The sequence below is a fragment of the Papaver somniferum genome, unplaced genomic scaffold (assembly GCF_003573695.1).
Source record: "Papaver somniferum cultivar HN1 unplaced genomic scaffold, ASM357369v1 unplaced-scaffold_22, whole genome shotgun sequence".
Lineage (NCBI taxonomy): Eukaryota > Viridiplantae > Streptophyta > Magnoliopsida > Ranunculales > Papaveraceae > Papaver > Papaver somniferum.
In genome coordinates, this window is record NW_020632152.1 from 2,744,488 (window position 1) to 2,803,272 (window position 58,785).

Consider the following 58,785-nt stretch of genomic DNA (forward strand, 5'->3'; position numbering starts at 1 on the left):
TATAGCTCGTTCGGTTGGGAGAATAAGAATCATAGGAATTCAATTATGGGGTAATTCAATTCTTGGAATTAAATTCCAAGTAATTTGATTCCAAACCAAAAAATTCATGTTCGGTTGAGGTAATTCAATTACCTTTGTTATTACCCGAAATTTAATTCCATTGCATCATTGGACCAATGCAATGGAAATCTATCATTTTGGAGGGAATCGGATTCCTAGGAATTGAAATTCCCAATTATATAGAGTTCATTTGCGCTGTTCGGTTCAAATAATTAGGCGCATTCCCTAGGAATTGGGTTCCTAGGATTCTGATTCTCCCAACCGAACGGGTTATTAGTGTTTTAAAAGAGGGAAAATACTTGCTTTTGGTTGTAATATAACCAAACCTTAGAAAAGCATACATTCGTAATGCTTGCTCTTAGGTCGTGGATTCAAGTATCATGGTTGCCACTTAATGCAAATTCGAAGAAGAGCAACTACTACGTGGCTTATATACTTTCTTCATATAGTGTAGTTAATAACTTAGCTTAACTACACACACGTACATACACCCTCCCATACTTGCACACACATATGTATATAACAAGCAATAACTTAGCATAAGCTGTAGGGAACTGCGGTTCCGCCCGATTTTTTTTGGGACTTACCTGTACCCTCACTTTAGTTTCTTTTCTTTTAGAGTATATCCAATGGAGAATGGAGATTTTTTTTTTTTAATGAAAATAAGATTTTAGACCCCTACCTAAAATAAATTCATCTTTAGTAGTAGGTCTTTCAAAATAGGAGGAGTGAAATATAAAAAACGAAGGTTGTAAAGAAAGTCTTAACTAGAATTTCGGTTAGGTCTCCATGCCATTTTTTTAATTATTATTTCTAGATAAAATAAAAAAAACCACATTTATTCTTTATCCACAAATCAAATCCTAAAAATAAGACCCTACACCACTAGAAATGGCTTATGGGAAAGACGTTTTTATTTTCGCCACATATACGAAAGATCCCCATGAATAAAAGTCTAAATAGGTTTCAAAATAAAATAAAATAATAAGATCTCTGCATAGGAACCCACAGTTGGAGATGCTCTTGTGGATACCAAAATTAGAATATATTTGGTAAGTAGAAAACTAAGTTTTAGCCGATTTTTTATATCTTCCCACCTACATAACCCAGCTCCATAATGGTTGGTTTTATTTGACTCGAAACTAACCCGAATACCCATCTCCATAGTGATTGGTTTTTCTTCCACTCTAGACTAGTTTGTTTTTGTTTTTTGATCTAAATCATCCGGTGCTGACTGAAATCACATTTAGATCTAACTCAATATGGTTGTTCCTTGAGTCCGATTTGATTCAACTGACTCAAAATATGAGTCAATAGCTTGATCCTTTGAGTATGGGGCATTTTATTTCCCGTCGAACGGGTCGTAATCAGGGATTAAGTCTGAGCCAGATCATTACATAGATCTGACTCAAATTGATAAACAAACTGCCCAACATCTAACTCGTGGCTAATCACGAGCCAACGTGTAAGCCGGAAATCCTTGGCGAGGCCTAACCACCACAGTACACTTGCTCGTAGTGGTGGCCAGATTTTAGAAGTTGCCCTAAAAGTTGGCGCTAACTCCATTTTTAGATTTGCAACTAGCCATTTCCTTCCGCCCCATTTTTTTTTGCTGCAGATTTCCATGGTTATGGATAAAGGTACCTTGGAAAACCTAATTCCTTCTCAATACATCTATTTTGATTTCCCAAATCCTCATCACTCAAGAGAATCTACTACCATTAGTTCTACCTACGGCAATTTCTTAAGAATCACCGTACTTGATTCCCCTATTATTCAAACCTCAGATCATCCAATCCAAATCGCAGCGATGTTAGTCCCAATAGATCGAGAGGATGACTGGATCTTCTCTACAAAATCTGGAAATTTCCAACTTCTATCAAATTTACAGCAAATTTCTAGGTTAATCCTTGTAGGGAATCTCCCTACCGGTGATTTGCCCGTAAACTATAGCCGTCGTCCGATACTTGACGGTGATGGAGAGTACCTGGCGGAATTTGAGGAAGCCTTGCTCCCTCTCCTCATTGCAGTATCGCCTAAATCGTATTTGAAAGGTTTGGGTGAAAATTTTGAGATTCCATTTGCAATGTATGAAGATAATTTGATTTGTAGTGTATTAGTTGAGAGATGTATTGGTTCCTGTGTAGGAGAAATGATAGTGGAAGATGTTGAAATAGAAAATTATGTGGATGGTAAATTAGATTTGGGTAGAAGAGAGTTTAGGAGGAGATTAAGGTTTAAAAAAATGCCGAATTTAGTTCAGACGGAAATACGTATTGTTCCGAATGGAGTAGAAGTTGATTCTGTTAATCTTAGGATTGGTGAAATGAAGTTTGAGCCTGATACTGGTTGTTTGGTGCATCCGTACCTTGCACCAATGGTGGCAAGTTTATCTCTTATTGCTCGAAATTTAGATAATAAGTATGTTTGTTCGGGTTCGAAGCTGCCTAAGGTGCTCTGTGTTGGGATTGGTGGAGGAGCGTTGCTTACATTTTTGAGAACCCAATTCGGGTTTCAAGTATTTGGGGTGGAGAATGATGAGATGGTTGTGAATGTTGCAAAACGATATTTTGGTTTGGTGGAAAGCGAATTTCTTCGAGTCCTGGTGGGAGATGGTATCAATGTCATAAGGAGTGTTGCCAGGAGAGGAGTTCAAGCAGGGTTTGTGGCATCTATTACCAATGCGGATTTAGAGAATGATCAGCATTCGACTACTTATATTGAGGATGAGTCCAAGTTTGACATTATAATGGTGGATTTAGATTCTAATGATGCTATGAATGGTCCAGGTGCTCCACCATTAGATTTTGTTCAAAGCTCGATACTTTTGGATGCTAAAATGGCTCTAAACTCGCTTGGAATTCTTGTGCTTAATGTAATTCCCTTGAGTAAGTCTTTCTACGAGGTATTGATTTGTGAACTGAGGAAAATTTTCTCGCAGTTGTATGAAATAAATGTGGGAAATGAGGAAAATTATGTTATCATTGCTACTGTTTCACCTGTCAGCTTTGTCCACGATGAGATTGAGACTTCTATTCAGGAGAAGTTGAAGATGGCCAATTTGGGGTACTATATCGAATGCATAAGGAAGATATGAAAGTTTTAATGAGTAGCTGTTTGATTTTTATAATCTCAAGAAAACGCATGGGTAGCTTGAACTAGCTGTTGCAATGGAGGCTCTCAAGCCTCTCAATATGGTGTTTATGATTTAAATCAACTTGGATTACAGTTGCCCGAAGGTGTAAACCAACAATCACAGTGCTTTGGCTGATGAATTAGCAAAATCAAATACGCCTTGTGCTGGTGGAGCTTCTTCATTAACTGGTAATTTTGTATATGAAAGTTTTAATGAGTAGCTGTTTGATTTTTATAATCTCAAGAAAACGCATGGGTAGCTTGAACTAGCTGTTGCAATGGAGGCTCTCAAGCCTCTCAATATGGTGTTTATGATTTAAATCAACTTGGATTACAGTTGCCCGAAGGTGTAAACCAACAATCACAGTGCTTTGGCTGATGAATTAGCAAAATCAAATACGCCTTGTGCTGGTGGAGCTTCTTCATTAACTGGTAATTTTGTAGTTATTTATTTATTATTTTTTGTAGAATGTAATTCATTTCAGAGCATTTTTTTCTTAAAAACATGGCTGTCATACTTCTTACTTTCACCAGATGAAGCTCTGAGATAATATGTTGATTTTTTTTTTCTTCTTGAATAGAGCTAATAGTTATCAGTGGAAGAAGTCGGTAAAAGGTATTTATTTGCCTCTTCCCGTTTGTCATCTTAGTCTGAACATAATGGTGTTAAAATAAAGAAGCCTTCTATTCTTGGATCCTAGTTTGGTGGGAAACGGAGAGCTTTAACTTTGTTACTGAATTATAAATGTTATATAACTTAACTCTAGGACGGTCGTTGTGCTCAACATGTACGTGGTTCAATAGTTAGTTTAGAATTCATAAACAAAGCTAGTCATGGTTGGCTTCCAAATGCATCATTGGTCATTTATCTGGACCTGAAACACAGAATGCCCCTTAGAGTAAGAGTCATGTCCTCTCCAGATGTACTTCGCTACTTTTTTTAGTGGCTACGTATCTTAACTTCTATTTCCCCCCCTATTAATCTCCATCTATGTATTGCATGCAGGTGTATGAGTTTGTAGGGCTAGTGTTCATGGAGTGGACATTATGGGTCCTGCCAGATGTTCAACTACAAACGAGGAGTTCCAAAACGTATTAGAACCACTGACAAGCAGGTGTGGTCTATCTTACAGGTGCCACTTGGCATTTGTTTATTCAATTTCCTTTCGCTTTTTGATTGTGTTTTTCCTTTGTTTATAGGCAAGGAAGTTAATCGCTTCCAATTTCCTTTCACTCTTTGATTATGTTTTCCTTAGTTCATAGGCGAGGAACCTGTGGTCCTGCTAAGTGATCAGCTGAAGAAATCAAGAGACGGAATGATCTGATGTCATGCCATGAGGGAGAAACTACAGGTGTGTCATTTCGATATAATTTTGCTGAGAATTTTTTTGTTCATTTTCCTTCTTTGCTTTCGTTTTTTTTCTTATTACTTTAAACTCTCAATTTTTTTAGATGGAGAAGGACAAATTTGCGTGCGTGAATCGTATTTTAACCGTGAAAGCAGATATGTCTCATGTTTCCTTAAGAGCTGCTTCAGTTGCTGATTCTTGGATACATGAAGTTGCATCATCAGTTTGATCAAATAAATCTGTTTGAGATTATATTAGAAGAGGCTTCAGAAGAACCAGGTGCGATTTTCAGGTGTATGTCTGGTTTTGATCAGTAGATGTAGCTAATTTGTTTTGGGTGTTAGTTCTTAGACCGACCGTTGTGGCTTCTGGTCCAGGTAGGAAAGGTTTCCAATGAAAATGCACATTATGCAAAGCCAACTGAGTGAATACAAAGAGGCTGTTTTAGAGGTCCGTTCATTGAGAGGTGAAGCTCAGTCACTGTCTAGTATTCTTGATAGAAAATTAATTTTGACTCAAGGATAGTGTAACTATATTTGTGATGCTTCAGTGCCAGGGCTGGTTTAATTTGTTTGTTTCACAAGAAGAGTTAAGTCTGACGATTTTAGAGTAGCTAAAGATTACATACATTAACCTTGCAGTACTTGCACAGAATTGTTAAATTTTCGGCTCTAGTGAGCTTATTTGCTTAAGCTCGAGTTTGTTTCAATTTCAGTTCTCGCTTATGACTTGTGTGAGGCAATGACTGGAAAATTTTGTTGACGGACTTTCTATACTCTTATCTGCCTTAATTTTCAGTATAAGTTGTATAACAAACCGTTGTTTTCACATTATAAAGTTTTGGTGGAATATCTTTTCTTTCCTTAAACTTTTTTACTATTGCTGTTGTTTTATGTCTTATATAAAAGAGCATGTACTTGGTGAATATCTTTTGTGATGATCTTCATAGTTCATACATTGAGGTTGATTGATGCCTCAACCCTGTTGCAGTTTCTTTGTTAATGATATAGGTTTCAGAACGGTGATATGTTTGTTTGAGCGTGATCTTTTCTGGTTATGCAGGGATGCCATTGACGCTAGATATTTAGAATACCAGCAGGCATGGTCTCGAGTTCAAAGTCCAGAATCTTAACTTGATGAACATGGCTTGGAGATTCGTGTTAAGGAAGCAAACAAAGCTGAAGTTGTATTGTATCTCTATTCTCTACTAGGAGTAGCTACAGCAGAAGCTAAGTGCGCCTAGGCAAGCGCCCGGGGCGCCTTTTACAACATAGAGCTGACCTCAGAAAAGTTCAAATTTTCAAGAAGGTTGGTTTTGTCTTTCTTCTTTTTTCGCCACTATAATGATGTGATACTCGCAAAAATAAATCCTACTGTACATTGTGAAACTATATATATATATATATATTTGTATGTTTGATAGATGATATGCAATTCTGCTTTTTATAAGTCCAAAATGCAGACGCTTTAGCTGCAGATGTGGAAACAATGGAATTAGAGAGATTACGGTTCCAAAGTAGAGACACACATATTAGGTTCGCAAATACCTTCTATATCTATTGGAGGATCAACATTGAAACTTGATGAAAATTAAAAAAGCAATTGAGTATGGTAGATTTGGTAGAAATATCAATAGACCAAATCACCCCATGTAATGCCGGTTGTTGTTGCTGGTTGTCAGAAAACCAATCTTATAGGTTCTCACTTTATGTCTCTTTGAGACTGTGCCATGGTAAAACCTTAGTTTATTCAATCACAGGGGTCTCTCAAGCACAATATCTGTATAGCTTGATATTTGGAAAAGTATGCATTTTCACATTTGTTTCTTGAAATCATACTGTATGATGGATGGTTGACATCTTGTCATGGGCAAGAAGATAAAATATGGGCAAGATATCTCTCTTGTTGGTATTACAGATTTGTAATAACAGGGATCATTTGTTACAATTAAGTTTTTTTCCCTCCATCAGCTTCTAGATCAACATAGAAGATGATCAATACAGGGCTCTCACTTAACGGAATTCTTTTTTCTTTTCACCAATTCTTCTTTTTGTATTGTCTAGTTTCTAGATTACATTGTTTTGTTTGCGTAGTTATTATTTCTTTCAATTCTGCATCTCTCCTTTATATTTGTCATGTATTCACTTTTCTCTGAAATCCTTTCCTTTGTCAATTTTTTGTTTTTCTTTATTCCTTAACAACCAGGCAATCCCTTCTGTTGGCCAGTTTTGGCTATGGCTTCTTTAAGTTTAATATAATTTCTGTTTTCAAAAGCAAATGAACCGTGTACATTCAAGTGAATATCAGAATCCATATAACAATATTAAGTCTGTTTCAGAAGGGATATGAGGTGATGTGTGGGTGAAATCCATTTAGCAATATCAGCTTGGTGTCTGGTCAGAATATCTATTGTCATAAGTCTAATGTTTGTGTTTATGCTAACGTCCATAAAAGAATTGTTAGACATTATGCAAAAGGTCTGCACGTGCAGCTTCTTCTACAGCCTGGTAAGTACCTGGGATTGTCACATTTTTCTGGCCAGATGTAGCTTTCCTAGCCAAAATAGCTTGGCGCATCATTATGCAGCCTAATTCTGTTGTAGTTACTTTATCCTCTGCTAAATATGCAGATTCAGGTAACTTATGAGATTCTACTTTCCCTGAACAATCTTCTTGTGTTGGAAAAGTATTATCGGAGGTCGTGAAATCCTTAAAGCTGGTTAGGTGGTGTGTGGCTGAGCATATTAATGTCGTGGATCAAGCTTGGGTTACTCTGAATCCTACTAAGATATCTAAGATATTTGAGGAGAAGAGATTTAGATATCTAAGATATTTGCCCTTTATGTGCTCATCATTCTGAAGCATTCATTGAGTGCTCTGTGGTCTTCAGATTGTGGACCAAAATTACTACACTGGGAGCTGCCTTCATCAACTGTTACGCAGTTTCTTTTGAAGTTAGTGGAAAACTTGGCTGTCTAGATACCAGTTGGTTATCAATCGGATCCTTTTCAATTTCTGACTTGGTTATGCATCAACCTATATTCATAAGGCCTCTGAATATGCTGCTGTCAATAGCTCATCCCTACCCAGCCTTGGTCTTTCCCAGTTTCCCTTCAGCAGGTTATACTAAACACATGTAAATCTTGTAATGGTGCGGGCGCTTATAAATTTGTACTTGGGGAGAAGAAAATTTGAGAATCCATTTGGGATCGGATACAGTTTAATGTACTAGTAAGAACAAAATGGCAGTTCCTCCTCGGCTACCTATTCAATTTTTTCCAATCTCTTCTTAGGTTACCGAGTCCTGACAGTAAGAAAATTCAGTAGTAAAGCAGTGTCAGGCCTATGAGGGGGATAAACCGGGCTCTAGCCCGTCGCAGAATCTGCCCAGAAAAAAAAAAACTAGCCATATTTAACCTGGCGTTTTTAAGGGCCACTCAAAAGGATTTAGGGGCCAACAATAAAACAAAAAAGGTCACCCAAAGGGAAAATGTAGCCAGCCCTTATCTCGCGTAATTCGTAATGGCGAAATTACCCTTATATAGTCGGAAGATATGATAACATTGTTATCCTCCGATTGTAATCGGAAGCCAAAATATTTCCCAGACTTCCGATTGTGGTCGGTGCAGTATTAGAATGATTTTTGTTTCTTCATTTCTTTTGCATTTGTGAGTTATTAGAGTTATAGAGAAGAGGTTGAAGGAAAAAAGGGAAAAACCATTTTTTTCACTACAAAAATGGATGGATATGAAGAAGAAGGTGAGAATCATGACGAAGAACAAAATGTTGAGGGTTCACGACCGTTTAGAGAAGACGATTTGGGGTATATGTTGAATGATCCAAACTTTTGTGGAGAGGAAAACCTAGACGACCCTTTCATGGAAGAAAATGGAGAATCGCCCGATATTGAAGCTAACGATGCATGTAAAACACAGGTATTGTGTTAAGAAACTCAAATACTCGATTTGCATGCGTTTGTGTGCTTTTGTAAACAAGAAAAACCGATTATTGCATGCATTGAATGCCATGAACTACCCAGATTCGGTAGATAATTTCTAGATTAAACTTACGAATATAACACACTGAGTACCAAATATGTATATTCGGTAGTTCCAAGATACTAGTTTACTGCCGAATATGAGAAAAACCCCAAACTGGTTTTCCAAAAATATCTACATTCGGTAGTTATATAGAGTTATTTACCCCCGAATGGCCCCAAAAACGAATTCCTCAGAAAATTTCAAAACTCAGTATTCTTATCCTTTACAATCGGTAATAGTTTAACATTATTTGACTGCCGAATATAACAGTGGCCTCAAAACAAAATTTCCGAAAACTTGAAAATCGGATGTTTATCGATTAAAGTTATCTCCCGGTTATTTATATTCGGCTGGTTTACTATATATTTTAGCTTCTGATTATATCATTTTTTGCACTCAGTAAACTGTGTACATTCATTTGCATAAATCGGGTGTTTTGGGTAACCGATAGGATTCCGAATATAAAGTATTCAGAAGTTTGACTTATTTAATGACCTCCGATTATATCATTTTTTTCACTCAGTAAACTGTGTACATTCATTTGCATAGATCGGGTGTTTTGGGTAACCGATAGGATTCCGAATATAGAATATTCGGAAGTTTGGCTTATTTAATAACCTCCGATTATTGTATAATAATTTGTTGCTTTCATATGCAGGCCGTTGAAGAGTTTGTTGATGACTTCTATTTGAGGCCCGACACTTCCCTATACTTTGCAAACGATTTGGTATACTCATTACTACTTTTATCTTTTTTTCAAAATTTATATGTTAAATGGTTATGCTTATTAGATTTGTTTTGTTTTATGCACGTTTAGACATTTGGAAGTAAGAAGGAGGCAAAGGAATGGCTTTTGAACAAGGCAAAAGCTAACATGTGCGTGGTAGTTCAAAATAATCATGTTAGTGACACTCGATTTGAAATGATTTGTGAGCGAGGTGGGACGCTAAAGAGTCACGAGGGAAAGAATAGTAAGTACATACGGAAGACGAATAGGAAATACCGAAGCAATACCAAGAAGATAGGATGCCCATTTAAGATTGTATTCTATAAGCCCGATGGTATTAAAGGTAAAGAGTATAAAATGTATAAAGTTGATAACGGTTGTCACAACCATGATGATCCGTTGGATTTAATTGGACATGTAATGGTTGCCAAGTTAAAACCACATCAAATGCAGACGGTGAGGTCTATGAGGATCCAAAAAGCGAGTGCGATCTTAAGTAAAATAAAGGCGGACGATCCCGACAACTTGTCTTCTTTGTCTACAATTAAGTCGGACCTAGCTACGATCAAAAGGATTGATTGGGATGGTAGAACGGTCATGCAACAATCGGAGTGGTTAGCGGAGTTACACGGCTACACCTTGAGAAGGGAAGAAAAGGATGGTATAGTGGTACGTATTTTCTTGGCACATCCCGAAATGATCCAATTGGCTCAATGCTTTCACCAAATTTTGTTGATAGATGCTACTTATAAGACAAACAAGTATAACATGCCGTTGTTGAACATTGCTTGCCATACTTCGGACAAAAACACGTTTACGATTGCATGGGGTTTAATGGATCATGAGAACAATGTGAGTTTCATTTGGATGTTGGATACGTTGAGGTCCATTTATAACGGTGATAATTTTCCAAGGGTTATTGTAACGGATAACGATCAAGCCTTAATGCATGCAATAGCGGTAGTGTTTCCGGAAGCCCAAAACTTGCAATGTACGTGGCACATTCAATGCAATCTCAAAACCAATTGCCATCATCATTTCCAAGCTAAAAGACCAAGGAAGGGTACCAAGAGGTCAAAGGAAGAGGATGAGCGCATTAGTAAATTAACCTTGGAAGAACGTAAGGAAGAGGATAGGCTATTTGAAGAAAAGTGGAAGGAGGATGGAATATGACATTCGGTGGCAAACTTAAATTCTTATCTACCGATTAAGTTGGTATTTCTAAACACGACTATATTATTCGGAGGATAATTGTTTTGTAAAGTCCCGAATGTACGATGGCCCAAAAATCAGAATTTGGGAAAAACTTATACTTTTCAAATTTTGAAATTGAAATAATCGGAAGTATAATTAGTTACCCAAATTTCCGAATATGGGCTGTCTAACATTCTATATTGGCCCTTGGAACCACCTAGAGCCAAGGCGTGGTTTGTTTTGAACTTGCTACATTCGGAGGATAATTGTTTTGTAAAGTCCCGAATGTACGATGGCCCAAAAATCAGAATTTGGGAAAAACTTATACTTTTCAAATTTTGAAATTGAAATAATCGGAAGTATATAATATTATATTGTCTTCCGAATAAATACTGGTCCCAAAATGGGATTGTTCCTATATCAGAAATTTTGAGATTTTTTCAATATATATATATATATATTTGGTAGTGAGTGTACTTCCGAATACTGTGTGTCTACTTAAATATATTCGGAAGCCAAAAAATTCATTAAACTACCGATTATTACCAGTTTGTATCCAGGAAGATATGACCAACAATATTCGGCCGATAACCATAAAATATTTCTCCCGAATACTGTCGGTGTTCTTGAGAAATGAAGAACACGACTACATTCGGAAGTAAAGGAGCATGAATATCGCCCGAATCTGGATAAATAACTGAAAACCCTAGAATTATTTTTTCTCGATTCGTCGAATTAAAGCGAAATAAACCCCAAAAATGATAGATTCTTACCTAATTGGGGCCATTTGACTTTGGAGTGGAATTTTTTTTTTCTTCCACAATCGGAAGATAATATGAAACTGGAAGAAGAAGAGTTGAAATGAGTAGAATTGTTTTTGATTTGGTTTTTATACAGTTTTACCATAAGGGCATTTATGTAACTTCAATATCATATAGGGTATCCCTTAACTAGGGTCTTTAGCTGGGTATAAATTGATAGCCCCTAAATCCTTTGGGGTGGCCCCTAAATCCTTTGGGGTGGCCCCTAAAAAAGCCAGGATATTTAATTCATGTAATGAAAGCGATACACTTTTGAGTTAAAAAGGTCACATCTTCGTGAACTTCACAACTTTTACACAAAAAGGCCTTCTTATATGTAATTTTTGGAAAAGCCTCTCTCGCCAACCAATTTTTCTTATTATATACGCTTGTTTACTTTAAAATTTTATTCTTTTCTCTATCGCATGCTCTTTCCGTCCCATTATTAGTTGACCTAATAGTTCAATTTAGGAATGATTTATCTCTCAAACTATGTCACGGATATTCATTTATTTTATATCTTTAAAAAGCATTTTAAACACCTACATGATGAATATAAACGTGAGTATCAAATGATATAAAATCAACTATTAATTAGGCAAAATCAAAAACTAAATAGGTCAGCTAACAGTAGGACGGAGGGAGTATATTACATAAGCAAATCACATGCCAACTAAATAAAAGACTCAAGTCAAAAAGAAATTAGTGCAGCATGTGACCACAAAGCCGACAATATTAACCAGCCCCACCCTGATAAGAATCTTGGGTTCGTCCCCGCGATAAAGTGGTAATAATGCCCCACTCTGGTAAGAATCTTGGGTTAGTCCCGGCAGTGATGTGGTAAAAGTGATTAGAAATACCGAAGGACCAAAGATAATAAAGATCATTATTATAATTACAGGTATTCTCAATGGAATATTTTATTCTATGTTTTTTTTATACATATTTTTATGCTAACCTAACCTATGCTTTAAGCTTGATTTGATCGGCTTCGTTCGCAGAAATTTTCCTTTAAAGTTACAACGATTATACGATTACGCCTAAAATAAACGAGGAAAATCTAGCATGGTAAAGGGATCTGACAAACAAGTGGAAAACCCTCTAGCATTATGATTATAAATGAGCAGAAGTATGGGTTCTGTTTTATTTTTTATCGGATTATTCCTATATGAGTTAAAATTATGTTATGAATCCACTTTTTTCCAATTATCTGAGTTTCAGTTATTTGCAAGTATTTGTTGCGTATTTCTACGTGTTATGTCCGTGGAATGTTAAATCTGTTGGGTTTTTTTATTTTAATTGGAAAGAAGATACATTAAGATTTACATAAGAAGAGTATATCACGATATCTCCAAATTCGTGAGTGGAGACACGATCCACTAACCTCTTACTTGAGAATTAAGCTCTTGATAAACTGAGCTGATCCCTAGTGGTTAATCTATCGGTTTACTAATGGCTAGAACTTTGTAAATGCAAAAAATTGCATTGCATGCTGACTTTTGACTTAACTAAGCCGAAAAACAACTTTGTAACATGTATATACTTAGTTTTTGTTTTGTTTTCTTGGGCACTACACTCTACTTGTGTGTACACACAAGATTTTTTTGTTTTTTTAATTTCTTTTTTTGTTTTGGTCATAGACTTGAAAAGTTTCAATTCCCCAACCGCGAAAATGTCCATCTCGTGTTGTAGATCATATGGATCTAGTCTTGCAAGATTGCTACTCGGGGTCAGCAAAATTGATTAGGGATGTACCATAGTCTAAATAAGACAAAAGAGCACCAAAGATTTCAGTGATTCACCACCTAGTAAGTTGGTAACTCCACTGTAACAAAGATGCCTACGTGCATGGCACATTTTTGCAAGTTTTTTTTCTTCTTTATTTTAAGGGTCAAAGAGAAATTTCACTGATAAAAGGTACTTGAAGGGTATCTTAACCAGTGATTACAACCGAACAAAAAAGGGGAATCGAAAAGGGATTCGGATACTCAAGTTAAAAATACAAAAAATTTCGGAGGCCGACATAATGAATCCCATAAATAAATCATTATGTTTTCTGTAAGACCTAACATCTTTGTATTCGATTTGGCCCAAAAGCACGCTTGTAATTTGATATCTCTAATGATGCTTGCCAAAGTTTTCTTTTTGTTTTCGAGTGTTCTTGCATTTCGCTCTTTCCAAATATACCACCATATAGCAATCAGAATGTTATTCCATATTCGACTAAGTCTTTCATTTTCCCGATTAAACTCCCAAGACTTCATATATATAACATTGGGGTCGTATAACCATTTAGAGTGGAACCCTTCGACAAAGTAATCCTATATTCTCCGGATTCTCCAACAACCATAAAACAAGTGCAAATTAAACTCATCGTCTTCCTCACAGAAACGACAACTCTTATAGACATCCATACCTCTTCTTAAAAGTTTATCCACTGTCAATACCCGATCATGAGAGAGAGCCAAATAAATAAATTATTTTGTAAGGGTAGTCATTGCTCCAAACAACATTGATTGGATAATCCGGCTCATCTTGATCGTTGTTGTCTTTTAATTCCGTCCTTAACTGTATATTGACCATGATCACTACCAACCCAAATTCGGGTATCCGTAACCCCTTCTTGAATAGAGATGGAAGAAAGAAAATTTGATATAGATAACACTTCACTTGTAATGGTTTGAAAGTATCTTTTCCTAGACATAAACGCCCACCTTGCACCACCTTCCCTAACTTCATACATACTATCCACCATAAACTCTTCCATCCTTTAAGCTTCGTAAGACAAAAGAAACATATCACATAATCTTTCTTCACCAAGCCAAGAATCTTCCCAAAAATTAGTTTCTTTACCCGCTCCAATCTTGAATCCAATATTTTTGTTAATCTTCAAGCTCTTTATGAATATTAAACCACAACCTACCATCTTTCGATCCTTTGGGCTGGTGAGTTTCCCAACCGATAAATGTTTCCCCAAAATTTTCAACTATGATCTTCCTCCACAACGCATATTTCTCTACGCCAAAGCGCCACCACCATTTATTTAGCAAAGCCGAGTTCACTTGCTTAGTTCTTCTTATACCAAGACCACCTTTTTTCTTTTGGTTTTGAAGACAATTTCCAATCAATATTATGAATTCTTTTCTTACTGTGATCATCTCATAATAAATTTCTCACAACTTTATCAATTTTCTTAGTTATGGATCAAGGAGCAAGAAAAATAGAGAGATAACAAATGGGTGGGCTAGTTAAAACGCTTTTGATGAGAGTTAAGTTACCTCCTATTGCTATTGTTTTTCCATTCCAAGAAGTATCTCTTATTCCACAAATTTCAAGTGTTTTTTCCCATTTTCGAGTGCCTCCTACCTTGTCTCCCAAAGTTAGACCAAGATATATGCTAGGAAAACTCGCATAGGATTGCATCCTAGCATGTTAGCATAATTTTGAAATTCGACCCCGACCCCAAATAAGATGCTTTTAGAGAAATTTATCTTCAAACCCGAAGTTAACTCGAAACAAAGAAGACGTTAACGAAGGGCATCGACTTGTTCTCTCTTAGCATCAAGAAAAATGCTAGTATCATCGGTAAATTCAAGTGATTTATTTTTGTTCCCCCTCCTTGACCGAAAATCCCAATATTTGATCAAGTTCTTGTGCTTTTCTCAACTACGACTTATGACTTCACCAACAACAGTGAAAACAAAAGGAGAAAGAATTCCCTTTTCACTATCAAGGTAGCGGAAAGACGATCCATTAACAAGAACCGAAAACTTTGAGAATGTTAAACAATTTCTAATCCAAGCCCTCCAAACATTTTTGCAAGACTATGATGCGATCTTGGTCAAGATTGGACTAAATAAAGGTCCCCAACTTACAATTTGAAGCAGAAGAATAATCAACATCAAAATCATAATCAGATTCATCTTTTTGGAGGAATGAGATAGGTCACGGATTCGGCTCGATGTAAGAAAATTTATCTGGGATGACGGGTATGCATTGATTTCACTTAATATCTGTAGTTTTCTTCCTTTTTTTGATTGTTTTTTTTTCTTCTAAGGAACACTTACACTTGGTTCATATTTACTTATTTGCATCCAAGGATTGAAGATTCATCCTGAGTGGGGACCTGGTGGCAAGAGGAGTAATTTGGCAAACAACTTCACCCATTTGCATATTCACATTCACATCTTCTATCCATGATTTTGTCGTACTATATATATGTTGTGATAATGGAACCTGGCATTCAAGAACTTACAGGGGTTAGTCAGTTGAGATTTATGAAGAAATTAAAAGAATTTTAGAGACTTTTGAAATCTCTTGTTAGTCAATAGAGAGTTTTTGAAAATCTCAAGAAATCTGATCTGTTATTGGATCGTGACTTTCTTAAAGTCTTCAAAATTCTTTGTTATTGGATTTGGAATTTGTAATCATTGATTTAAGGTTTTGAGAGACTTGTCGAGAATTTTATCACAAAATATACCATAAGAGGCTAAACAAAAAATCTCTCCAAAATAGGTGATATATTGACATGCTTTTTTCTTTAAGGATTAAATATCAAAAAATTAAAAATAATAACCATAATTAATTAAAAAAATGGTATCTTCTAGAACGAAATAAGTTCACTAGGGATTCAAATCCATTATATTTGTCTCATTTGATTTTTTTTTATTGGTAAATTGGTTACAATTTCTATTATGCATGCGTGGACTAATACATTTCTATTGAATTATTCATATATTCATTTTGTAAAAAAACAAATATACTACTTGTTTTACATGTGTAAGGTGAAATTCATGTATGTTTTTTTTTTGTCTCTGTAAATCACCATAATCCTAGAAAATCATTCGGAGAGTCTCCCAGAATCTCTAAACTCATAGAGAGTCATCCAAAATGATTTGCATAAAAAATCTCTCAATGTCTATACTAATCCCAATTGACTAACCTCATATTAGGAAGTTCCAATGACGGGCACGAATGTTTAAAAATATAGAATGGGTGTTCCTTAATGCTAGGTGCCTATAGTACCCCCTTGTTTTATGGAATTTTACGAATTGGCTTCCAATATATTGATAGAAAACACAATTTATTTGAATTGTTAGATCGAGTTCTGGGCTTACCTTAAAAAAAGAATTTTCGTAGATTTTGATTTTCAGTACATGTTAGGATTTGTTTGGTCAAAATTTTGGATACTTTGATCTTCGATGTGCATCAATAATCTATGGTAAACGTCCTAACCCATTACTACATACCAAGTCTGTTGGTATCGATTATTATTTTTGTTTGGATTTGGCACATAATAGCTGAGGTAAAATGTTTTTATGTGTGTTGTTGTGTGTATAAAGCCACGACATATCTAGAAGTTGGAAATAATAAATTGCTTATTAAAGTCTAACCATATTTCCGGTATGTAACCATTTAAACTAGCTATATCATTCTAGTGAATTTACGCAATCCAAGTAAGATTTAGGTACGGATTGCCACTTAAACTTGTAGTAAGGAATATAATAGAGAGACCAACTTCTATGTTGTATATAAATTTTCAAGTTAAACCATCCCTTTTAGGGTGTTCTATATTACTAGAACTTCGTTAAATTAATCTGTGATAGATTAATGACTTCTTTCAAATTATATTTTAGCCAGTACCAACTTGGGAAAGTGTATTAAATTGATGACCCGCTAAATCTATATAAAATAATAAAAAGAAAGTCTAAACTACCAATAATCAGTGTGATACATTATGATTCCTAATTAAAATAGGAATCCAAATTCGTTTGTTTCTTGTTCATATTTACATCACATCAGTTATGCTTTAGTTTCGTTATTCTTATTGTTTTAATGGTAACATAAAAATATGTATATTTATCATACATATAATGTGCTATATGTTATCAAATATTGTGTTATAAAATAGTTTGAAAAGAAACTAAAATCTCTAAATATTTTTTATTATAGAAAAGTGATCTACACACTTATCTTTAAAACTTAAGTTAGACATATTTCAACATGTTAATAAATCATTAATTGATCGATAAATTAATACTTCACTACACTGATAGAATCCATCTGTCCAAACTCTATTAATTTATCGAAGTTTTACTGTATATTAGGTACTTCTACAAATGGACGCAAATACAATCTGATGTCCTTTTATTTGGACTATAACTCTTAACAACCATTCAGTTTTCTCTGGTTCAATGTTCTGTATGACTTTTCAGTTTCCAACTATCTCTAGACTCAGGTTAATAAGACAGTAAAGCAATGTGATGTTCTTATATTGCGACGTATGCACCAAAGAAAATTACTAGATGGTTTGAACACCAGTGCAATGTGATGTCCTTAGGGGTTATTATGACTTGTAGATACAAAATGTTCTTATTCATATGCGGAATATGTATACTCGTGGTTCTGAATATGTATATTTTGCTGAACGTAGAGTTGTACATTTTAACATAACATGATTGCACTCTATGGAGTGTAACAAGCTCTTCTACCTTTATTGAATTGCACATTGTTCATCTAACTTTTGTGTTTGATTGCAGGTGCATTTTGTTCTATTTGAGGATAATGTTGTTGATGCTTGTTTGAAGACGATGAAAGGATTACTTTAGTTTGTTGATCACGCCCAACAGTTGATGTAAGTTAACAGAGTAGTAGAAAGTTAGCAGTAGTAGTAAGTTGATATATATAGTTGTAGTAGTGTTACGCACCGTGTGGTTGATCAGTTTGATTATATGTGGAGAAAACAAAGTGATAGTATACTGGTAGTGTTCTTATTTTGTCAAAGGTTAACTAGTAGTAAACTAATAAACAGAGTAAAATGTTGTGTGGTTTAGAGAAGACGAAATCATTTTTATGTAATATTATATTTATATCTATAGATATTTTTTGTGTTATTTTAAAATTTGAACTCTCAGTCACTTGGAGCTGACAAAATTCAAAAACCAAAAAACTATTTGCCTCGGTTTCAGTTCTAGGTTTAGCAAATAAACGCATGATTTTTTGAAGTCTATGATTCGTTACTTTGTATCATATGATTTAGCTGTTTCAATTGGCTAAGATCCTTGGAAGCTCTCCCGTGGTCTTTTTTCCATTCTTGTGAGGATCTTTCCATGGTGTAATTACTCGTTTACTTTGTATCTTATAGTCAAAAAACTTTCTAATGATTTTTCTTATTGTATTTATAAAAACAGTCAAAATCATATTTTTGTGTCTCGCGTTCTATTTTTTCTTTTTATTTTCTTGATATTTAGATTTTGTGTCCCGGATAAATGAATATACAAAATTCCATACTTGATCGGTTGTAAAGGCATTTATTACATCGATAAAACCAATGTCAAGAAGTTGGATCGGTGTTGACTCTAACCTTATTAGTTGTTGTTCATGATTTGGTACATCATTTTCATTCTGTAATAGTATATGCATGACTTTAATTACATAGATCAAGATATATTAATAATAAAATAGTACAATCAATAATTACAAATACAACATGTAATTAAATAATAAGTCAAAATATTTGTAGAATTACCCCATTATAAGAAATCAAAGTAATACTGGAATTGTTCGTACTAACATGATCTTTTAGTAAGTCTCCAATTGATTTTTCTAGGGTTTCAAATCCTGGCTTGATTGGGGTATACCCAAATTAATTGGGGTATACCCAATAAGACAAAATCTGGTCATCATGAAGTAAAACCAAGCTACCCCTTAACCTTGTATTTTCTAAATGGCTAATATGCCCTTGTTTAATTAACATTAAAAATTCTTTTAGGTTAATTAATTGAGTTTAGATTGATTGAATAGATTAAACTTAGGAATTGAAGTTATGAAATTTTGTTTTTGATTGAACTTTTGTGGGATGATTTTTTATGAGATTTTTTTTTTTTTTGAGAATATCTCTTGCAACGAAAATGAAGTACACAACCGAAACACTTCTAAAAGGTGATTGCAAATCTGTTGTATGAAATCATACTCAAAATCAAAGAAAAAATCCACACTTTCAGTTCTGAAAGTATGAAAAGTAGGCAAGGTCGACTAATGAAGATCATGCCGACCATAGTAGGCCGGCAAGGTCGACGATTGAAGAAAGTGCCGACTTAGTACGGCCGGCAAGGTATACGAATGAAGAATATGCCGGATGTAATATTTTTGACACACAGGAGATTGTTATAAATGCGTAGGTAGTCGGCATGGTATTGATTTATTACCCTGTCGGCTTTATATGGTCGACATTTATTAACTTTCTTACCTTTCCGGCTGGAATTTATTCGGCACTATAGTAATCTTATAACCTTGCCGACTTTTGTTATCCCCCCAAAAAAACTGAATTCTAATAGATGCAATTCACTTTATTCATGCAATTTTGGTTACTACATTGATTGAAACATAAAATACAACTCCTTGTCGACGGAAAAACAAATGCACTTAGCATGTGCATCAAGCCTTTGAACCCCTAGGTGATCCTAGTGGACGAGTTATAGTTTCGTGAGGGTTTACATAGAGGTATACCCGCAAAATCTATAAAAAAACTTCTAAAGCCATCAATCTTCCTCCTCCGAAGAAGACGATACAACATCCAAGTAGTCCGGGTTATCCTACGGGATTCTTTTTGCCAAGAAGTGATAGCTTGCATCGAAAGCGAATGCTTCCACCTTTTCCTCCAAGTAGCGCGCTTTAACGACTTCGTGCTAAAAAACACAAAAACAAACTTATATTTGTTAGTGGTGTTTCATTGGAAGATAAAACAACATGGGTTACGTAAAACAAACCACAAAAATACTCACAAATTGTGCAATGGACAAGGTGAAGGGGCGGGTGTTAAAAATCTGAGGTTGGAGAGCTAAAAAAAGAAAGTATCGCGTTTTCGATGACTTGGTGCCTAGCGTGCACTTGTTGAACACTTATTGCGTTAGGATTCCCAAAATCTTGGCTAAATTTGTTGTGTATCTTAGCCTAAAAGGTTGTGGAATCCACCCTTTCGGAGGATTGACGTCTAAGTCGTTTTTCCGCATACCAAGCTTTGGTGATTGCCAAATCTTCATTAGAATCAAATGAAGCCATTGTTATATGTAGAGATCTATTGGGTGAGTTAGATGGAGTGTATAATGATATGAGCTTTGGAGAGTATATGCAAATAGTTGTGTGTTATTTTATGGAGATAAGTAGTGTATTTAGAGGATGGTGCTCAAATTTGGTCGTTATAATTTATAAGTACAAGTCAATCAATGCAATTTTACATGCAAAAATTTGAAATTTAAAACCGTCAGAAATGTTTTATTTCCCCAGTATGCCGACTAAGATCGGCCGGCATTGTCGGAATTTTGTTACCATGCCGACCTTATGATGATTTTAGGCATCAGGAGATCAGTTTCTTCTGTGTATCCGTAGGAACTGTATTTGTTCACTAGCATGTCGGCTTTGGTATGGCCGACAGGGTAGTAAATTTATAACCATGCCGACCTTTGATGATTTTAGACATCAGGAGATCAGTTTCTTCTGTGTATCCGTCGGAACTGTATTTGGTCACTAGCAAGCCGGCTTTGGTATGGCCGGCAGGGTAGGAAATTTATAACCATGTCGACCTTTGATGATTTTAGGCATCAGGAGAACATGCAATTTTTTGTTTAACCGTCGGAACGGTATTTGGTCATTACAGTGTCGGCCACTATGTGGTCGGTAAGGAACATAATTTATAACCATGCCGGGCTTATGATGATTTTAGGCATCAGCAGAAGGTTTTTTCTGCAACAAATAGTCGGAAGGGTCGATAAGACAAAACCATGTCGGTTGTATAACAGCCGTCTTGGTATTGATCTGATTACCTTGCCGACCCTGGTATTCAAGCATTTTCTGATGTCAGGGCCGTCAGACTGACATTTCAAAACCTTGCCGTCCCTGGTGTGGTCGGCACTGTAACTCAAAAAATAAAATGCCGACATATGTATTGAAACTTTACATAGCTAAAAAAACCATTCATTCAACAACTAGAAATTCAACATTTTTTGTCCGAAATACGAAAACATGTCCCATAAACCTTAAAAGAAAAACATTTGTCCAACCATTAACCAGAAATAAACTAGAGACTGCATTCATTCACCACCACGACCACGACCCCGTTTAGGAGCACCACCACTACGACTACCTTCACCACCACGACCACTACGAGCCCTCTTTTTGTCAGCATTGATCTTAGCTTGTGTTTCCCTCATGACTTTTTCTTCCCTCTTTACTTCAGCATCAGATTGCTTGAACAGTTCATGGGCATCCTCATTGTCAATATTGCAAGCATAGTCAATGTGCTTGCTTTGCTCTTCAATCGACAAAGGATCTCCTATGTCTTTCCGCAACACAACACCTTCACAAAGGTCTTCAACAAACAATTAATAGAATGATTCGATAATGTAATCTTAAAACAGTAAGAGCAACTCTAGATTACTTACAAAGAACTTAAGACTTATTGTTGGGTCTTTCGATGCCATCTTCTTCTTCTTACGAGCCAATTCTTCAGAAGTCATTTCCCTAATCACAGTAGGACGAGCCCAACCCAAGTACCAAGCCATGTATCTCTTACTAGCTTCATTACCGGTGGTCACCTCGTCCAAAAGACTCACATCGATGTTACGGGCACGTCTATCGTCCCAATGTTCTAGAGCTGTCGGTGGAGCGTAAGCGACGTTAATAGTTTTTTGGGACGTGGAGCAGTCATCCTTTAACAAAGTAAAAAACGTCTTTTGTTCATCGAAATAAGGTTCTTCTTGGACGTAACCCAATTGTCGCATTATATGATGTGATCGTACATTGAATATCCAGATGAGCAAAACAAGGGTCCTTAGTATAATGCAACTTCATCTCTCGTTTGGATTAAACCTTTATTTCGATACGGATCAAATATCACATCATCCGAAGTCAATTTGTCGATGGCGATTCGGAGTTCGGTAAGATTTTGCGGCATGTCCTTATCCTGAGTACCCTTAAAACCGTACCTTTGCGCTATTGGCTTATCAACCGCAACATTCGCATCCACTTTGACGTAGGAGTTGGATTTTAACAAGGAAGGGAAGTGCTCATATATCCAAACCTATGCAAAAAAAAAGTTCAGTAAGAATCTTATCTTACGAGAATTTTTCAAATATAAATTATTTAGACAATAAAATTACCTGGAAGAGACATGTGTTTCCGTTAACTTGCGCAGTGAGTGCCCTAGAATACTTTGTCAATTCATTGTTCAAGAAGGAGACCATCGCAGTACCCCAAGAATACTCATGCACCTTATCTAAGGGATCCAATAGTTGCATATAAATGGCATCGACCAAGCTTCCTGAACTATCGGGGAAGATACATTTTCCCAGGACGTATAGCAAATAAGCTGACACAGTAGCATTGATTCGCACCAGGTTCACCCTTCCTTCCTTATCAAATATTTTCTTTGTCTCCCATAATGTGTCCCTCAACTTCTTCAGATTAAACTTCTTTCTTAGACGACCATCCTTCTTCTCAAGAATAGACTCCGTCTCAATCTGATTCCAACCGAACAATTTATGGCTGAATTCGCAAATATCCTTGAAATAAAACTTATTATTGAATCCCTCACTGACTGCTTTTCCATCAACCTTGAGGCTTAGAATTTGATGAGCATCATCGGGAGTTATCGCCATCTCACCGAATTGGAACAACATTGTATCAGTCTCTCCGTAGAATCTCTCACAGAATGCAGATACGGTAACTCTATCATGCTCAATATTCGAACTATCCACCGCAGGACACAACCCAGAGTTCTTTACAAGCACATGTACCTCCTCACATTCTAGATTAAGATCCCAAGTCTTAGTCACTGAACATGAAGCTTGGCGCCTCATGAGACGGGCGACATGCTTGTGATCCTAAATACCAAAAAAACAAAATCAAAAGAAATACAAACACTTGACGCAAATTTAATATAGTTACAAACTTGAATAAAGAACAAATACGGATTGAGATTACTTACGATAATATTATGGATCGTGCATGCCCATGAGTCTTTGTATCCAAAAAGAACATTTCCACCATCTCTTAGGGTCCCCCTTGGAAGCTCACCTTTTTTCAGTGTAATCATCAAGTGAGGGGGAGGCATGTGGGAATTAGCTGGTTTAGTGATCACCCTCTTTCTCTTTCCGGTTTCAGTTGAAGTTGAAGCTTCGGTTTGTTGAACAATAGATAGAGTTTGTTCTCCATCGCCTTCTTCTTCTTCTTCCACTGCCTCTTCAATAATTTTTTCTTCGATTTCCTTATCTTTATCTCCATTACCATCATCATCATCCTCACCTCCTCTAACATTAGGCATTTATTGATCACCATCATCATCATCATTGTTACCTCCTCCAGCAGCCGGAGTGCTTTCATCAACATCATCATCATCACCTTTTCTACCAGATGAAATTGATTGGTCTTCATCTGGAGTCTCGTCTGAATCACTGGGTTCCGATGGTGGTTCATTCGGTACACGGATCAAAAGCGTTCCCGGCACAACGTATGCCCCTCTATGTGTTGAAGTCAAGAGTTTTTCACCAACACGAGGAGGTCTTGAAGGACGACTAAGAGCTTTCAGAGCTGTCTTCTTTTCCTTTTGCAACCTGAACAAGAACGATTAAGAAAAAAATACATAAGTCGGCAGGGTCGACAAATATAACCTTGTCGGCTACACAAAAGTCGGAAGGGTCGACTAAATAATGCATGCCGGCTAAACAGCAGCCGACATGGTATTATTCACATAACATGTCGGCTAATAACAAATATGAACACAGTAGACACAAGGATTTTCCACAAAACCAGTCGGCAAGGTCCATTACCCAAACATTGCCGGTTTACAAACAGCCGACGTGGTTTTATCCAAATACCATTCCGACTTTTAAAATTCAAGGCATCAGGAGACACAAAAAAAATGAAATATAGCCGGCAAGGTAAAAATATATAACCAACCCGGCTTAAAAAAACTGACATTGGCAGGGTCATAGGTTGAATAACTTGCCGACCCTTCTAGTAACAGTTACAGATACTAAACAACCGACAAGTTCTTCTACCTAATAGCTTGCCGGCCAGCACTAAATATGAAATGTCGGCAAGATCGATAACATAATACCCTGCCGGACAAATAACTGCAAATTCACAAATTTGATTTTTCTGACCTAATTTTACATGCAAACATGAAATTGAAGTACTGGAGTGAGTTTAAGTAGGCCCTTACTTTCTTAATCGCACCATTTCTTCCATTTGAGAGGCTTCGATTTCTTCTTCTTCAACTGTTTTTTTCTTCACTTTCTTTTGAACCAAACTTGTAATTCCAGGGTTATACTCATTGGGTTCTCGATTAGCTTCTTTCACACGAGTTCCTTTCCCCCGTGGTGGATCCATTAATGAAGACTAATTGGAGTTTTCGAATCGACGATTTTAACAAATTAATCGACGAGTTTCGGTGGTGGGGGATGGAGGAGCCGGTAATGTGTTTGAGGAGGAGAAGAAGAAGAGAAGAAGATGAAATGAAGAGAATGAAAACTGATTTAGGGTAATTAGAATTATAATGGGAAAGGGTAATTTTGTAACTTACCCATTAGGAGTCCCCCTAAAACCCTTAAAAAGAGTCCCTTTAAAATTGGGCATACCTCAGTCAAGCCAGGTTATGGTGTAGACGAAAACTTGATGAATGTTCTTCCATTTTAATAACAAATATTAAATTATATAAACTTTATATCTAGTAAAAACTAGGGTTGTAAGGTTAGAAAATATTTTTTTTTAATAATTATAAACTCTCATTTTTTATTTTTGAAGCTATATATAAAAAACCTACAATTGGGGTATACCACCACAATTTGGGGATACTCAAAAAAAATAAATATATATGAAGTAATTTGGAAACCCCTTATCCACAAAAAAAATATGTTAATGACTATATTACTCTTGAGTATCCCCAAATGCCTTTTAATGTTGGTATCCCCAAATAACCAATTTTAAGTCACTGTGTTTAATCGGCATAAAAAAAGAAAATAATCACTCTGTTTAACCAAAAGCCTACACCGGATAAGACTGTCGGCATTGGATTCATGCACCAAACAATGCCGACAATGACAGCCGGTATTGCGTGCATATCGAAACCACTACCCACAGGAATGATGGACTATATGGAGATTTAAAAGAGAATTTGATTTGTTGGAGTTGTTAATCTCCCTTATAATCCTATAAGAATCAAAACTAGAAACTGTCAACAAATCTGATTTGTAAGGATGGACTATACTACTTAATTATTTTATTTGGAAAGATTCAGATGCAGCTTGATATTTGATTCCAGTATCTTCTTTATATTCATCACTTTTCTTCTTAAGTTCACGCGATCAATTTTAGAATTACAAATCTAATTTAGGAAAAAGTACAAAGGTTGGGATAAAATGGTGATTCACCTAGAAAATCACAGGACTCTAATAAAAAAAATTGTCTTTTTCTTTCTGTTTTACTTTTTTTTGCAATTGTCATCTTCCTTCGTCTCCATATCACTATCAACGTCAACTTTATTAGGCAATCACAAAACCCCTAAAAACTCTTTAACCATTTGATTTCTAAGTATTGTTTAATTTTTGTTTGGTATTTCAAGAGTACCAAAATGTATCTGTCGTATTTTCAAGTTTCAAAGTGTATATACCAAAAAAAGATCAAGTTAGAGAGTACAGATTATGGAAGAAATCAGTGGATAGCCATTGAAAATTTTAGATTGAAAGTTACGCTTAATTCAGAGAGAATGACATTTGTTTTTAGGTTCTTGTTTTTAGTTTTTATTAGGATGAAGGGCATTATCGGCGTTGCATCTCACAAGAAAACAACCCCTTAATCAAATTCCAGCTTATATAACCATGAGTATCCCCAAATTTATGAGAGTATTCCCCAATCGTGGGTTCTATATAAACTTCGATTAAAAAAACCAAAAAGAAAACCTAAAACACTTTTTATTGAGCCTTGAATAATAATAAAGAAAGTCAAACTTCGAATTTTAGTAAAAATTAGTTGACCAAAATCAAATGGACTATGACATATTTTTAAAAGAAGCTATAAGTTATTACATCATTTCATTGTCTCCGCTCGCAATAAAAATAAAAATTATACGAAAACTTATTAACGTTCTCATCTTCCCACCATTGCATCAAATATAAATGAGTTATGTATTGGTAGAAGCCGCGGATCGATACGGCACAAATAAGGTTCGTATCGGCAAAAACATACCGGACTGGTGGGACCAACAGAGACATTTAGGTCCAGTCCATGGAATTTACATTAGATCCCCACCAGGCACACTAAGTAGTAGTAATAATGAAGGTAAAGTCTTCTTCACTTTTTGTATTAAAAACAAACGGTCTTTGTTCTTCATATGCCAAGGCAAAGGTTTCTTTTGTATCGTAGCCTCACGTGCTACGACTCTATCCAAACACTAGCCTAGCCATGATATCAATTCCTGATTTTCCATTGGATGCTCCTCATCATGGTTTCCACTAACAGCAATGATAACGTACACACAATCTTCTTGAAAAAACATTCTAACCGTCTGAAATCTCAAATCCCCACCCTTCATCTTCATATTTTAATAAAATCACCTGCTTGATAGGGTGAACCATGGCATATAAAATCACCACCAACTAAGGCAGGAGACAAGACCTGACATGCGGGACTAAAAGCCTGACAGTGAGCCCCACAACCTGACATTAAATTCTGACTAATCGAGAATCTATTCAACACAACTCACTTTAGCGAGATACCACAAATGCCCCCAATCCAATCTCCCACTCTCTATTTCTCTTTCACACCCTCACTGAGTGAGTGATTGAGATTTCAGGGTTCAATTTTCCAATCCAATCCAGCCACAACAATGGGGGAAAACCACTGCAATTCCAAAGGATTTTCAAGGATAATGAAATCTTGTTTTCCAAATCCACAGCAAGAATCTCATCACCTGATCATCAAACCATCAATCAGAAACCGTTTACTAGAAGATGATCAGAAATCTTCATCATTCTTCATATCAGTACTTCCCGATGATTTGCTTCTAGAATGTTTATCAAGAGTACCAACATCATCACTCTCATCAGTTTCCCTTGTCTGTAGAAAATGGTTCGGAATATTGAACTCAACGTTATATTTCGATCTGCGGCGGAGTCTCGGTCATATCCGCCGGAAAATCTATGCGTTTAGCGTGACTGATTACGGTGTTTACGCTGCTAATCATTGTATTAGTAATGAAGAATCTGATGAGAGTCGAGGAGAAGGTGGTACCGATTCTTCTTCTTCTGGTGGTTGGAGTTTGGGTAGTCCGTTCAGTGCGGCCGGAATGTTAACTCAGGGTTCGTTTTCTCATTCGCGGGTGATTTCGGTTGGGAAAATGATTTATATTGTGAATAGAGATGTTACGCTGGGTTATGATGTGTGGATGGGTGTGATTACGGTGAAATCTCCGATGCTTTATCCGAGGAAGAAATTTGCAATGGCCAAGGTCAACGGGAAGATTTACATTTCCGGTGGAGCTGCACGGAATGAGGTGGTTGAGGAGTATGAGCCGGAGACGGATAGCTGGAGAGTGGTTTCGGAAGCGCCGAGGAGGAGGTATGGATGCATTGGAGCAGCTGTGGACGGAGTCTTCTATGTGATTGGCGGGTTGAAAATCGGCGGCGGCGGTGGTGGGAAGAGTGAGGCGATGACAAGAGGAGGGTGTTCGGAGGCGCATTTGTATGCGAGTTCCATGGATTTGTTTGATGTGCAGAGTAGGGTGTGGATGAGGAGCAGGACAGTGCCAGGGGGTGGATGTGTTGTGGCGGCATGTGCAGCTGGGGGTTATGTTTACATTTTGGCAAGTCATGCTGTTGAATTGTCTTTTTGGAGGTTTGATGGGAGAAGGAAACGAAATGGTGGTGGTGGTGGGTTTGGTGAGTGGTGTAGGATGAAAAGTCCGCCGTTGCCGGCACAAGTTAGATTGGATAGTAGTGTCAGGTTTAGCTGTGTTGGAATTGGTGGCGAGAATTATAGCGGTGGCAATGACAATAAGGTGGTGTTGGTTCAAGTTTTGGGATGTATTGATGATTTATTGAGGAGAAGTGGTAGGAGTTGTAGAGGGATGAAGGAAGGATTGGTTTTGGTTTATGATGGCAATGCGGAGGAGTGGTCAAGAGGTGTTGATTTGCCCGAAGTTATCCGCCGCGCTTCTTGTGTTTCCGTTGAGTGCTAATTTGCAGTAAATTGGATGGTATGTTCATTTACATTATCTGTGATTTCATTGGAAGGTTAAGTTATAAATATTATTTGCTGTCAACGACGAAAGGTTTCCTGCATTTGTCAATAATGGTGATTAAATTCAGTCATGGGTTTGACATGTTGCTTATTTGTGTATTGAGCATTTTAGCTTGCTTATGTAAAAAAGCTCAAAAACAGTACAGATCTTTGTTCAGGTTAGTTTCCTTGTATCGTTTCATTTAGTTCTTTGGCATGTCAATTGCTATAATTCATCATCAAATACCTGGATGATTATGGACCTGGACATGCCTCCGTTTCTATGGTTTTCTGAACATTCATATGTAGGATGTAGCATCATTACTAGATTCACTACATGAATATGGTTTCTCATATCTGAACACTGAATTCATACAACCGTCGACGTAGTTATTGATACTTTGTGTAAAGAAACATATTTTAGTATGATTGGTTGATATATTTAACTTATAAGATCCTTTGATATCAACCATTCATTTCTAATTTTTGAAAGCGTTCTCTTCAGTTTTCATATTGAATACTAAAATTAAAATCGTCATGTTTCCATCTCTCGCTATCTCAGTCATTATTCAGCTGTACTGTAGGGATAGTGTGCAGTAAAGAAGTTCAACAAACCTTTGTTTCTGTTTTTAAAATGAGATGGGTTGAGCTATTCGAGTCTCCACATTTCCAAGTACCTGTTGTTATCTTAAATGGATATTTGCTTTCAAACATCCAATAAACCAGAAATTAGCCGAAAAATCTTCTTTGATTTTTCTCTAGAGAATGTCGCCTCCTGTATAAAGAGCACACCACTGTGTACAAATTCAGTTTTTTAGAACTTCAGGTCCAAAATCATTAGAGCTTGAAATATCTAATCAACTGTTCTGTAGCTATCAGTTAAATCAATCGGTTCTTATGCACATTATTCACATGCCGTAACTCAATTTTGCAACTCCATGTTTCTTGTTTTATTGTTTCTGTTATATTCTGGATTCTGGCTTACAATTTGGCAAAGTTTGTCCCGTAGTAAATTATTCGTTCGACTCAATACTAACACTTCATGTGGTATGGTATATCTGATTTTCAGAATGAACCTGGAACTAACTCGAGCAACCAGTTTAGAGTACATCTGCAGCAAGTCATCTCCCAGAAAACATGGCGTGAATTGTTGCATTTTCATGACAGAACAGATGAAGTTACAAGAGCTAAAAGGCACTGTAACGCAAGATGGAATGAGAACAGCAGGGGTTATATCGAAATTAGAATGAACATTTCTTAGAATCTCGTTGTTAGATTGTTATTGAATATCTTCTTAATTTTAGTATGTTGTTAGAATCTGCTACAATTTTCAAATGTTATTAGGCATTTCATAAGTCTTGTATCACATGGTTCTCTAGAATAATGAAAGAAGTGAATTTTTGGATTTCCGGATTTTTCGTCATCAACGGTATATCAACAGCGGAGCCTGAGCGATTTTCCATCTGTACATTTTTTTTAGGCCCAGCCAAGCTGCAGGCTCCCTGGACTCAACAAAAATGCACTGTTTTTTATACTTTTCATTCATAGGTGATGATGATTCAGACTTGAGAGGAGGGTACAAAAAGTAAAGAAAGGCATGCTACAAGTTTGTGCCCTGTAAGAGCAAGTCGGCTCAGGGGCAAATTGAATCAGCGCGGGTTAGCGAAATTACTTGGCAAACCAGCAAATATGAGGACCTACAAAGTGTTCTATAGCGGCGTGCAAATTTCCTCTTTGTTTTGAATTTTGTCCTGGAGTCTTCTTTTTCAGTTTTTCATCCGCCACCACTACCATGAGCTATACTTTCCTCAAATCCCCCATTACCTCATGGTCGATCTTCTTATGAATCTGTAAGTTGTCTACTCTACCCAATTTTGTGGTTTCATTCTGTAATTTTCACTCTAGGTGGGTATTTGGAGTGACATTCTGGACGGTTTAATTTGACGACTCTACTTGAAGGTCTATAATGACTGTCTTAGTTTCAATTCCTGTAAGACAATTCAGGTCTCAGAACTTCGGTTTAGTTGTTGCAAAATTTCAGATTAGGCAAAACTAAAGGCTCAGTTGTAAACAATATCTATTGGGCTTCCATCAGCCTTCAAATAAAATCTGGAGTCCTGACGCTGGCTACAAAGGCCATGTTGATACCAAAAAAACAATATCTACACAAAGATGAGATTACTGGTACAAAAATGAAGAATATATATATATATATATATATGTCACTTGCTCGCTGGTGGTGACTTGGTGTATTTAGCTCAACATATTTCTTCATTTGAGCTCCTGGCTTCTTTCCTGAACTACCCTGCATTATTTAGCCAGATAGAGATTTGTCGTTGGAATCGGTGGCGACACAACTTATTCTCGACCCTTCATCTCCTAGTTTACCTCACATTCAGGCCTGGTAACAAAAAGTCAGATATAGATGAGTCAGACCGATTCGATTGAGTCAGATCAAACTGAGTCGCAAACATCCTTGTAGACTAATCACGACTCGTAATATATGGTGCTTGTTCATCTCTGGATGATGTTCTTGTGAAGTGTATGGTTCACAGAAATAAACATCCCACAGCGAGCTCAGAGCTATACCTTCAACAGTCATATTTCCTGAGGTTTATGATTCAATCCCATGACGAATAGATACACATAATGAATATGAATATATTGTATTTAGACAAGAAAAAGACATGATGGATGACCATGTTTTAAGATTTCTGATACACAAACAAGCTCTAAAATTAATTTTTCAGTAAGTTTTTGAACGAGGTCAGGGTTTAGAACTAGAAGCAATCAAAATTGGTATTATATTACCGTACAGTGTGATGCAATGAAAGTAAAACCAATCAAAACTTTCTTGTTTCCAGAGGGAATAAAACCTGGCAGGAACTGCTCACGGGTGTGTAGTTGTTTGAGAGTTAAGCTGAACCCAAGCGAATTCCTCCTTATAGGCAACACTTGTTTCACAAGAATCTACACATGTGTACACAGCTATCGTTGCCCAATCAAGTGAGTCCACATCGTTCTTCACACCAAAGAAATACAGCAGCTGTGGCAAAATCTGTACACAAAAGCCACAAATGACATTAAAACTACATACAGACCATATTTGGAGACCAGTAAGGAGACAAAACGATAAATGCGTAACGCAGAAAATGCGCATAACAGAGGGAGGAAAGGAAGGAGACTACGATTAACTAGTAAAGTTAGTGAACCTGTCCTCTAGATTGTGTAAATGCCAATACAAGAGGAAAAAATGGCAACTGTAGACTATATAAAGCTGTTGAGTTTTCTACCTGCATCTCAAAACATAGAGGGCCATCACAGTAGTTGCATTTTGGAATATCAGCTTTAGAAGGACGTCCACTTGCCATGGGCCAAAGTGGTTTTGCCTTCGAGTCTTGAGTATACCTGTTGTCATGATAATACCAACCATGTTTCTTTGTGGTACTTATATGCCTTTATATAAGAAAAAATCGAAGACAAGAAGATGGGATGTAGGCATTATTTTGTGCTTAAAAACAAACCTTAATACTTGCTCGGGTGCTTTACCAACGCACACTTGAAAAGAAGTCCAACTTCTTCTATCATCATCGCCCTGTTCACCAGATCCAATGAAGTTTTTAAGTGTTACAAAAAATAGAAACAGAGCTAAAATTTCCAAAAGAGTTCACATATTTTTTTACCTCAAAATCACCCATCATTGCTTCAACAGCTTCATCCTTTTTTTTAGGAAGGACCAATGAGCTTGAGTAATCGTTTTCAGATACCTCAGTATCGTATTCATATTCAGCCTCATCCTCATGAGAGATCTCGAACTCTGGCCAGAGGACATTGATAGCTACAACTGCTAAACCACCAAAATTCAAAGCAATCAATTTAAAGGAAACCTGATTCGAGCCAATTACAAGACACAACCTTGACCGCGGCGGTGTTGAGCTACCTGCTTAGTGAGAATCACCTGACAGGTCATAAATGCTAAACCACCACAATAGTTCACCTACTTTATGTCCTTGGTAATGAAACATCCCCAAGTTTTAGATCTCAGAAAATGTGAAGTACATATGTTTTCAAAAGTCTGATGGTTTAGGCAGGGGATGGCGTTGTGAGCAAACCCAAGGACGGATTTGTCACCTGTTGGTCATTTCAAGAAGTCCAACTTTCACCCCATTACATATCAGGCATGAATACAAGTGTAGATAGTGTGAAATGACATGTTTACCTCCTCTGTAAAACGCTTCATAAATGTGGTTGCATCCCATCATCTTAATAAACTACTACTAATTTTTCATTTGTAAATACCAACCTTGGTTTGAAGTGGTTTTCCCATTGCTGGTGCTAGACTCTGAAAATTGAGATGAGATATTTATCTGTTTACACGCCTGTTTATGCCCTGAACGCCAATGAACAGCCTACAACAGGAAAAACCAACAGAGTCTCTTTAGGATTGACTTAGAAGATTAGGTAAAAAACCTCATTAACCAAAATTACCTGGTGTTTTTCAGAACAATAGCGTGCATTCCGGCAACTACTGCATACCTTGTCTCCTTTCCATGTACCACACCAATTACAGAGTAGAGCTAACATGACCGATAATAAAAAGGCATGACATCATTAGATAGCAAGATAAGCTAATTCATATCCAATAACAACAGCTATTTTATCCTGCAAATTTGAGGGTGTACGCACATTATTTAGTTCATCGATTTTACGCTATAAAATAAGATAAAAGATACCTCCAACTCCAGGCGATCTGCTGGTCCTGTCTAATTTTGGAGGCTCACTTGAGTAATAAGCATTTGATCGGGGTAGCTGGCACCGAAGAACCTTCACACTACAAAAACACTTTCAGTGTTACAACAGTAAGAAACTTTAAAGCAAATGCTGAATCAAGAAAATGAAGTGTCCTCATAATAAGCACCTTCTGCACTGCTTTTCTGGTCGCCGTTTCCATTGCTGGTGTTGGTCTTGAAGAAGGCAGGTCATTGATGAACACATGAACACAAACAATGTTCGATGGAATGTCGACTCCTTTCCAGAGATCGGAGCATAAACCTAGTAATCAAGAATCACATGTCGATTAAAACATACAAGTTAATACTTGACTTTTCCTTTTTCTTCTACTCATGTTTTTATAAGTAATACCTGAAGCAAGAACCGTAGAGGATCTCCACAAATGCCACAAGTACGAGATTTTTCTGATGGTAAATCAACTGGGTCTAACCAAGCCTGTTTAAAGAAAGTGGATAAAGATAAACAATAATGAATAATCATAAATAAGAAGCTAAAATTCCACAAGTTCACAAAACATACAGGTGTTCCTCCAGCCTTGCTAGGAAAAAACTGAGGGAGAAGGGAACTAGGATTCTTCGGTTTCTCGACGAAACCTAGAGTAACAGGTACTTCTTCCTCGTCATCTTCTTCTTCTTCCTCTTCCTGGTCATAATCACCATCAGAATCTTGAAGAGAGATGGTGTTCTCCACTGAACACTGTAATACTTCAATCTCAGTTTCTTCACTAGTTATGGCCACCATCTACATCGACAAAAAAAAGAAGAAGACATATCTAGGTAACAAGGCCGAAAAAAGTAAATCCCTTTATTGCTACACAAACTTAAAGTGGATTCTCATTTATTGCAATCTATACCATAAACAAATTCATCTGGAATGGTATCCATAAGCAAATTCACGACATATCAAGTAAAGAAATATTTGTAAGCCGAAATATCTATCTTGGGATATTACTGGAAATACTATCAAACACACTTCATAAAAACCATGGTGCTGAACAAAACTCAAATCTATTTTATTAATCTGCCAAAAATAAAACGGCAGCTTCGACGGTTTCGTTTCAGTAGCCTCATTATGCAAAAGAACCAAACATTGCAACTGATTTAAATCAACAAGCTTCACTGGAATTAACCCCGGAACACTGTTGTTTCCAAGGTCTCAAAATCATCAACGAACACAATCACCAAGACCAGAAGAAAAAAACTTAATAAGATGACCCATAGTCTGTTTCACTTTATTAAGGAACTGCCAACCACGCGTATTAGAACCATATTTTCAAGAAATAATAAAGTGCCAAACCTCGAATCCAGACCCTCCAGTAGTTATTGCTCTGTAAACAAAACTATTGACCAGTTACTACTGAAGTCTCCATTCTCAGTTACTCGTTATTTTCAAACTTTGGAGTACTCCTAAAGCGAACATCTTTTAACTTCAATTATTATATTCAATATCTTCCTTAACTACTTGTCGTTTATAACGTATTTTCTCCCTCATGCACACACACTAATGTCATAAAGAACAAATCTAGAAGTTCAACACAGCAATTAAACAGACATAAATAATTCAGATCTCCAACAATTACATATATGCTTCATCCAGAGAGGCAATTAAAAGCAAGGGAGCCAAAAAGGGAAGTAAAATTGAAAACAGAACCATTAGTAACATGTAACATATTAAAACTTAGTCACACTCTATGTGCGACGCATTCATGCAGGACAGCTTATTTATTTTTTTCATTACTGCAATACGTAAACAAAGTAAATTAAGCTGACAACCTACTCTACTTAAGCTGTATGTAACAACAGTTATGAGTGTACATAATGCTGCTGATGATAATCCCTAATTCCCCATACATCCAACAATTGTCAACACAGAAAAGGCAACGAATCATGACAAATAGAACATCACTTACTCTCTGATTTTTCCTTAATTTGAACAATACAGAAACAGTGACCAATTTAGTTGTAACGATACTAAATAATCAATTACAGGCTCTTTAGTAGATAACTTGAGCATTATTTTCTCTTAGGCATTTCCATAAACACATAAGCCTCTGAATAATGTTCCTAAATCGTGGTGAACAACTTATCAGAGCTTATGCAATTCAACAAAATCTGCACAGTGAACTGAACAATGAAAACTTACATCGATTTGACAATTATTGGTTGAATCCGGCAGAAGATTTGCATGAAATTGTAATTCAAGCTCAGTATAGAATCGAAAGAAACACTGAAAGCTTCGATTCTCCCTTTAGGGCTTATCTCGAGTCTACCTGAGAGAGACAGAATGTAAGTATTGAAAGTCAACCTAATTTAGCGACTTTTCTGAAATTACTTAAAATATCACCTTTTGAAAGGAGCATATGACTTTAATGGAGGGTACTTTAGTAATAGGGGCGGAGGTTTATTTTTGTGGGAGTGTGGATCCATGTTCAAGGGTACTATGCCTAATAGCAGCTCAATGGAATGCCCCTTCTTAATGAAAAAGATCAGATATTTCCTACGATATCCGGGTAGCGATTGCTGAAATATCTGGCTATGTAGTACACAAAGATAATACAGGAATTCATATTTGGCTCAATTTAGTCTAATATACCCTAACCAGACCATCTACAGCAGCCAAAGCTATGCTATGTCAAATTTTCAAGTTCCAGATTTAGCATTTTGTAATGGCATATTCCACATATAACCTGACTAAATTTTAGAATGATTATTCTTCAAACTCTTTCTGATGTAAGTTGATAGCACCCACAAAACCACACTCACTCTCAGAGAAAACGTCCTGGTTTGTTCATATCAGTAACTAAGCGTGAAGAAAACCTAATCTACTTGGTCGATGAATGGCCAGTAAGATAAGAATGCCATACTAGGTTGAATCATTTTCATGGACAGGAAAGGTCTAAGTAAATGGCATCCAAGTCCTATAATCTAAACTAGATGACATTTAATATTAGAAGTTCGTATCAAACAGCATAAGCAATCATCAGCACACCCTTGGGGATAATGGTAAGTATCATGACTTTGCTCCTTATATATCAAGTTAGCATCTATTGGAGATGTTACAATATGGACCAAGGTGTTTTGCAGTGACAAGATTTAAGGATTCTGGAGCAACTAAATGGCAAGTTCGAAGAGAATGCTAGAGGGATGATCTTGGTGGAACACACTACGAAGAATTAATTGGACATAAACATTCTGTTTCACAGTGTAGGTTTTCATTTAATATCCTACGTTTTCTATACAAGAAGTTCCCATATTGCATCAATGTCCAGCTTCTGAAAGCATCATGGCGACTTAAGAAAACATCATATACAAATTACAATGCAAAAGTCATTTTCAATAAATTAACTTTAGACAAACTATAAACACGAATAAACTAGAACTCTAATATTAACAACTACACTCTATTACGAAGATTGTGCCAGTACTTGCACAGTTGCACATACTTCACTCTTAAGATGAATTCCAAAACACCATTGAGAGTACAGTGGCAATAGCTATGTTTCACAACCCTCTGTAAGAAGTAGAAAATTACACTGTTCTATTGTCTTTCTTTGCACCTGTTTTTTTATTTGTTAACATTGTGAGCATGGAGACTAATGGTCACAGATATTTGTCTATGTTTCCATCCATGGATAGATACCAACTAAGAAATATTCTAACTATACAAACAAATACCTGATATTATGCAGGGAAACTCCTAACAGGGCATATGAATAGATATCACAAGCACTAGTTTATAAGTTCAGTAAACTCTTATTTGTTAAGCCTCAACTCCTATAATCCCAGTGTCACTTCTACAAATTCAGTATAAGGTACACAATCCATCATTGATTAGATTAATACAAACTCCATGTTTATCACTAAAACAGTTTGGCCAAGTGGTCTTACGCCAGATTTAGGCTCTGGTCCGAAAGGGTGTGGGTTCAGATCCACAGCTTTCATTGCCCTTCCAATTCAATGTGTTGGCCTCCTTTAAATCTGTTTGGCCGCAACTTTCTAACATTTGATAAGTGTTTACTATAGCTCATATGCTCGATCTAATTTGTTCAGGATAAACTCCTAATTTTTTTTACTTATATTTCAATGTCAGTACAACAAATCAACTATCACACAGTGAAGGTGTTAAACCCTATATTCAGACTTCCAAATCACATTTCTAACTACCAAGTATGAGCCACATCACGTTAAGCTATGCCTAAGGCTTAAATATGTCACTCAAACAAGTAGAAGATAAGCAATGTGAAGCACAAACCTATCAAGCCAAGCCTAATTGCAATCTAATTAAGTTTACATTGAACAAAAATCTTTAACAAAATCCAACAGTAGACTCTTATTCTCTGTTTCCATAGTGCAATGAATTAATCATCTAATTAAGCTTCAAAGTAATTTCAGCAATAATTAAAAGCCATTTAACACAAAACCCACAACAAATAATAACAAATCTTACAAAAATGTCAAGCAATAATACCCAAAATTGATAAACATTCACTAAATATCAAACAATTATCAGGAAAAAAACGAAAGAAGAAGAAGAATACTGACCCGCTGGTGCTGTGAAAAGGGGTCGTGCTTAACAATGGAAGAAGAAGAAGAAGAATATCCACTGAAGTTGTTGAGGTAATCCAAAGCAATTTCCAGAACAATTTTGAAATTGTTGATAGAGATAATCTCAGCAAAGCTTATTAGGGTTTAGATTCTTGGGTTTTAACAGTTAAATGGGGTTTGACTCCAGAGAGCAGCTATTTCGTTGTGGAGGATTTTGGAAGGAAGGGGAATAGAAGAAACACAGATTTAACACAGGCTAGGGTTTAAACAAGCCCTGGTACTAGTGACGTGCCTTATTAACGGGCTCAGTTTAAAAGTCCAGCCCGTAAGACTCTGCCCTGGTACTAGTACGCCTGAGATGCCGATATTTGTCTCTGACCATGGTCAATAATAGATACAGCGGCGATCTAATGAACAAAATTAAACCTTTAAAGAATTGACTTGTTTTAATGCTTCTCATCCACACAGAAATACCCCAAATTTGTCCCAATCTCACATAAAACCAAATACTCGCCCCCTGCTTTCCCCATCCCATCTTCTTAGTGAAATCAACGGACGAGAGCAATGCCATCTAATGGGGGACAGATCTGGGGATAAATATGGGGGATAGATAGCACTTCCAACTCTGTTATATCCTGGCTCTCGCAAAATTTGCCTTGTACTCCCTCCGTCCCACCATTAAGTGACCTATTTGGTTTTTAATTTTGTCCCACCATCAAGTGACTTATATCACTAAATAAGGAGATATTTCTAAAATTATCCATTTAATTGATTATAAGAAATATGCATAATTTGATAGGCATGTTTATATTCGTTACGTAGGTGTTTTAAAGTGCTTTTCAATAGTATAAAGTTTGTGAACATCCATGGTGAAGTTTGAGAGATCAATCATTTCAAAATTTCATTAATTATTATATATAAGGGTATAATTGTAAAAAATGCTTAAAATTCTCTTTTCCCTTGCTTGCCTTAAAATTTGTGCAAACTTCAATTAGATCACTTAATGATGGGACAGAGGGAGTATTAGATTGTTTGTTTGCCTCGATACTAGCATTTCAAGTTACTCCGTCCGTCCTAAATTTTAGTCCGCTTTGACTAAGTCAAGATTTTAAGGAGACCGAAGGAGTATACAAAATTACCCTTACTAAATGATGCATTATTATTAAAATTAAAAATAAATATATGAAGCATGTAAGAAAAATACATGTTTGGTAATATTGTTATTTTTAGATATGTTATAAAAGAAGATAAAAATAAAAATATGTATGCATTAATTATAAGATGAATTGTTAAAAAATATTCCCTCCAACTGAGTTTAATTTCCCGCCGTGACACTTGAGAGACCAAAACCACTGGCGAGTTTAGAGGGAAAACAAAAAAAATTCATTTGAGGGAGAAAACTAATATAAAAGTGAAGATCTAGTTTATTTCCTTTTCGTATATACACTGGCCATGAAATTTTAGATTTGTCATAAAAAAATTTGATCCTCTCTTATGTATATGTATATCCCTGATAAATAGTTTTTGGTTAAAAATAGAATGAAGATAAATAGGATTGATATTAAAAAGATTTGTTTCCTATTATAAAGATTTCATTTAAGATTTTTTTAAATTGGTTATTTTAAAAATAGTTTTGTGAGTATAAAAATTAAGGGTATATTTGAGAGTTTGACTAAAAAATATGACTATAAACAGAAGCTGGACAGAATTTTAGGACAGACAAAAATAGAATAGAGGACAGAAATTTTAGGACAGAGGAAGTATATGTTATCTAATCTTGAGAACATGCCTGGAACAAATTCGAGCAACCAGTTTATAAAATGCACAAATCAACTCATCTCCCAGGACACATGGTGTGCTGTTGCATTTTATTAGTCCTAGTTTACAAATGCACAGCGTTATGAATCCCTGTTCTCCTAAATTAATATTAGTCCTAGTGTACAAATGCACATCGTTATGAATCCCTGTTCTCCTAAAACAATATTAGTCCTCGTTTACAAATGCAATGATATTTTCTTAAAATAGTGGGTTTTAGTTAAAGATATTAAAAAAAATGTCATTAAAGATATCATTAAATGAAAGATATTTTCTTAAATTAAGATCCCATCACAAAAAAAACTTATATATAAGGGGTCATTTTGGTTCCATGTATTGTAAAAGCAAGATACTTACGCAATGGAATATCCAAATGTTAGTCTTGTTGTTTTCTTGGTTCTAATCTTTTTTATTTCTATCATTGAAACACAATCCGTCCATGGAGAAAAGGGATAAATTTTTGATATGGGCGTTTTTTGATGGGAGTATGGGGGACAAATCAGGAATTGACATGTGTCTTTCGTATTTATTGATTCAACTATTTTTGTTTCCAAAAACATCAAGGATACAACATAACCAATTAAGATAACCAATATTTTCTCTAAAAATACACTTCTCTTATATTTTTGGAAACAAGATTCAATAAATATGAAAGACACATTTCAACTCCTGATTTGTCCCCCGTGCCCCCATCAAAAAAAAACCCCATCAAAAATTTACTCAAAAGCGTATCGGAAATACAAAAAGAGGATATTGACTCGAACGCCAACTAAAAATTCTAAACAAAAAACCAATCAAAACTATTATGGTGAGAGTTATGTTAATTTTTCTCATTTACTTTGGTTATTCTTGAACTTGTTTTTTGCTGATATATTTTATTATGATGTTTTCAGACCAAATTTGGAGACACCGTAGATTGTATAGACATTTATAAATAACCGGCGTTTGATCATCCATCGCTCAAAAATCATAAAATACAAATGGTTCCAAGTTCAGTTCCAGAAGAACCAGCTAATAAAAACAATTCGTCATCTATTTTTCGGAGTTCAAATCTTGATAACGGGTTCCTTATTGAAAGATGACCGGCGGGAACGGTACCTATCCGCAGGACAAAAAAAGAAGATTTAATTAATGCCCGAAAGATTCTACAGAAAACCACTCCAATCCATTCAAATGTTTACCCACTCTCGCCTATGGACCAACGTGTAAGTGTTCTACTTGATTCCTTTCATGCATAATCTTCCTTTCTATTTGTTAGGTTTTACTGATACACCCAATAGATCTTATAAAAAATAAGTAAAAGATATATATCTATGGATATAACCTCGTTTTAGTTTTTTCAAAAGTATTTTATATTCTGGGATTTCACTTTTTTCTTTTTTTTGTGGGACCCAGATGACCCATTTAAACCACTAACATGAAAAGTTCCTCGTAAAACACACAAAATCCGATCTTCTTAAGTAGGGATGTACTTGTCTTGGTTTGTCGTATGAATAATGTTATTCAGTATAAAACTGCTAAAAGAATCAGAATTGGAACCGTCGAGTTTTGGTTTATATTAAAAGATTGCTCCAAAAAAATAATAATAAATACCCATTCTTCTCTTTTTCAATATATCCTTTTTTCCTAAGAAGAAAAAAAAAGGTTAGCTCCCAAACCGCAACCGCAATTGGTTTCAAAATTAACTCATATGTTAACCCAATACTAAATTGCTCGGCAAAAACTCGAAGCAACCTCAAAAGATTCTAAATTAGTCCGAAGAGAAAATACTTTAACCTTACAATTTTGTTCAAATTCTCGAACTCAAGAATCATGGCACCAAAAACCACCAAACCGGTCCGATGGAAATTGACCATAATAAAAAAAACAATCACTAATAAGTTTGGTTTCTTAATTATGACTGTTTGATTATTGATTGATAAAATAGATTTTTACAAAGGAAATCTTTTTACGCATGTATTTTTATTATCTGTAGGTTGTCTCTATTGCAGAAATTAGCGATATGAAGGCATTTTTCGGAGCTACAACTAATATAAGTGCACACGAGCTTGAACTAAATAATAACCAGTTCAGCATTGCACAAATTTGGATAAAAAATGGTTCGGATGAAGAAATAAACAGTATTGAATTTGGTTGGATGGTAAGTCATCTGTTTATTGTATTCGATCCATTTATATATATTATCTTCTATTGCTTATATTTATTTTGCTCACTTTCAGGTATATGCTGCACTTTACGGTGATAGCCTCACTCGTACATTTGGTTATTGGACGGTAAATTTCGATATTATGGTCTTTTTTTTATTAAGTGTTGACTTAACTTACATGGTTTTCTTTTAGTAATGTACAAATATACACATGGTTTTTTTTTCAAGCAGCATGCATTTAGTTTTCATGACTTCAATTGTTTTGATGTACATCTTTTCTTTCTAATAAATTTCACTTAAAAAAAAAGCTAAAAAATTTTAATGATTGAATCCCGAATTCTTATGTACCGACCAAAAGGAATATGTATCCCACGGTAGCATAATTCTAAGATCGTTATATACAGATGTCAACGGATGGATATTCGTTACCTAATTTTCACATGCCGATTAAGAAAGTATATATCCTTAGTAGTGTGGTTTTTCTTATGATTTCACACCATTTTTTCTCTTTAAAATAACTTGACATACTTAATCATTCTAGTAATTAATTTCTTGAATCTTAAATAAAAGGCTGATGGTCACAAAAAAAATAGGTTGCTTCAATGTGCTTTGCTATGGGTTTGTTCAAGTTGACAGTGATATATCTCTTGGTGTAGATATAGGACCACTATCAATATATGGGAAACATGATTATTATTTGCCTTTTAAAGTTTATCGGGTAAGCCGGGAATTTTTTCATTTGGAAAGTTTGGTAAATAAATTTTGTGATATCTTAATTATGTGGTGTCCATAAAAATCCATATTTCTCATAATGTAATTAGTTTTATTGTATATACATATTAACATGATCCACAAACCGGTAATTGGTGGTTGATCACTACCCGTACTATAGGATACTGTCCACAGGAAATATTTACACATTTAGGAAACAATGCTTCAATTATGCGATATGGAGGGATAGCAGAGACAACACCTCAACCGCCAAGTCCGTTAATATGAAATGGATATTTACCTCAACTCCAAAATTATTTTAAAACAGCCTATATGGAGAAGATGAAGTACATTAACGAAAAAGGAGAAGTTGTTAACCTAAACCCATATGTAGTACTAAACAAACAAGATACATTATCAGATTGTTACAATATTTTATTTGCTGGTAATTTAGGATGGGACTGGGAGATAACAATGGCATACGGTGGACCTGGTGGTATGTGTCCCTAGACCATTAATGGGACCAAAATTATATTTAAGTTCGTAATTTGGTTGTATTTGAACAATCTTGGTTATTCTAAGTGTTTAATAAAGGTTTTTTCTAATTCCCATCCTCACTTTTTCTATTTCCAATCCCCTTCGCAGAATATAAAGCTAATCTACTTTTTAACTTTGATTCTTCTTGTTACCACCTAAAAAAGTCAATTGTATCCATAATTTAAGTTTAATTGAAAGTTCAAAATCACTGCACGAAATCAGGGGTTTTGTAACGCCCGGTTTTGTAAAGGATATTTTTTAAGTAACGTCATATCGACGTTGGAAACTTTGTAACGTTGGATAATCGTTGCAATAATTGGTATATGTTACAGAGTTGTGGGTAATTACCTTCCTATCCTTAACTTAAAATGCCAAGTTACATTATTACCCTCCATCACTACTATTAGCGCCTTTATTACTACTATCATCTCCCAATTTCATCTCACACTCAAGGGCTACCCAGATTTTGGATTTTTTATCCAACATTTTTTCCCCAATTATAACTCTTTATTTTTATTACCGAAAATCAGAAAACAAAATTAAAATCCGAAAACAAAATTAAAATCATCTGAAACTAGTTTTTCATTTAATATGTCTGGAAGTTGGGAGGTAGATAAACAACTTAATGTGTTGATATCAAAATGGTTGAGACATTACTACATCTTATATCTTTCACCTCCATTTATTTCACACCTCACTGACTTCTTGGTATATCCGCAGCCGCCATCGATTTCACCAGAAAATTCATCAGATTCATTTTGAGATTCAGTTGCAGGAAGCTTCATCAACAAAATTGATTCAACCGATTCTTCTGTGACTCGTCGATTTCATTAAATATTTAAGCTTAATCGAGTTATCATAGAAGGATTGAGTTTGATTAAAATTTCTAGATCTATTGATTCTCATGGGTTATCTTCAGCTAATTATTAAGGTATTTCTTTTATTGTTTTCTTAGTCAACAATTTTTCAACATCTGAGGTTTATTAATTTTAGAAATTGATGTTGTTGTGAATTGTATTCTATTGTGACGTGTTGATAAATCTGTGACATTGTTAGGTTTAGTTGATAAACTTAGGTTACTAAGACATAGTACTTTACTTATTTGTAGGATGTCAAATTTTGTGGATAAATCCTGAATGCGTATAACAAACGTTTATAGCCCAGAATACAGAGAAGGGGGTTAGAAAATTAATTGATTTTGCAATGACAAATGGTACTTGTGAAAAAACTGTGCTTTCCCTTGTAGAAAGTGTGAAAATAAACATCCACTTGGATTCTTGATTGTTAGGACCATCTGTATGAGTATGGTGTCGAAAAGATATACACCACCTGGAGCACTACAACCATTTTTCCTGATTAGCAACAAAATTTTGCAACAGCTCTTACGTTTGCATCTGATTTTTCAACTGCTTAAATATTAGCAACTACTTTACGCAGTTACGAAATTTGTAATTGCTTTCAACAGTTGCGAATTTTGAAAATCTGTTGCAATTCGCAACGGCTGACCATACCACATGTGCTGCTCCACCATGTGCAAAGTAACACCTGAATTGCTGGTGTGTGAACAACCCATGTGCAAGGTAACACCTTAAAACCCTAGATTCTATCATTCTATCCCATTTTCTTTATTTCTTTTCCAGAAACTCCCTCCTTCTCCTCCCCCTATTCGTACTTATGAGATTTTTTTTCTTTTTCTTACAATCTCATAACTTCATCAGGTTTTGCTTCCTCTTCTTCTTCAATTCTTGAACGAGATCCACAAAAATATCAGTTCTCGAAGATATGCTCTGAATCGATGAAGAAGATTTGATGAAGATCATCGACAACATAAAACGAAGATTCATCAATAAAAATGAATCGAAAGATGGGTATGATCTCTTCTTATAGTTCTAGTTCAACAGATTAACACATCCATCTAGAATTGAAATCTCAGAAAAAGAAATTTTTCTATTTCGTAACCTAATAGCTTCAATTTCATCTTGTCTCTCTTTTCTGATTCATGATAAAAGTTGATGTCTGCATTAATCTCATCTTGATCTTCCTTTTGAGATATAATTTTCGGAAAAAAAAATACCAAAAAAGTTCTAGGGTTCACGATTGAATTCTTTTATTTTAGAGTTTGCATCCACTCAAACTTGATTTCGGCTTGATAATTTTGTGTGTTTTTTTCATTAACTGAATAGAGTTGGATTTTCGCTTGGTTGGATCAGTGTACTCGATCTATATTTGGCTCCTTATATCAGGTCATCTAAACCTTCATCTTAATTGTTAAGCTTTAATGTTTGGAACTCTATATTATCTGTGACTCTTTTCATTTGACAAACTCAGAACAATGATGAATTTGTTGCAGAGACCCAGCAAGTGAAATTAGAGATATATTGACCGCGAGGAAGTGCTTTTTCTCTTGAACTACCAACCATCACGGTAATAATATTCATTCTTTCCAAGTAACACACAATTTTCCTTAGATTAAATCTGTTAGACTTTTTCCTATACTCGCTTCATCATTTTGATTAGTTTCATCTCAAATCTTGCAGATAAATCCTGCGCCGTGCTCAGGGGTGTGTTTTGCTTGATTTACTTTAAACCATGCGGGTATTAATTGAATGCAATGTGTAAAAGGTGAATTTGCCCCATTCAATTATGGGCATTTGTTATTTTTTAACCTTGGGAAATGGTTTTTGTAACTTGGCAGAATCCCTTCCCCCAGCGTACTTGCCTGCCTACATATTCAGATTTGACAACTAACATGTGTAATTGTATCAATAGATGGAGCACCCTTGGAAACTCCAGTTACTTGTGAGGGCCCTGCGCGAGGAGTTAGTCCCAAGTAATGCTCTGACATTTTTATTATCTCTTAAAACAACACAAACCCGACTGCATTTTTTGTTGATTGAACAAGTCTTTCCTCCATGTGTAGGTACTGAAAATGAAGCAACAGAGGAAGAAACTTTGTGGAATGAGTCAGATATAGAAACTTTAATCTGTGCGCATTATACCCGTGGAATGAACTGCAAGTCCTAGGTTGTGCCAACTATTTCATGGATAATTTGCAAAGATCATCTGATGTGAATTATGTCCCAACAAAGGTGTGATATGTTTCAACTTTTCTTTTTCTTATTTATAGTACTGGTCTTTCTTAACTCTGCATCTATTAGGTTTGAAGGAAGATGTACTTTATTGCAAGAATTCGCGCGTCTGGTGATGTACTTTCTTAAGCCCCATTAAATAAAATACAATGGTTACCAAGCTGGCCTTCAGGTATTTCTTTAACTGACGAGATGATCCATTCAAAGCATGTGTGATATAAAAATTTCAGCAAACTATCAATTGTTTTTAACAGTGAGATGTTAGAAGCAGTCTGGCATGAATTCATGGAGAGCTTTATGAGTTCATGTGATTCAGTTTTGGCTGAAAACGGTCTTCTTGTACTACAGGTACCGTTGTTTTTCCCATTATCTAGAAAATTGAACTTCAAATTTGTGAATCTTATATATCTTTGTTGCTGTTCCTGGCAGTTTATATCAATACCAGATGAACGATTTAATGAGCACAGACAAAGTTCGGATTTTCTAAAGGAGTGAGTATATTTTCCCTGGAGGTTGCCTACCGTCTTTGAGTAGATTAACAACAGCTATGGCTGCTGCATCCAGACTCTGGTAAATCTTAGTGCACAATCATAGTAGTTCTCATCATATTGTAATTGTACCCCTTTCGTCTTTCTTATTTCCTCGCGGATTCTATGTGCTAAAAATCTTTCAAATGCAGTGTGGAGCTCATTGAAAATATAGGAATTCATTATTACGAAACACTAATTCGTTGGAGGAATAATTTCATGGCAAGACAGAGGTAGCCTAAAGCGAATGTGTTAAGAGACTGAAATGTATATAGGACCCGCGCCTTTTAACTACCTGCATTGTGGGGATGGAAACAATTAACTAGTGGTTTTGATGCCTTCCTAGTTCCTACAAGAATCGCCGCCAGTAAAGGTTAAAAATTTCTAACTTCTTTTTTGTTGATTGGAAATTTACCGACTTGATAAGAGGGTAATTTCTACTCGATCTCTATATAAAAAAGTTCAGGTGTTGTTCTCATTGGTTATGTTTTTTGACTTGCTAGTACATTTGCTGCTCTAGGTTACGAACTTTAGTGCTACAGCCTACAATGCTAGTATGTGTGAAATAACTTTAACTTCTTTAGTGCCAACATGAGTTGTTCAATTGCTAAACTAGTGTTATATAATAGAAAAAAAAAACATGATCATTGTCGGTTCAAACCAAGCGCGTCTCAACAGCTACTGAATCGTCACTAGTACAAAAATGGCTTTTAGACACGATAGTTTACCGTGTCCAAATATCTATGGTCACGGTATTTCATTTCTGAGAAACCGTGACTAAAGGCTGCGAGGCCAAAGTCATAGACTTTGGTCACGGTGGCTCACCGTGACAAAATGTCTTATTAGTCACGGATCTTAATAGAAACCGTGACAAATTTGCTCATTAGTCACGGGATGCTACCGGGACCAAATTTATTCAACGGAAACGAATTTTTGTACTGCACCGTGACAAATTTGTATGTTGGACACGGATCCCATATATTCACAGTATCCAAAACGTACACTCGCTCTAATGTTGGGTAAACTTTTGAGTCGGAAACGTCTACTAATTCCTTACTAAGAAAGGGAATAGGAAAAGCGGAAACAAATATCTCGATAAAATTATACCAAGCATGCCATTGAATATGATTACATGGTGAAAAATCACAATATTTTACATGTATCTTGATATATACATTCTACTAGAGTGAACACAATCAGTATGAAAGCGGGTTTCTCCTAAAAGAGTAGGAAGGGATGCCTCGAGGCTCGAACGATGTTTAGGAAGGAGAACTGCATTTCCATTGCATGTGCGCACTAACACTGAGCTTCTCAAAACTCTGCCGCTAGGATGTCGCTTGGCTGCAAAAGAGGATGTTAAACCAAGCAATCAATTATTGAAAGACATTTGAACTGAATGATGACATAATAAATAACAAATCAAATGAAATACACCGGCTTGTGTGAGTTACACGATTCTTCAAAAGTAAATATATATGTCCCAAGATTTTTCACAAGGTAACTAAGGTAAAAAAGATAACGACCTTTGTTCACTAACGGGAACAAAAAGTGCAAAATTGCATGGCGAGAGTTAGACCCTGCAAGATTCGACGAAAATTAAGAAAGGTCTACCTTTATGCACTCTCTGGTTGGAGAAATAGGTGCATGGATCCATAACCCTCAGACTTGAGTACTTCGATAACAACCAATCGTGTATTCATGGAGTTGCTACTGAATACCAGCGCTTGTTCTTGCTCAAACAGAATGTATAATGTAAATCACCCAATAACATGTAATACAAGAACTGCGACACAATCCTGAAACAACATAAGCTAGAAGTTGTAATATAAAAGAGATTACCTACCTATAGTAGACTTATAAGATGCCACTACTAAAGAGAGAAATAAGACAATTCAGTCCACATGGCACAGTCCACAACCAAAACAAAAACAATCACTCATCACGGAACAGACAAATTATGCATCACATGATATCCATCTATTGAGAACATCAAATAAGTGATGTAATGAACCTATGATGATTAACAATTATCCAAGATTTCTAAAACAAACACTAAACTTAATTTGCAAATAAGATAACCAAACAATCAATCAATCAGGATATATCTGTGGCACTCCTACTACATGCTTCACAAGTGTCTTGTAGACACCAGTAGCACTGCCAAGCTGGCCTAATTGTGTTTGTCCGAAAAATGGAATTCAAAGCTGTGACTGATAAATTAAATCCAAGAAACCACTGACCTTTCCTTTTGTAACACCCCAAGCATGCTTACTTATGTATGTGGAAAATTTATATTTTTATCTTTAGAAATTAGTTTTGTATACCAATGACTGAGAACCATTTAATCTTGAATTACAATAGGGTACATCCTCACCACCCTATGAACCCTACTTTTAATTGCTGATAGTATATGATTATAATGACAGCAGGAGATGAGGGAACAAACCATACTTATCCAAGAAGGGATGACAGAAGAGCCTCCTCAAATTTCAAATCAACGCCCTCTGATGCTACCAGAGATTCACATATGGTTTTTTCTTTAATATCTATACAATAAATACCAGTTAGATCAAAATAAAAAATATAGTCTTCAAACTAGAAGAAAAACATAAGAATTTATACACTGGTCAAAAGTTGCAAGAGAGGTACATACTAGATCTGTCCACTTGCTTGAAATCCAACAACAACATTCGCAATTATGCCAATGGAGAAACAAATGAAATCGATTACACCACTTTGGTTTTGTGATTCAAGGAAGTTTTTGTTTCTTCATAAAACAACTATTTCTCGCATGGAATAAGAGCGTGGCTCAAGAAGCATGACCAGTCTTGCACTCTGCAAGAACTTTCAACATCAGGGTATTTCCTGACTAATTCGCACAGCAGCAGAGATCACTCCCGTTCTTCATTCATCATTTTTAAGTGTGAGAGGCATTCCTAGAAGCTCCAACGTGCATGCAGGTGTAAGTAACTCCAGCGATCCTTCTATCTAAAAATCACCTTCAGACAATATTATTTAAAGCAACCAATGTGTAGAAAATCTAGCGTTCTACATCGTAAAGCAAAGAACTAAACCATTTGTGTAAACAAAGTTAAAGGGACCCACAACATATTTTTGGCAAGGCCTATACAAGCTCCTTGACTTGTGTCCTCACAGAAACAAAGGGAGAAACTCATAAAAAGGGAAAGACCAAAAATAAGTTGGCAGAGAAACTCTAAAAAGGACACCTGGGACAACAATGACATTTTCCCCAAAGTAATTTTGCTTCTAGGTAGATACTGAGCCCGAGCTACAACATAAATACTTGTGATAAGAAAAAATTGAATAACAACACTACAAGTGAACTAGGATGAGTTCTTCACCCTTGTTGATGTTCTTCCATCAGCTAACGACATAGAGAGAAGCTAATCATACGCATACAAGGATTAAAGTCTGGATGTTGCTGAGATGCAATGTAGTGATACCACAATTCAGGAAGAACTGATCGACCTTACCTGAGTTAACATACAAACATAAAAAAAATATTAGCTTAATATAAAATTCAATAGTCTGCAGATACAAGTGTAAACCAATAAACAGATATATAATAACTAAAAACTAAGAGAATATAGAGATCCATATTCTTGAGAAGGAGAAAAACAAAGAAAATGAGACTAACATTCTAATCTTCCGATTTAGAAGTCTCAATTCAACTAAAGTCGCATATTGAGTCTGTCTACACACTTTATGCAGCAGTAAGCATTGCCTCACAGTTGTTTTTGTAAGCCAACAACGGTGGCCCTAGAGAAAATAGAGTAAACTATTGTGCCAAGCTAACTTTCTGTTTCATTAAGAAGTTAATGAATTAGTTGATGAACCTTAGAAGTTCATCCCATTAAAACAAACTCAATACATAAGAAATGGGTTTAGAGTCTATAAAATTTGTATCATTTTCCCTTGATTTGGTATCATGTGTTTTTCAGATAATAAATTGTGTATGATAAGTGGATGAAAGGCAGACAGGAGAAACCGTAATCACACAACTTAAATATCAGGACAATACTTCAAACTGAAGCTACAATGATAGTTAATCTCACATCGGAGGAGGCAAAATGTTACCTGCAAGTCAACCACATATAACTGAACTACAACTTAATCAGAGCTTTAAAATCTCATATGGAAAGGCCAAGGTAGGCATAATACATAGGTGCTGTGGCAAAATCAAATCAAACTCACATTAGGTAAAGGATATCGAAATCAATCACCAAGCAGGAAGAAGGAGAGTAATCTCATGAAGGGAAGTTCGATTTTATACAGCCTTATAAGCGCAAGAATCTATCATCAACTGGATTTAGTTGCCATTATGATCCCTGGGTTCACTGTCAAAGAAAACATAGAAAACCAATTCATCTTTAAAATAGGTATCAACACAATATAAGATGCCAAGGAAGAAACTAACTTACCTTTCACATAAAGGGAAAAGGCATGCATCTCCCACATTCTAGCAATGCTTAGGGTGCCTATTTTTAAATTCAAACACAATCAAAATTAGAAAAATAATGTGCCATTATTTCAAATAAGAAAACCCTAAAATACAAAGAATTAACTAATTCAACCCTTGAAAATTATGACATCTACTAACCAAAAGCAATTCAAAAAATTAAACGACTTCAGACTCTTACCTAAAAACCCAAGACGCTTGAACTTAATCGAACGCCAGTTTCACCATCAAACATCAAAACGTGTTGTTTACTGCGTACTCCTCTAGTTTGAACCATAAAATTTTCTGAACTATGTAACTCCGACCTCACAAAACATTGACTGACTGATTAGACCTCTGATTCAAACTCCATCGGAACAGGAAATCAGATCGAACAGGAACTCCCTAAAAACATTGAATGACAGATAAAATAAGGTGTTTCTCTGGGGTTGCACGGCAGAGAGAAGTGGAGAGCAATGGTTAGACTAAAGCGTTAGAAGGTGGGTGGAGTTTTAGTAGATCGTGGGAGATTGGGAGTGTAGAGGTTGGGTTGAGAAACCAAAGAAGTTCTAGCTTCTTATCGTGCTTAGAAAATGTGGGTGGATGTAAATCAGACACGCGTTGGAGTGTACCGTATCCAAAGAGATATGAAATGGTAACGGGAACATATTTAACCGGGACAAACTATACTTCAGGCCCGTTTAGAGATACAACCGTGACAAGGTCAACCGGGACCAAAAACCATATTTGTACTGTGGTGGATTTTGTGCAGCCTTGTTGGAGAAAATAAGAAAAGCAGTGATGTTGGTGGACAAAGAAATGAGAGAAGAAAGTGGATCCATCAGTGGTATTTGGTCAGTAAATGTTGTAGGTAACTCTTGACTAAGTCAACAACCGGTTGAATTGACTTCTTTTTTTATGTTGCAAAAATGCAGCAACGGCTTGATGCTGTTGCTAAATTTAAAATCAGAACGATAAATCCCAATCCGGCTAATTTTAGCCGTTCTAAGTTTTTTGGTTCTCAATTTCGCAACTGCTTCAAGTTGTTGCGACAATAATATAGCAACAACAGTTGCTAAATCTTTTCGCAACAGCCAAAACAGTTGCAAAGCCAGAAAAGAAAACACTTGGGTGAACCAAAAACCGTTGCGGAAAAATTTCGCAAGAGCTTAAGGGCTGTTGCAAAAATTATGCAACGGACATGTTTCGCAACGGGTGCTGCTCTTGCAAGTCCATTTTGCAACAGTATCCTGCTGTTGCTATTCGGAAAAATGGTGTAATGTTACATGCTGAGAGAAAGGATGGTGCTTCAACAAGTCGTTCTAAGGGGAAGGCCGTACTCGAAGAAACACATGATAAGCAATCAGATTGTTTGAATTTGAATGATTTTATTGACTATTCCTTTGGTATTCATCATGATCATGATGGAACACAAATTGGAGAATCACCCTTAGAAGTCCAGATGTTGAGGAGCGTTATAATAGGTACAAATCGTTAGCGGCAGAGAAGTTATACCATGGGTGTGAATACAATCTCACAATCCTCTCTGCTGTGGTAGAACTGCATAATGTGAAGAAAACTTATAAAATTCCGGGTAACTGTGTCAACAGTTTGTTGGATTTGTTAAGATAGTGGTTTCCGAAACCTAACAAGTTTCCTAAAAACTATGATGCTATGAGGTCAATGCTGAAGGATCTAGGATGAAAGCGAAGCCCATTCATGCTTGTGAGAATCATTGTATTCTGTATTACGAGGAGAATGAGGATTTAATAGAGTGTCCGGTATGCAAAACTACGAGTTTTAAGTTGAAAGCTACCAAAGATGGTCCTGTGGTGACAAATGAACCTTGCAAAGTGCTGAGATACTTTCATGTAGACGAAAAACTAAAGAAAATGTATTCTCTACCTTGGATATCAAATGCAATGTTGTGGCACGATCGTGAGCAAGTTTCATCTGAATATATGCGTTATCCAATCGATTCATCTCAGTGGGAAAAAATGAAATTGAAGTTTTCCGGGGAAGGAAGAAATGTTTGGCTTTGAATATCAATAAATGGGTTTAACCCTCATGGTGTACAGACTTTGAGTTGGAGTTGTTGGCCTGTGATCCTTGTGGTTTATAATCTTCCGCCTTCTATGTGTATGAAGTCTGAATTCCAAATGATGACTCTTTTGATACCTGGGCTTAAGTCACCGGGTCAAGACATTGATGTTTTTTTGCGGCCGCTGGTCAACAAGCTAAAAAACCTTTGGCGTCAAGGTGTACAAGCTTTTGATTCTTTGAAAAGTGAGTATTTTACTCTGAAAGAAACTCTGATGTTGGCATTCATGAATTGCCTGCTCAAGGTATTTTAAGTTGATGTACCACTCATGGCTACTGTTCGTGTGTTTGCTGCGCAAATGAAACTCGAAGTACTCATCTAGGTTACGGCAGAAAGATTGTGTACACTAACTATCGCATATTCCTTAAGTCAAGGCACCCATTTAGGGATGAGACTTATTTGGGATTAAAGACACAGGAGCATAAAAGTGCACTGCTGAGACTAACAGGAGCGCAGGCGCTTGAGAAGTTGGCCGATGTTCATTACGAACCTGGTAAGTTAGTGGTATGCATGACAGGTAAACGAAAGATATATCAGTCTGATAAAGAGGAAGATGGTTCTGAGCTTGTCACATGTGCTTTCGTTAAGAAGTGTATTCTTTGGGGACTTGATTCGTATTGTTCCTTGAATATACGGCATTGTGTCGACGTGATGCACACGAAAAACAACGCCATGGAACACATTATCCACACTATCTTTGATAAGGATAATAAGGGTATTGTTGCATGAAATAATTGTGAAAAATTGAAGGAGAATAAACTACACCGTGGAGAGTAGAAAGAGAAGAAAACAAATAAAGGAATAGAGATGGTTCCGCTGTTTGTTTTGAGCAAAAAAAGAGAAAACCGATTTTTGACAGATTCTTAAAGATCTGAAAGTTCCCACAGGCTTTTCGTCGCATATAAGTAACAATGTCAATATGGAGCAATTGAACTTGAGAAGCTTGAAGTCACATGACTACCATGTGATTATGAGGTACTTATTACCTGTTCTGCTTCAACATGCCTTTCTAGGAGAGAAAGACTTGCGCACTGCGCTTCAACAAGTCAGTTTGTATTTTAGAATTTTGTGCTCAAAGGTGGTTAGCAGAGAGTATATGAACCAGGCTAAGTGGATGATTGCAGAGGCTATGTGTGTGCTCGAAAAGTATTTCCCGACTGGATCTTTTGATATAAGCGTGCACAACATGGTTCATTTGGAAGATGAGGCCTTAGTTTGTGGACCTGTTGATAGACACATTTTTGTGTCTAAATTGATCTCAATACTATATATTGTTGGCACTCGATTTCGTATTTATTTACAGTGTTTTTTTTGTTTGTAGGTATTTTTGGGGAATAAACATTTTTGGAAGAATTGGCTTAAAAATGTTAAAGGCATCTTCATTTCAGATAAGGGAACCAATCTTGTTAAAGGAACCCATCAAATGGATAGAGGCACCCTCTCCTTCTTCATTTTGAAACAAATTCACGGAATTTATGGGATATTTTAAAGATTCGAGGAAAAGATATCTTCTTGCCTATTATACTTAAAGTTTTCATATCTTGAAGGTAAAAGAGATAATATATTTATGAGTTGGTTTTTATTGAAAAGGAGAAAGAAAATCTGGGGTTTTATTTAAAAAATAAAAAAAGATAATATCCCTAGGATTTTATTCTAGCAAATAAAGAAGATTTGTGATAACATAGAAACAAATTATTCATGAGATATTTTTAATTAAAAAGAAGATCTGATGGAGATATGGAAGAAGATTTTGAAAAGATGTTTGAGTAATGCGTTATTGTGTATAAATAGGGTGCTAGTAGGAACAAACAGATGGATCGAGAGAGGGGAGTTTTGGGAGAGCAAAATTATTGTTTTATTCTTCTCATTACATTTCATCATCTTGTAAACACTTTTTGAACCATGAATAAATATTTTAAGTGTGTTTTCGACGTGATGAGCTAAACCCCAACACTGGGACGACGAAGGAAGACGAATTTCATACATGGGTAAAATTATTTAATTCTTTTTAAGACTTTTGCATTAATTTTAATTGAAATATGATTTGAATTAATTGGTTGTCATTTAATTTGATGAGGTATGCTTAGTTTAAATGTTTTGATACATCATGCTTAGGATTTACAACTAATTTTTTGAGAATCTACCTTGGCAAAACCAGAGTCCATGTTAATTTTATTCATTGAGCTTTAATTGTTGAGAATAAATAAATTGAACCCTATGTTATGAATTCGACGAAATCCTAGTCCCAGTAACACTCTTCATCCTGTGACAATATTTTGTGTATATTTTTTTTTCTTTTCTTTTAGTTTATTAATTCTTAAAATCAATTCATCAAGTCCGAGTGAACGACAACTCTATTTACCACTATATAAAATTCGATCAATTTTTGGCGCCGCCAACGCGGACTTGTCTATAGATTTGTTTTTAGTTTTTTTTTTTTTATTATTTTTGTTCTTTTTTATGCGTTTTGGTATTTCTTGTTTGCTTTCAGATTTGGAGCTGAGCTAAATAAAAAGAGAGAAAGTGCTGAAAAGAAAAGCGCGTCTAAAGAAGGAAACAAAGAAGGAATCCAAAAGGAGTGAAGAAGAAGATTTTGTATATTATTTTATTTTATTTTTTTTAGAAACAGTAATTAAGGTTGTTTTTTTTGTAATATTTTATTTTTGGACATTTTTTTTCTTTTCTTTCGGACATTGAACATTGAACTTTATTTTTAAAACCCTAAGGAAGGGTTGGTTTAAATATAAACCGCACAGGGAAGGACGACAATTACGATACTGTCTCGGCCCCTCGGGTTCGTACATTGACATTGAAGTCGGTGGCCCGAGTCGACCTCAACGGTTCATCCCCCGTCTAGAATGGGAGGTAAGAATTCTAAACACCCGCGAATCCCCTGTCAGCGGGTTTACTGGATGATTTTGTATGCATATATGTTGAGGACCTTAAATCGGATTAAACTTTCTAGTAAAGGGAAAAGCCTGGCCAAATCAAGATAAGGACTCAGATTTCATCACCGTTTCCTTCTTTCCCGCCTTAGGAACACGTAACCTGCGCGAACCTAAGCTTAAAATACTGACTAGAACGAGACCGATAGGGTAACGAGCTTAATAGGAAAGTCATTCGAAAAATATTGGTTACTCTTTTAAGCATACTTCGAAGTTCATGATGGTTTATGTGAGTTGAATGCGTGACTGCGCCGCCTTGTAATTCCGGTGAGGCTTTCGGTATCAATGCTCCACTGAGCTTCCCTCGCCTCAATTCAACTTACTTTAACTCGGATTGATTTCAGAGGGGTTTTCTCAAATTGTAACGAATTCCCTTTCGAAGGATTAGAAGCTGGTCTAGAAACAATCTAAGGGAGCCATCATGCTTTTTGTTTGCTAGATAAAATAGGTTTGTTGTGGTCGAGTCAGCCTTGTTTGTGCTTGTGTAGAATTCCCTTGCAGTTAGGATGTCAAACTGGTATTATAATATCCATCACAATGAATATGATTATCTAATTGAACAATATGGAAATTACTCTTACCATAGTGTAAATAGTGGTTGGGAACGCCAACCTTTGGAAGGATAAGGGTCATACCCTGGTGAGCCCAATTACTATCCACACGTGTAGAGCTGGCAAACGGGCGGGCCGGGGATTGCCCGTTGCGGGTTCCACGGGTTGAAACCCGCGGGTTGAATTCTTCACAGGTTATCATTTCTTCAACCCGTGCCCGTAACGGGTTTAACCCGCGGGTTCACGGGTTAGCTCGCCCGTTTAAGAAATCAGTTAATTTAGAATAGAGCGACGAAACATCCTAAACATGAACAGATTCCTCGTGAAGCTAAAGATACAAAGCATTACATTTTAGTAAGGAAAATGAACACCATTATGCTGGCATCGACACTTAGAGATTGTATAAATCCTGAAAAGCATACTTATGAAATTTCTAAACTGATTTCCAGGAGACCAAGGGTTCAAGATATCAGTACCACTATCTGCAGTTCGATATCAGTTCCAACACACATGCATCAAATCTCTTATGCAACACCAGAACAACTCTAACTCCATTCACTTTACAAGACCATTGCCACTATAATCTCCTTCCACTGTCATCAAATCCAACTCATTCAATATCCATAAATGACACCATCTTCCCTTCTACAAATACTTCACATCCATAATAACTCAATTCATTTATCATCTAAACTTCCTAGAATTATCAACATCCACAGGACCATATATACTTCAATTATGAATTAAGACAACAATAACATAACCACCACAAATACACTCCATTACTTCAATTGGCAACAGGATAGCCACAAATAGGAGGATACAGAGAGAGAGAGAACACGATTATGCATGTGAGTCATTCAGTGAGAAGACATAATCTCGTTTATTTTAAGTGATAGACAAAGTAGATATAGGTACACCGCTACATCCATTAAAGCCAGTATACACTAGGTACCAATTTAGACAATGCATGCGTACTGTCAATATAAGTGTCGCATTAAAATTCAGAAATAATTTAGAAATGACACCATTTAGTCACAAAACTAGATAAAAAATTCAGAGTGCAATACCATTTTAGATGTTCAACCCCCGTGATGGCTAGAACTGAGTACTTCCAGTTAAAACATACTACAAAAATGTTGCAGAAGAATCTGTGCATTAGATCCTTCAAATCACAAGGGATTTTGTTGAGACAATTTTTCAACCACCCTCCAAGCACGAACCTTGCCATTTTAGTCACCAACTCTTACTGCCATCAATAACTCTCTATTTCTCTCCTTTTTCCAAACAAGAACAATCCCATTTACCCAAATCATCTTCCACTCTTTAAAGAAATAAAAACAGAGATGAAAATCAATTTCAATTAGAATATACTTCAATTAGAATTATCATCAACAACTGCAATTACATCCACAGGACCATATATACTTCAATTAAAATTATCAACAAACAAAGGCATACCTCATTCAACAATACTACTAGTAATTCGATCACACCAGGCATATTACTAATACTAACTCACTTCAGTTCTGCGCTAATAACTGCAGTTCAACCTAACAACATGCATATCCAAGTATCAGTTCAACATATATACAATATCTTAAATACTCATCTCAAATCCTGGTTCATCAACAACCACATAGTCTCGACAACATACATAAATAACTTTACTAATTCGATTGAGAAGAATAATTACCTCAAACCAATCCAATCCAACTCAAGCAATTGAATTAGATTCTTCTTACTCTGACCTGACCCAGAATTCATCTCAAGATCACCACCATCTACCAAAAACAACTCTACCCTTCTTTTGTCTCGATCCGAGTCTCATAATCAGCAACCCTCAGAAACTCTAATTCATAAATTGGGGAAGAACATGAGGAACCCTAAATCTGCAATTTCTTAATCAATTTTTCAGGATAACTCCACCATTTACATCAAATACCAATCAAAAACAAACTCATCTTCTAACTTCTCCTTATTCACCTTTAATT

The 58,785-nt window shown here is 35.9% G+C and overlaps 3 protein-coding genes and 2 long non-coding RNA genes across 16 annotated transcripts; 2 read left to right on the forward strand and 3 right to left on the reverse strand.

Annotated features, from left to right (window-relative positions):
- Nucleotides 1–1,647: 1,647 nt before the first annotated feature.
- On the forward strand, nt 1,648–7,696 carry LOC113340668 (methyltransferase-like protein 13). Of its 8 annotated transcripts, XM_026585789.1 has the most exons (8): nt 1,648–3,384; nt 3,533–3,627; nt 3,777–3,811; nt 3,963–4,094; nt 4,202–4,310; nt 4,452–4,547; nt 4,648–4,823; nt 5,607–7,693. In XM_026585789.1, the coding sequence occupies exon 1, from the start codon at nt 1,685–1,687 to the stop codon at nt 3,155–3,157; it is 1,473 nt and encodes a 490-aa protein (XP_026441574.1). In that variant the 5' UTR covers nt 1,648–1,684; the 3' UTR covers nt 3,158–3,384; nt 3,533–3,627; nt 3,777–3,811; nt 3,963–4,094; nt 4,202–4,310; nt 4,452–4,547; nt 4,648–4,823; nt 5,607–7,693. The 8 variants fall into 8 exon arrangements, 5 of the variants coding, with proteins under 5 accessions (XP_026441574.1, XP_026441573.1, XP_026441575.1 ...); XM_026585788.1 differs by lacking the exon at nt 3,963–4,094; XM_026585790.1 differs by lacking the exons at nt 3,533–3,627; nt 3,777–3,811; nt 3,963–4,094 and having other exon boundaries at nt 4,459–4,547.
- A 19,375-nt stretch (nt 7,697–27,071) lies between these two features.
- LOC113340630 (F-box/kelch-repeat protein At5g26960-like) lies at nt 27,072–29,983 on the forward strand. Of its 2 annotated transcripts, XR_003355568.1 has the most exons (3): nt 27,072–28,552; nt 28,709–28,754; nt 29,645–29,982. XR_003355568.1 is itself a non-coding variant. In XM_026585754.1 (2 exons), exon 1 carries the CDS (start codon nt 27,185–27,187, stop codon nt 28,532–28,534), a length of 1,350 nt encoding a protein of 449 aa, XP_026441539.1. In that variant the 5' UTR covers nt 27,072–27,184; the 3' UTR covers nt 28,535–28,552; nt 29,645–29,983. The 2 variants fall into 2 exon arrangements, 1 of the variants encoding a protein (XP_026441539.1); XM_026585754.1 differs by lacking the exon at nt 28,709–28,754 and having other exon boundaries at nt 29,645–29,983.
- Nucleotides 29,984–30,638: 655 nt separating this feature from the next.
- Nucleotides 30,639–38,130, reverse strand: LOC113340678 (programmed cell death protein 2-like). Of its 4 annotated transcripts, XM_026585800.1 has the most exons (13): nt 37,908–38,130; nt 35,509–35,635; nt 33,886–34,107; nt 33,718–33,801; nt 33,494–33,627; nt 33,309–33,406; nt 33,064–33,152; nt 32,879–32,984; nt 32,259–32,422; nt 32,100–32,170; nt 31,869–31,983; nt 31,452–31,633; nt 30,639–30,976 (listed from the first exon to the last, which is right to left on the reverse strand). In XM_026585800.1, the coding sequence occupies exons 3-12, from the start codon at nt 34,105–34,107 to the stop codon at nt 31,466–31,468; spliced, it is 1,251 nt and encodes a 416-aa protein (XP_026441585.1). In that variant the 5' UTR covers nt 35,509–35,635; nt 37,908–38,130; the 3' UTR covers nt 30,639–30,976; nt 31,452–31,465. The 4 variants fall into 4 exon arrangements, with proteins under 4 accessions (XP_026441585.1, XP_026441586.1, XP_026441582.1 ...); XM_026585801.1 differs by lacking the exon at nt 30,639–30,976 and having other exon boundaries at nt 31,217–31,633; nt 32,259–32,419; XM_026585797.1 differs by lacking the exon at nt 30,639–30,976 and having other exon boundaries at nt 31,217–31,633.
- Nucleotides 38,131–47,921: 9,791 nt separating this feature from the next.
- Nucleotides 47,922–49,275, reverse strand: LOC113340485. The gene is made up of 3 exons (XR_003355497.1): nt 49,187–49,275; nt 48,347–48,531; nt 47,922–48,076 (listed from the first exon to the last, which is right to left on the reverse strand). It is a non-coding gene; the product is annotated as an uncharacterized LOC113340485 (long non-coding RNA).
- A 196-nt stretch (nt 49,276–49,471) lies between these two features.
- LOC113340484 lies at nt 49,472–51,714 on the reverse strand. The gene is made up of 4 exons (XR_003355496.1): nt 51,397–51,714; nt 51,178–51,234; nt 50,951–51,093; nt 49,472–50,229 (listed from the first exon to the last, which is right to left on the reverse strand). It is a non-coding gene; the product is annotated as an uncharacterized LOC113340484 (long non-coding RNA).
- Nucleotides 51,715–58,785: the final 7,071 nt, after the last annotated feature.

Bases quoted from the DNA above. Each gene is read 5' to 3' on its own strand.
- LOC113340630 (XM_026585754.1), top strand. From the start codon at position 27,185: ATGGGGGAAAACCACTGCAATTCCAAAGGATTTTCAAGGATAATGAAA.
- LOC113340678 (XM_026585800.1), bottom strand. From the start codon at position 34,107: ATGGTGGCCATAACTAGTGAAGAAACTGAGATTGAAGTATTACAGTGT. The intron at 33,802-33,885 runs GTATGTTTTGTG...TTCTTTAAACAG, and splicing joins GCAAGGCTGGAGGAACACCT to GCTTGGTTAGACCCAGTTGA. The intron at 32,985-33,063 runs GTAATTTTGGTT...TTCCTGTTGTAG, and splicing joins ATTGTTCTGAAAAACACCAG to GCTGTTCATTGGCGTTCAGG.
- LOC113340668 (XM_026585789.1), top strand. From the start codon at position 1,685: ATGGTTATGGATAAAGGTACCTTGGAAAACCTAATTCCTTCTCAATAC.